This window comes from Anarhichas minor, unplaced genomic scaffold (genome assembly GCF_050575085.1).
Source record: "Anarhichas minor isolate MPS153535 unplaced genomic scaffold, ASM5057508v1 ptg000074l, whole genome shotgun sequence".
In the NCBI taxonomy this organism is placed as follows: Eukaryota; Metazoa; Chordata; class Actinopteri; order Perciformes; family Anarhichadidae; genus Anarhichas; species Anarhichas minor.
In genome coordinates, this window is record NW_027466520.1 from 8,367,435 (window position 1) to 8,427,580 (window position 60,146).

The window sequence follows — 60,146 nt, forward strand, 5'->3', positions numbered from 1 at the left end:
TCTCTATCTATTGTTAGTCTCTCACACTGTTTGTCACTCTTTTTCTCACACACGATTCAAACAACATCATCTCCACCACACGGCCCAGCACTTTCTGATTACTTTCGTCTTTCTTTTCTACGCTGTAGATGTTATTTGTGAGCTGCCAAAAGCGCACACAATAACAAACACAGTTGAACACTGGCCCATACATTTGAGTAGGAGAGAGGGCTGCAGTAGTTAAATCCTTGATTTGTACCTCTTGAAACTCTCACAAGTCCCCCGTGCCCCTTCCACCCCCGCTCTCCACCTCCCACACAATTCCCAGGTCAACAGAGCTCTCAATATGAGGCGCGTCTGGTCTACTGTGACAGCATATGGTTATCCACTCAAGGTGTCCGGAGACACTCATTCTTATACATTTCAAGTAAACAAAAGAGTAACGGGCTTATTCAATCAAAGTTGGTACAACATTGAGGAAGTCTGTTTCATTCAAATAAAATATATCTCTTGAAGTATTATTTTGCCGATAATCTGGCATTTGAAAGTATTTCTCTGGTAAGCTGGATCTTTTCTCTCTCTCTCTCTCTCTCTCTCTCTCTCTCGCTCTCTCTCTCCCTCTCTGCAATCAAAATATCCCCTTTTCTGCAGTTAAACGTCTGGCAAAAAGGAGTTGCACTGTATGCGAGCGAAGAGTAAACACACCGAATTAGACACTGATTACATCATATTTTGCTTCGGGGGGGGGGGGGGGGGGGGCTAGAATGGCATCACATGACGCTTTATGGGCACTGTCAGTTACCTTTTAAAAAATACACTCACCATGGAGATGATGTTTACTTTGGGAAAACAAGTGTACGTTTTGCCCGTTAGAGGCACAATTCCTTTAGTGCTCGGCAGCTCTGTGCAGATGTTTGTAGTGTAAACAGTGAATATTAGAATGATGTAAAACCAGAAGGTCTGCAGTCTATTACTATCTCTACTTTGCCTCTTTATTTATAATGTTCAAGATTAACAATAAAGCTAATTCTATACTGTGTCCTCTCCATGCAGCAGATTTGACGTACATGTTGTCCGATTGGAGGATAGATAGACAGATTCTGCCTCTCGTGGAGTTTGTGTATTACAGTTGCATGGCAACATTGTGGTAGGCATGATGGAGAAGTGTGCTAGGACTGATAGCATCTTTGAGAGGCAGCTCCCCTGGGTTAATGGGGGAGTTATCCTATTAGAGCCCCTCCTCTGCTCCACTCCTCTTTCTGCTGGAGAGCAACCATCATTGCCTGATCTGTATACAAAAGGAAAAGACTAAATGGCCTCCGCCACACACAATACAACGTTAGACACGGACTGTCCGTCGGGAGCAGTGGGAGAATCCCAGACCAGCTGATTGGCCCGGGCGTTAAAAGGAGGGAAGTATCACAACTTCCCTTCCTGAGTTGCAGAGGTGGAAGTACATTTATTCCAGTACGCTACTGTACTTAACTACAAACTTGAGCTAATTTACATTTAATGCATTTAATTCTATACTCCACTACTACTCCTATACTCCATTACAATTCAGACGAAAATGTTTTTTTGCTGCACTACATTTATTTGAGAGCTTCACAAAATAAGATTTAAAATACAAAGCAAAGCCTATTAAAATGATGAATTTGTATCGATCGAAATGCATAACATTATATATAATAAACTATTACTCTAGTTAGTATGTATAATAAGGATTTTAGCATTTTAAGTACTTTTACTTTTGATACTTTAAGTTATTTTTCTGATAAGACTTCACTTGTAATGGGGCATTTTTCATATTACAAGATCTGAATACTTCCTCCACCAATGCAGAGTTGATTCTATGTTTTAAAACTCTAATAAAGGTCATCAACACTCAATCATGCTATGTATGAAGGCAGGAGATGCATATGCATTGAAATAATGTTGAAAATAAAGAAGCGTGCACTGTTTTCCAACTGATGGAAAAGGCTGACGTTAGATTCCCGGTCTATCTACTCCCTTTCTGTGTCAGTCTTCTGTCTGGCTGGCTGTCTCTGTCTCCATCTCTCTCTTACCTCCTCCACCACTCCTCCCTCACGGCTGCTGATTCCCAGGATCGATAGTTTCCCTCTTGGCATGTTGGGCCATTAATCACCCCTGTGCTTCTCCGGCAGGAAGGATGCCTCAGCTAGGAAACATCTCAAGCAAGCGCAGGTCAGGTGGAAAGGTGAAGACAGCTTAACGGACTGTCCCCAATAACATACCCTCTTCTATTGCTTCGAAAGAGATTTTTTTTTCCCTTTGGCCCTGAGTCAATGGATGAGTGGGGGAATAAATTAGGAAACCATATTAAGCTGTCACCCAGGACTTTGAACACAGACTCGCTTTCCACATGTGATCGGTCTTTTCAGAGACCACACTGAGCAACTGGTCCAACTTGATGCTGTATTCATAAATAAAAAGTGTTGAGACAAAAAAATTATGGAAGCACGGGATCTTTTCGGGTGTTTTTCATGAGTTATTTTTCTCACTTTTTAGCCAAAATTACGTCAACAGCATTAGAAATTGTCTTACTCTAATGTGATTTACCACAGGAAACAACCACTGGTAGGCCTACAGCATTATCCAAGAGATGCACATTCAAGAAAGGGCATCCTGTAGGTTAACCCTGCTGTTGTGTAAATCACTCTGCCTCCAGGTTTTCCTCCTTCACCGATCTGACCATCATATAAAGCATTCTTATTGCACATATGTTTGATAGTGAAAGTCGAAGGAAGGAAACTTTGAAGAATGCATCTGGGCTCCTCTAATGGTTGTTTCCCCCTGGCTTCTGAAGGCAGCACAAAGACATTGACCTATAGGCCTTAGTAACGGCTCCTTGGTGGCCATCCTGTCTCACCAAGTCCATCTTCGGCATAGTTGAGGACTGAGGCGCTTGACATTTTTACGCCATAACTTATGCAGCTCCACCATAACAGCAAGGGTGCACTTTGTGAGACGTTACAATAACGGACGTGAGGAGAGAACCATAAAAAGTTGGGAGAATTAAAACAATCTTATAAATCACAGACAACTACGGGGCTCAATGAGGCTGCACCACAGCTTGGTCCAACAGTGGTCACAAATTGTGCTCCAGGTTTTTCGGGACATCAAAGGTGGTATGGGGAAGGTGCCTCACCCTCAGCAGGGAAGGCTGATATATGGTGTGAGAAGGGAGATATGAGGCTCATTGAGGGGCTCATTCGGAAACCTCTTGGACAAACTCTCACTGCACTGTGTTTGCCCTCGTGACCCACGTTCCTCAGAGCATTGGGTCGTTTTGCTTTTTCTTAAGAGAAGATGCTCGGAAGCCATTCTCAGTGAAAGGTCAGGCGGTGGGAATGGCCTTGGGTTAAGCTGTGCACATGAGGGGTTGAAAACTTCGGCCAAGGATCACATTAGTCTTTCAGTCTGCCACTGTTAAACCACATGTTTTAAAAGTTATCATGTTCAATGGGGCATGAACCCCTTCTTGGGTCTCAAATCAACTTCTCTGCTCTTTGGGAGATGAATAGTGGCAGAGCGGAGCCAAAAACACACAAATAGTTCAGAGAGTGTAAAGTTTTGCACCAATAATTTATCATTGTGAGTCAAAGGTATTTGCAGAAGAAGCCAACATTTTTCCTACCATATAATTGTGCTGATTTACACCAATGGCTGCAAAAACATTTAATTTCACCTTTTCCCTTTAGCACTAAACTTTGTCCTTTGGTGCGTCACAGGCAGACCATTGTATCTCTGCATTACGATAAAGAATACACAGATAAGTGGAGACTCATACCAGACAATGGCTTTTCTATTGCAAGTGTGGGTAATCGTCTTGTGGAGGGAGGCACTGTGTTTTGGCAAATTGCACCAGATTCATCAGGCTATTGGCATCCCCTTTCCTGCTCTCTCCTCAGGTTTCCTGCGCTCCATCGCGGCGCAGGGGCCTCACAGTGCTGCCCGCTCTCAATAGGCAGGGCCGACGCTAAGATTTCAGATGCTGGCCAACCTCTCTGAGGGAACAGGTGTCCCCTCTGTCTGCCTGTGGTCGAGGTCCCGTAGTGGAAGCATGGGAAAGGGCAGCCACCGCAGAGGTTCTACCCCAGCGGACAGGTAACAGTGCGCCTTTCAACTCAGCCTGAATTCAGCTAAATTGGTGTCCTTTTAGGAGCCACGGGAAGCAGTTGGAGCTAGGAAATAAAGAGCGGAAATTCGCCCGGCGATTCCCAGTTGGCTTGGGGAGTATGGTGCTCTCACAATGGGGAAAGCAGAGAAACTATTTTGATGTGTAAATGAGATAAGAAAAAAAGGCGCTTTGGCCATGACTGCTTTACTTTGTTGCATGCTTTAATAGCAGAAACCCATCGTGCCTTCAGTAAATTTAAATGATTTGCGAATTTGCACCGGATGAACTGCAGTATATGGACACAAATTCAGCGGCCACATACGCAACCATCTCAACTTTTGAGTGTCACATCCCTTAGGACAACCTTTGTTTTTCAGTCTGACATGAGACGAAAGGGATCTTGAGGCCTGGCGGTGAAGAGAGATCAAAAGAGCAGCAGTGTCAGCCCTGAAGCAACCAGCTCATCAGGGTGACCTGTGATCAATGGTGCAGGTGTGGAGAAGGTAAATATCTCAGAGGCTAACACATTCAACTGCTCACTGGGAACAAATTGGTATGAACTTGTATGGATGTTTTGTCTGAAAGTCTAAACTTTCATGAGTTTAAGTCTGGAAAACACTTATTCATGTCTAAGTAATTAAAGGTAATTCATATTATTAATGTTAACTCTCACTGACAACACGCTCACCCCGTGATCCCCCTCATTCATAAATGTAGCCCAACATAAACAAATCATCAACGTCAGCCACGGCCTCGAGGAAGCTCTGGGGTTATAGAACAAAGACATTTGCAAATGTCATTTGTGACCTCCACGCTCCAGTTCTGCAGAGTGATAATATATCGATGGGAATCCCATTAAAAACAGTTTCCAGCTCCTCCCGGATTCATTTGCGCTGACCCAGAATGCAGTATTTTCTTAACACAAGCAGCAGGCTGCTTTGATGTTATCTGCCTATCCAAACAGTGGAGGGCCGGCTGCCCCTGCCCCGCCTGTGGCCGCGGAGGACGGCGTCGATTAATCACAGTGAAGCCTGCGAGAGCGCGCTCATAAATCGCCAGAGTCCCAGGGCACAGCGCCGTCATTTATCAACACCCTCCCCTCCGGATGCGGAGTAAATAAAGCTCTGGATATAGAACGGTGTCCCGGGATGTTGAGCATATCCACTGGTGTAATGGTAAATAAAGAAGTGCTGAAACTGCAGTTTCAGCAGTCATCAATTTAATTTATTAATTTGAATATTTTCTTTAAATCCTTCCTTTAGAATATCTCACCTTAGTTTGATACTATAATACTTGATTGATTCTTGATAAAAGAATTTAAGAATATAAGAATTTATAGTTTTATTGAGTTTTTTTTATAGTTTTAATGTAGCATATGTATATTTTTGCACTCAAAGGAGTTTATTCACAAACCTTTCTTCTCATATTTTCACAAATAACTTCATAGCTGAAATAATCATTAATTACCTGTTTGCGGTTGGGAGAAGATGAATCAGCAACTATTAAGATAATTAACTCAACATTTACTGTATTTGAGTAATTTTGTTTAATTTGGTTCAATCTTCTAAACAGAAGATATCCCTTTGGGCTTTAAGAAAAACTGGGATTTTCACTATTTTCTGACATTTTATCGATCAATTAATTGATAAACAATAATCAGCAGATTAATCAATAATGGCCTGAATATGTATCTTGCCATCTTTGTTAAACCTGCAATAGCTCATTCTCATCAGATATTTCTTTGCTCCAAACTGTGAGTTAGAGAGGCTGCATAATGTTTCCCTCAAGTGGAGATTAAGAAAAATGCATTAGTTTGGTGCTGACAACTGTCCCCTATGTTTTGTCTCTAACTATATATGCAGTGGATTGTGTACAACACTACTTCTGGATCACATTTGATTGCTTTATGGATTTTGTTGTTATTTTGTGGTGGGAAAAAACGTATAGAGTGTCTTTGGATATGATATAATGGGATCAAATTTGTGATCCTCAAATGATCTATATCTTAACATGCATTGCGCATGGGTGCTATGCCACAAAAGCAGGTTGGTATGAAGGTATGATAGTGTGACGGAATGGTATGACAGTGAAGCTGCACATTCATTATACTATCGGTCTGCTAGCTGGTCTACCTCTGGTAACATTCTCCACCTTACAGTACAGACAAGATTCAACAAACAATTAAACATGTGGACCGGTAAAACATTTTCCCAGGATTTATCTCTGGGACTGGATGGGGGTGTAAACATTGCTCCTTGTGTCCGGCAACACTGGAGTCCTGTGAGAGTCTGGGAGAAGCAGCAGCAGAAAGCACTATCTCCATCATCGGCGCTCACCAGGCCTGTCCTCACACTGGCAACCCCACAAAGCCTGCCCGGAGACAGATGACAGCGCCACAAAGACAACACAGGTGGCTGGCTGCAGACCACCTGGAGCAGAAAATCTGGGCCACACTAAGATCTCTGGGAGACACCACAGAGAGGAGAGTTTGGAAATGGGAGGGAAGAGAGGGAGGAAATTATGAAGGGGGTGAGGGGATGGATGAAGAAAAAGACAAACAAAGGATAGGAATTAAGGTACTGAATGACAGAAAACGGAAAGAAAGAGTTGCAGAAAGTTGTAGGCCATCTTTGAGGAACTTCAAAAAAGTGATTTGCTATTCTTAGATAACAACTAAAAATGTGTTAAAACTTTAAAGAAATAGCAACACATGTTGGTAAATGCATTTGCTTGCTTAATGAGAGTTTCTAAGATTGTATGGTAAATATAAAGCTCCAGCCAGCAGCCAGTTAGCTTAACGTAGCACAAAAAGCTAAGCTAGCTTTGCTCTGTCCAAAGGTAACACAATCTGCCCACTAGCACCTCTGAAGCTCACTCTTTGACACGCAATATGTCCTTTAAGTGCAAAAACAAAGATGTGTGGTTTTGTGCCAGCTTCCCCTCTTCCCAAAGCCTTTGTGCTAAGCTAAGCTAACCAACTCTGAACAAGGGAGAGGTATTTTCTTCTCATCTAACTCTCGGCAAGAAAGGGAATGTAAATTTCCAATGAAGTTAAAATATTGCTTTAATCTAAACAGGTTCGGTACCTTGCCTTGCATTTTGCTTCCAAAAATATTGTATGCAACTCCAAGATTTTAACAGATCTTGGATAATACCAGAAGCAGAACATTTTGAATAGCATTGATATATAGTTAAGAGATGTTATTATGATAAAATAGGAGAGTTTAAGTTTTAACATTTTAGAGAGGAAATTCTAAAAAGTCACGTCAGCATAAATAATTACCTCCAAATGACTTTTTATTTAGTGTGATGGATAAGTCATCAAAGCTGACCCTCCATCTATCACCACCATCAGTGAAGGGCTTGTCTCAAATGTCACAATAAGGTGGCTTCCATCAAATTTGACCTCTCTCCTATTTCCTTAACAATACCATTTAATAACGATAGGGTCTGTCACGCTCCACATTGCGATTACATGCCCTCCTTTCAAGAGGTTTTCCACTGACCAAGATGAATCTGTCTTCGGGACTCACGTTCATGCCCACCTTTGAACTGAGGGAGATGCTTTAGTGCCGTGACCTCAATCCATTCCCCTTATAGAGCTCAGTGAACATTTATCCAGACAGCTCAATCCCCCGGATCAAATTCTTCAGCATGATGGAGAATTTCTGGAGCCAGCGAGTCTTTAAAGCGAAGATGGACTTCCAGTGAGGAAGAGTCGACTTTGATAGCCTTTCAGACCTTAGATCACGTTTTCCTGTGAAGGACATGGCCAGTGGTTTGTCTCTACAGGGATGGAATAAAAATAAGTCAGACAGAGCATTGGTTGGGGACTGATTAGAAACGCAGAAGAAGCCTGTACTCCCAGCAGCAGGCCCGGTTAAATATTTTGACCTCTGTGCTTTTACATGGCTGTAACAGCAGATATGACCTTACCTGCTGCTGGAGGAGCAGTGTTGGAACATCATCAAGGGAGCTTGATAAGCCTCCATTCTGTCGTTGTGTTGAAAGCCACCCACAGGAGGTTTCCTTGAAATAAACACAGTCAAGGGTCTGTTATTCTTTTAAAGTCAGCGTTGGAAAATATTCATCCTCCTTCCACTCCACATCTTCATCTCTTTCATTCCTTGTCATCAGTGTGTTTTCTTTTCTCCTTCAATTGTCAGCGTCACCTCTCCATCTCACAGACTTCATTTTTCAACCTCTTCATCCCGACATCCCCCCCCCCCCCCCCTTTTATGCACCAAACACACCTCATCAGTAGCGCCTGCTTGGTGGGAGCCCTTCACCTCAAGCGCAAGGCCTGACTGTCTGCAAGCCTCCTCAGCAGCTGTCATGAAAACCAAACAGACACTCTTAATTGGTGTTCCAGACTCAAGGAAACTGGACTAAAATATTTGCATAATTTCACAGAGGACGGAGGAAATTGTTAAAACATGTGAGCCGAGGCCTCGGCTGCTGTAACCCTACCCCCGCCGGCCGAGCGGCTCTTGGGTGCCACCCAGCGCCAACGGTGCCAGGAGGGAATGGAGGGGGAGGGAGACGCGAGGAGTGAAAAGGTCATACTGGCTGATCCTATTAGAGTGTCTCACCTTCTCATACTGCTGAGAGCCAGAGAAGACCTGACACAGGCAGAGCCAAGCCTGCAGTATCGCATGAACACAACACTGGGTGGTTCTTGTTCAGGCAAACAACATTGTTTTTTTCTGAAATGCATTCTCTTGCTATTGTACATGAAGTGTACGCGTGGGCGTTTGTGTGTTTCATGCAATAATCCTGACTTTTAGTAAATAAAACTAGATCAAGATAGATAAATCTGAGAGTCATGAGATGATTAACAAGTTAGAGAGAAAGAAAAAAACTTTATTTTGCTCCGTATTCTTATGTTATTTTTAAGGATGCTTGTCTTTGCTTTTTTTGTCTTGTAACCTCTGGCCTCTAAAAGTTATGTAAAATAAACTCAAACAAATCTCTCTTTGCTTACTTGAAATATGCAACCCTTGAAAAAGAGTAATAACTTGACTTCCTGTGAAATTAAAGTCACAAGCCAAAATGGTTGTGAGCCAGTGGCTTATATTATTGCAGATGAATTACAGTAGATGTTTTTTAAGGTTAAAAAAAAGAAATCAAGCTCATTTCAAAAAAATGAAATTCAAAATGAGAGATAGGGCTGATCATCAAATGGGCTGAGGACCAGGACTTTGTATGGCTTTTAAACCGTGGAAGGTAAATTAAATTAGAATTTGTGCATAATATTGAAAGAATAACACAGTAATGTATATATGAGTATCTCTTCTGTCTGTTTTTTGTCCATATGTATTTGTGTGATTTGCTTGAGGATTAGATACTGTATGTTTATAGCAAAAAAAAGAAGAAGAATGAAATCATATAAAGAGATGAAAGTGTCCACAACACAAAGGGAGATATGTATATGTGGGCTATATTCAATTAATAAAATAGAGTATAATATGATACAATTTGACATTATCTCCAAACTTGTTTGTTCTTTCAACATGTTGTATTAATGTGTATTATTAGCTTTATATTAATATTAGTGCACATGCAGCAGGGCCCCGGTCCTCCTCCATCCTGGTTCCCACATAGGAAACCAGAGTGGTGGGCGTTCACAGCCACAGCTGAGGCAGGGGTAATTAAACTAGTCTGGGCCATGTGGAAAAGACATAGAGCTTTAAATGCCCTCACTGGAGATAACATGAGCACCATGCAGATAGATCACATGGGAGCCCTCCGTTTACTGGGGATGCCAGCTGCACTGAGACACCACGGCGAGCTTTGTCACCTTGTAAACGAAAGAGGAGAGACAGGGAAGTGTGGGGAAGTCAATGCGTGGTACTACAGTACGTCTTTTTGTTGCACACCAGAGGCAGAGGGAGCAGAGAGGGGAGCATGGGGTCTGAAATTGCACGGCGCTTAATAAAAACGCGGAGGAGGCTAGTATGAGACGCATGAAGTAGCTCAAACGAGCATCAGGTGTCTCTGGGATTTCAAAGGAAATTTCATGCCGTAAAACTGCATTTTATGGTTCTCAGCTAAGCGAGATTGTGAAATACAAGTCAATGATTGTTGACATTAGATATTATTTAGTTTTCTTTTTTAGCAATAAAGATGCAAATGAGCTATCGCCATACAAGACACGTCATGAAGGGAAGGGCGAATTACAAATTAACAAGATCTACAAGTAATTATTATTTTAAAAAACAACAACTTTGTATTACCGAGGAGTGATTAGATCTAATCAAGTGGAAGTAAAGCGAGTAAACAGATCACGAAGCAGCCGCTCCTTATGAATACAACATAATTATTAAATGATTATGGTGATTACACACCCACCAGGGTTTGTGGCGTGTCTTCATTATCACGCAGATTAATCAACGCCACAGGCTCAGGCAGCAGGCCGGGGGAATATTCACAGTGGAAGAAAGATGCATAATGAGGGGAAGAACAAGAACATACAAGATTGTTACGCAACAAATAGAAGGCAAAAAAAGTCACCAAAAAAAAATATATATATATATTATATATGTTTGCATTTTTATATATTGAATTTATATCGTTCGCCACAAAATCTGCTTGGATCGGCTCTCTGGAAGCAGGTGAAGCAGCTACTAGTGTTTGGCTGATGAGCTTTTATTCAGTGTGATGAAATGAAATACTGCAGGTCACTGAATCTGGCAGATGCACTCACAGCTCACATCAATAATGCTCCAAGGATGCATATACTGTATTTTATTACATCTGGTATGCTTCCCAATGCCTTATTATTGTATAATGATCAGAAAAGTCAATATGATAGTGTTTAGAAAATGAATGCATTTGAACTGCATCTATTTTTCGAGGTTTGATATACAGTAGGTCGGAGAAAAGTATTCTTCATGTATTATAATGTTCTTCAGCTGTATCACAATGTATAAAGGACTGCTGAGCAGTTACCCTGACATTAGTTGTGTCTCCATTGTATGGCACGAATTAATCAGTGTCATAGCCCCAGACAGTGGGAGAAAGATGATGGATGAACAATGTCTGCATGGTAACCATGTGACGCAGATAAAGGAAAAGAGAAAGGCCCTGAAAGAGGCTGAGCGTGTCTGCGATGTAGTGAGGAAGAGAGAGAGAGTGTGTGTGTGTGTCCGACTGATGCAGAGAGGAAGGAAGAGTCAGTGGGAGAAACACAGTGCGTGTGTCTTTTCAAGTGTGTGTGAGCATGTCTTTCTATGATGACAGAACAAACAACCTCCTCTGTCATGCATGGCCTTGAGAAACCTCTGTGGATTTGGGACTCCATCAGCCTGGGGGAGGGCTCTCTGGCTGTCCTTGGAGCTGCCTGTTTGTCTCTTTCCACACCGCCGACTAGCCAAACAGCAGGGTCCTCCGCCTCTCCCACGGGTCAGGTCCCTCTCAACCCCCGGCAAGCTTTGATCTGACGGACAGAAGAAGGGGGTCCGAGAGGGCTTTGGGAACTCTCCGCTCTGCGTGCGTGTGTGCGTGTGTGTGTGTGTGTGTGTGATGGGGTAAAGGCAGGGGGATGGTTCGGGTCAGGTGGGGTCATCAAAGGTCGGTGTCCATCGAGACTGTCCTGTTACAGAAGAACGGCTACCACACAGTCGAACAAGCAAACACACACGCAAACGGACATATAAAGACATATGCAGTATAAAGCTGCTAAAATTGAGAGTTTAAAGCTGCTTTAATCTATATTCTTACAATACCAAAGGATCAAAGGTGCCTCTCCTAGTGAACAGCGCACAAATAATTATTAGTGAGCTTAATTATTAGCATCTTTCAGCAAATTATTTTGGTTTTCTTGCGCTCAACTTGCCTATTTTGATCCACTCATTGCCCTCAAAGTGTCGTTTTCAGGCAGCACAGCAGCCGTTTTCAGTTTTAAATGCTTTAAAACCCCACTTTGTGCTATACCTGCCCTGCACCAAACAACAGACAGACAAAGTCAGTAGCCAATGAGCACGGTGGACCCTTTAGCATCTAAAGAGTTACATATTTCCCTCAGGAGTGGGTGGAGACCAAAAACATGGCTGAAAGAAGAGTGAATATTGGACTTACATTCGTCAGGTGGCCAGAAACCAGAAATGAATGCTAACATTGCTAAATATCTGTTAGGTGTGTAAATACACATCCTCTTTGTTTTATCAAAATGTATTCCATAAGTAAACTTTTGCTGCGTCACACTTACGAAATATGAAGAAGCAACATACAGGAAAAGATAGCCTTGTATCTCTTTATGAGTCTAATTTGATTGCTCACCTGTGTGAGTGGCTGCATGTCTGTGTGATGATCACTGAATGCATGCAGAGCTCCACATGTGCCACTCATCTCCACGCCTTTTCCCCACGGGCAGCCTCCCTGACCACCACACAGCCATCAGCCCACCACTCACTTCTGCCCAGGACAGCCCCCTTTTGAAGGCTGAGTAATTAACGTGCCATCTGATACACCATCCGGCCATAGAGGCTCTCCAGGGGGACACACACATCTCACACACACACACACACAAACCTGCATGCACACTCGCACGCTTACACGCACAGGTGATCCATCAAACGGTGTTAACTGGCCCGAGTGTCGCTGTCAGCTGTGTCTCGTTGTATGATGGTGACCCTGAGGTTAGCCCAAAGAGACCATCATGTGCCGTAATGACAATCCCCTCTTCAGCAATTTGCAATTGGATGCACCATAAAACTAATCCTGAAGATATGATTCCTGATTGAAGGTCTCTAACTGTTGCCCTAAAGGGATAGTTTGATGTGGGGGAAATGTCCTGACTCAGAATCGTACATACAGGTGGATGGATATCTTTTTTGATGTTGTTTTGAAGGTGTGTTGTGCTCGACCTAACATTGCGAGATGTTTTTGGGATCAAGTAGCCACTGTGCTTAAAGTTAGAGACACAACCGTTCTATTGCTGAGCGTATTATTGTTGTTGTTGTTTTTCTTCTTCTTCTTAGTATTGTCATTCTATTATTATTGAGGATGATAATATTAATAATAATAATAGATTACATTTTGTTTATTTAATAAACTTTTTTCTCAAATACACAAAAAGGCTTTCTATAAAGTCTATTATTTCTTTCTTAACAATTAAATTAACAGATGAATAGCAACAAACCGTCACTTGAAAGCTAGGTTTATCTTAACCACCAAACAAAAGACATAAAAACACACACTGTAAATATATCAAAGTGATGTTTTACTCCGGGTGAGTGGAAAGCAAAAAATGAAAAGAGTCAAACTCCCCCAAACTAGTTCTTGTAAGTACATGTTTCAATCCGTTTTAGAGGCAAAAATATATGATAATAAAATTAATTAATTTGACAAAAAATGTCCTCATAATGGATTCCGATTGATTTGAATTGTGTTTGAAATATGTGGATGTGTGTGTGTGTGTGTGTGTGTGTGTTTTCCCCCATTTGCAATATTTGAATGGTGGTGTTACATTATTCACGCTGCAGTTTGTTTTCCAAAAAGATCGATGTGTGAAAATGGGAAATGTTGTAATGACGAGGAAGTCTTTGTCAAGCAACAGACAAATATCACTGCAAGAACACGAAACAATTAAATCTCTTTTCAAAACGTAAAAGACCCACAGTGTGTTGTTGCACCTGTGCAGACCGCACGATCTTCAGAGAAACAAGAAAAGAGACCATAACTCAATAAATGTCTCTCTTTCGCCGAGATATTTTAGGACATCACGTTCTACACGATGACCGTGAAATCACTTTGATTTCTGATGTGGTCACGAAAAGTTCAAGCCTCTTAGAAAAAAAGGTTTGATTTGGGATTTAGTTGCAGATTGTGGCCATCAGAGAACCTCCACAGAACATTTTCTCCAAAAGGTTAAAGGTGATGCAGGGATGTCTAATTAAGACTGATGCCTGGATAGATATCCTTCCTGACATTTTTTTGGGACTTGTAAAAACATTTGGTACAGCTTGATTGAGTGATGCTGTAAAACAATTATTTCAACATACTAATGTTAAGCAAACTAACAACACTTTTTTCGTTTTAATCACTGGTAAGCGTCTAAACACAATTTTTAAAAGTGAAAAATAATGCTCTGCATATCTTATCCACTTTTGCTCTGGGTGATGACCAGGAAAGCCTGTTTTTTTTGTCTGAAAGATCACGTTTGATGTGGCCAACACTGCCACGGGCAATGTGTCAGAAAAGAAAGAGAAAAGGAGAAGAGAGGAGGAAAAAAAAAAAAGAGGGTTGAAAGAAGTTCTAATCCATAGTTGCAGGTGTGTTACGCTTTTGTTGCCCCACCAGAAATTCAAAACAGAGTTGATGACAAAGGGCCGGGCCCCATGCAGCCTATTGTGGCCTGGAGAACAATATGGAGGCTGTGAATGGCTAATCCCTCTGGACCGCTGACAGGTTGGGCCTTTAAGCAACCTGGGGACTCATTTCTCCGCTGGGCTGGGCCGCTCTCTGACAGGGATGGGAAAACCCAGACTACTTACAGCCACTGAGCCTTCGCCCAGAGCAGAGACATGGGAGCCATTGTGAAGGGAAAATATTATCTCCATTGTCAGGTTGTGGCCGTCTTTGTAATGTCAGAAGATGAACTCGGGGAGAATGTGCCACCGGAGGGGAACTATAGAGCGACGGTAGAGCCAACTCAGACTGTGTGAACGCTACTCAGCCAGCGTAAGAGGTTTTCAGAGTAAAACCTTGTCTCAAAACAAATTCTGTTGACCTCATTATTGTCGTATTGAAAAAGGATTTGCCATTTATTAGTTCTCATCATCTAAATAAAATAGCTGAAAGCAAAAATGTACCTGGACTGTTCCCTCTCTGTCAAATCAAGAGCATCAATGAAAAGATCTTTCTCAAATGATATGATTTTACCTTTATTTGTACAGCGTCGCCGTGTTTGCAATGTCTGCAAGAGCATATCTCAGAGCAACACGCCTTCCATATCCAGAAACTCAGACACAACGGGAGAAATATGCAGTGTGTAAAACAAGCCCATTGGAAGAACCTGGTGGTGTTAATCTCTTTGTGTGAGAGAGACAGAAAGGCGAGGGCAAGATAATAGGTCAGGGGGACAACGCCCAGCCCTTGTAAACAGGACTGGAATAGCTCCACATGACCTGAGAACAAACACAAATATCTGCTTCTTCTGGGATCCCATTGGCAGCAGCTCTGGAACCAGGACACCGCCCCAGCAGCTCAGTGACCGTCTCAGCCAACAAGCAGCATGGAGACAGTGGAGGACGAGGCCGAGAGAGGGCCGCAGGGGCTCGAGTGTGGCTGTTGTTTTGTCAACCTTCCCCTCCTAGCGCCGCCTTACCCTTCCTCACCAATTTATGCATCTTCCCTCACGTCTATTTCTTGTCTTCTCCCCCCCCTCCCTCCCTCCTCCCCGTTTTGGCTCGACCTTCGCTTTCAGAGTGTCCAGCTCATCCAGCCACAAAGAGCCTCCATTCTCTCCTGAGAGGAGGCTGCCAGTCCCGCACTGTAACCCAATCACCTATCTAACAGAAGAGTGTGTCATCTCCGCAGAGTAACAGGAAGTCAGATCTCCGTCTCCCTGCCTCTGTCTCTCTCTCTCTCTCTCTCAGTCACACTTACTCACCAGAGGGCATACACGATGCCTGTATGAACAGCAAATTACCAATATCCTGTACAAAACAGCATGACATTTGATGTTGGAGTATCTTTATACTTGACTTGGGGGTTTACATTGACATAATTGTGTTCTCTAACGATAAGGCTGATATTCTATATTTTTCTTATTGTCATGAAATCCAATAAAAAGACCAAAACTAACAAGAATTGTCTGCGTAGCCAAAGCCTGATTTGGCTTATTCCTCTGTGCCATGGACCTCCATTGTTGTTACGTGCATCGTTGCACACGGTGACATATTTCTACATTAGATGAACATGGGCACTGTAATTTATTTAGTGCTGCGTCCGGAAATGCACTAGTGCAACAAATCTGTGGCTCGAAAATAGTCTCCTACAAATGAACGCTATTTTAGGAAATAATAGTAAAATGAAAGTGTAAAAATAAGATTTAAATCTTTAGTACTAGAGGGAACAGGCTTGTGAGTTAACACACACAGGCTTGGGAAGTCTAAAAAGTGTTGACAGACTGGTCTTTTCGTGAGATTTGTTGTTGCCAGGCTTATTTTCAAATCACATAATTTATGTTTTATCAGTGAGAATATTGATTTCATTAATTGGAAAAAAAAGTTTCTTGCCCAATAACAGCAAAAAGTTTAAATGTTTGTGTTTCAGTAGTCATTCGAAGACTGTGTTTGAAAAAATAAAATGATGAGATAATGCTAGCATGACATAATGCGGTGACCTCCAGAAAGACAAACCCTCTCTCCCAGCACGTCCTTCAGACCAAGTCTTCTTAATTAAATGTGTGGTTCCTCAATTCATGGGCAGATTCCTGGAGATGTTCTGCAACACTTAGTGAGTGTGGATACAGCTGGTTATCAGAAAAAACCATCCATGTGCACTATAATCCTACCATGATAATTCTATTCATGGCAATTTGTAGAAAATCAAACAGCCCAGCTGTTACCTTCAATTTTAGGATGACAGTTCGGGTTCAGGGGTCGAAATGTTCATACCTGGAAAGAATGTATTTTCTAAACAAAGCCTGGACGTAGCAGAGGAACTAATCTTCCCAGAAGGAAGTGTATACATTAGGCAAACGTGATTGAAATAGTTTAGGATTTACATATCCCTTTTCTCATTAGTGGTATTGAGTGACTGGATATTGAATAACAAACATGCTGAAAGTGGGTTTGGAGAGCTCAAAGCATCCAGGCTGGAAGGCTACAGTTAGCCTCACTGAACCCCCCTGATGTTGGCTTTGGACCTACAGTTCCTTCCTGTTCATGGAAATTCTTCTACAAACGAAAAATGTTTCAGTCGTACAAAAAAAAAGAAAAAAAAAAGTTGGATTATGCTGAGCCTTAATGGCTGACGATGCAATTTTGTTTCAAAGCAATGTGTTCCACCCGATTGAATTTAATATCTAAAAATGTTTAAAAAAAGATGAGAAAAGAATAATGATAATTAAACAAAACAACATTTATGTGAGCAAAGGAAAAAATGAGGAAAGGAAAAATGTACTGTTGTTGTCTTCTCATTTACATGCATTTAAAAAACTAAAAAGGTAATTAAACAATTGATTTTTGGTGACCATGTATGGAGGAAGAAAACACGAAAAATGAATTTACTGCTGAGGCCTTCCAAATCCAAACATACAATGCCAGAAAATTGACCATTGTGAAGACATGCTGACCTCTGCTGGACAAAAAGAGATGTTGTAGTGTATGTTTAAGGCCACAATGTAATCCTGTCCTCCAGGAGACATATGCAAGGTCATATTTGTATTTCAACCTTTGAATTTCATGAAACCTGCTTTAGTGCATTAGTTCAACACTTCAACAGTTCAAAATGAGGCAAGTTTTCACGCACTTCATTTTACGTGTTTGTAATTTCCTATAGCTACAAACAAAATCTTACTGTTGTCCTTGTCCTGTAAACTTGGACAGTTTTGTACTCAACGTAATTTAAATAGTAAATCTCCAGGAATACATTTGCTTTTTTCACAGGAGACACTTTGACTTGTCACAGTAGGCAAATCACAGGTGTTAGTGATAACACTAATGACAGCTGAATGTAGCCGCTTCAGCTTGCTGGCTCTGCAGAGCCATCGTTAGTGTTATTAGTAACACCTGTGCTTTTCCTACTATGACAAGTAGACATATCAAAATGTCCCTTGATTTCTCCAAATGTAGCATCTCATACTACTTATCACCCTGAATCCTATTTTTTCTTAAAACAATTACAGCTTCTGCCAATGGCGTACGATTATTCCACTTGTTGATTAGGTAGCTCTCCTTGATTTGGAAACATTCTAGTAGCATTAGTACCTTGGAATTCTTCAGAACAATCAAATTGCTGCAAAGCATCAAGTAAAATGAGACTCGCAGAGACATCCGAAAACAATTGGAAACAATGTAATTTCAATGAATTTGCAGACTTTGGATATCAAAAAATTATAATAAAAGTACTAATTGCAATACCTTTTTAGGACAGTGTTTTTTAGGCTTAACACGCTCAATTTCATAAACACTCATTTGCATTTATACAACCAGTAGTGCACAGACAGGTGTAACTCAAACAGCACGTGACTTAACACAACATTTCAACTGTTCTCTTAAATTCTCCATTAAAGGACTGCACTTGATATCCACTCTGAAAAGTTTGGCAGTTCAACATTAGGAGAGGTTAACTCACCACAGTGTGTTTTTTTTGTGCTCAGCTGAACGTGAGGAGCACCGTGGGTTTGCTGTTCACGTTCCTCCCCACTAGATGCCACTCTTGTAACATTACAAACCGCACGAACTTCAACGAAACCTGCTGCAGCAACACGTTTCCATCTCAGCAGCGCCGACTTTGTTGCTCCAGCCAGCGTGGCAGTATTTCCTGGCACACGCTTTCTGTTGCTTGATTTGTGAAATAAAAGAGCTTCACTCACAGAGAAGTGAGATCAGTGGACTATAAGCGCAAGCCAGCCCAAAACGTCAACATTTTTGCTGCCATGCCACGTTTTGATTAATGGCACCTCATTTTCAATGCAGTCTGTGCCACATTGTGGAGAGGATGGAGCGAGAACGGAGGCAGACCGAGTGTGAGAAGGCAGCTCATTAGCTGTCCCGGTCCAGCAAAGTGGCTGCGTTCTCCCAGGAGAGCAGTTCAGAGTTCTGGGAAACTCACCAACACGGCAACAGCTGCGACTCTGCCCGGACCTGATGAAAACTCTTCCTCTCTCTATATACTCTCTGCGTCTCTTTCTTCATCTCAAGCACTTTGTCAGTCTGTGCCATCACCACCCCCGGGAGCCTGGATCTCTATCCATCTGTACTCACCTCGTTTGGGGGTTTAACTGAATGAAAGGACTCGTAGATCAAGAGATCATTGTCCATTATTCTCTGTCTGCTAATTGTGGATGTTTGTGAGTGTGTGTGTGTGTGTGTGTGGGTGTGTTTGGCTGTACATGTGTGCGTTACAGGGGGTGTGAGTGAACTTCTGCTTCTCCCTGAACTTTTGACCAATGCTTTGTGAAGTTTTTGTTTTTGTTTTGACTGAGACGATATCTGGAGTCCTGCTGGCAGATAAGAGATGTGGTCCAAATGTACAGTAGTTAAATCTGATCAGAATAAACAGAACAACTACAGAAAGTAGAGATTTGCACATTCAACACTCATAATGGTATGTATTTTTCAGCTAGAATTTTTTTTATAAAAGATGTGTAAAAATCAGCAAAATGAAATTCAGTATCACCTTCACTGTTTTGTGATTATTTGAGTTTATGTAAGTCTGTTATTAGTTGGTTATAGCACAATGGAACCAAACCGCACAGTTTTTAAAAAATATATCAAAACCTTTCCAACATGCACGTTTGGTTGCATGCATAAATGACAAATAAATATATATACTGTATATCAGACTTTTTTTACTCACAGTTTATGAGTGTGCTGCAGCCACCACTAGATCCATCTGCTGCAGACTTTTTATTTAAACCATCAAGATTCATGGATTTGCTTACCGTGCACTTTAAGTCACGTGACAACCTGGGCTCTGTTTCAATAGAGGAAATAAAAAAACGAAATCTCTGAGGGACTAAGTATGATGTTTGATTGAATGTAACACAAGGACAGAAGAGAGCCATTACAAGTATTTATTTTTTATCTGAAATACAAATATATAAAAGGACAATCATATCACAAATGCAATAAATACTGTAGAATATAGAAGAATGCACAACTTTTGCAATTCAGGTCAAAATAACACACAGCATTTTGAGTTGTGAGGTGATGTTGCACTCTAAGTCAATAACACTAATTGTCATGCACACAAGAAACTACATATCTGAAAAGAACTTGTAGTCTTTATTGCTCTGACACGCTGAAATACAAGTCCTCAGTGTACTAAAGCTTGAGTTGGATTTCAGTTCAAAGCCATTGCTTAGGACATCCAGGGGGGACATTGAGCCACTGACAGCTCTCCAAAGATGGACAGGATGGTTTCAAATTGTCTGCGGGCTCTGTAAGAACCAGAGCTGGTGTTTGAAGGAGGAAGTCCTATGCTGTTGCTCCACATAGTCTCACAGTGGGTGAGATGCCGCTGTCCTCAGATCGGCCTGTCATCATGAATGGCCAGGTCTATCAAAGCAAAAGACAACAGGTTTATAGCAGTAAAGAAACACATCCAACACATTGGTGCTCTCTGTGAAATTCAAACACTAACACAGTCGTTTTACATCTTTTTTAAAGTCATGCACAATGAGATAGTTCACTTTTAAACATCTCAACAGCTCCATACCAGGTTGACAGGGTGCACAAAGCTGTTCTCGAATCGGTCGTCCTGCAGGAGCTGTCTCAGGTGAGAGATGTAGCTCGAGGCGAGTCGAAGCGTGTCCAGTTTGGACAGTTTGGTGTCCGCTGGTACCCAGGGCAGGGTGGTTTTCAGTCGGGAGAACCCTTTGCTCAGCACCCTCATGCGCGACCTCTCCCTGGCGTTGGCCGCGTTTCTCTGCGACTGCCGCGCATCCTTCTGCTGCGCCCTGGAGAGTTTGCGCTCGCGCTTGGTTCTCCCCTCCGCGCCGTCGTCTTCGAACTCCTCATCTGAATACCGGCTGGGATTATAGCAGGGAATCTTCCGCGCGCTCCTCTCCAGCGAGGTGTCAGTCCTTCTGTGGCATGTCTCATAGTCCTCGGCATCACTTGCAGCGGAGCCGGTGGACATTGCCGCTCCAGCTGTGACACGAGTGGCACTTTAGGGACAGCACTGACTGAAAATGTCAGCTTGATGAGATTTTTTTTAAACAACACGAGGTTGGAAGTCAAATTTAAAAAATGACTACATAAATTCCCATTCTGTCACCCTGTCCTGACTTGACAATGCTACAATACCAACTGCTTGAGGTCAAGTCTGAAACTTGCAGATCTCTCTAAAACTGAAACATGGCTCCTTGCTTAGCTACCCCTCTAATTTAAGTGTCCTGGACTTGGCATCTCTACAGTTTTTTCTGAACATTTCTCCTCCCCTTTTCCTCCAAGCCACCATGACCTCAGTTAGACCACAACTCTGTCTCCTCATGTATAAAGACACAAGTAGCTCATCTGCAGCCTGATAACAACATCAAACCCTGTAAATGAATTGCTTATTATTGGTAAATGGGAGATGGAATGACATGGCAAAGTGACTCTGAGGATGTTTGAGGATTAATTTCACCACACAGAGATAATCCATCCAATACCTTTTAATACAGGAAGACACAACGTCCCCTGATAATAATACACACAACCCTTTGCAACATTTGGAAATGCACAAATATAGTTAAATGTTCCCCAACTTGTGTCGGTCCCACAGATGTGTTTTGGTAATAGAAATGTCTTGAGGACCTTATCAAAAGTGTCTAATCCTTTGCTGGTTTCACAGAGGGATTGGGTTTCTGCAGCTGGGGCAACCTTTCACACGCAGCCTGCGTGCACCAGCACCAGCTGTTATCGGTTCCCATGACATCTGGAGCGTTGGCATGACGTGGGTGTGGCAGAGGCGAGGAGGCACCATCTTCATGGTGTCCCAAACATTTTTTACTTAGCCATTTCTGCCTTTTTTTATGTCCCCCAAACATTTCTGAGAGCAAGAGCATCCATCTATAGAGATCGGACCGTGTGGATTAAGATCAGCGCTAACAGTGGGGGAAAGAGAAGACTGAGATTGCTTTGGGCCTCTGAAGCGACAAGATTGCAAAATGTTTTCACAAAGATACTGCATGAAGGGAAAACATTATACATTATGTTCAAAAAAAATGCAAGTCCATTTTTTGGAGTAAAGATGAAGATGATAGGAGATGTGGGAGCAGGATTTCTCTAAATGAATGGAAAGTTCTGTGTCCATACAGGATTTACAGGAGCCCCCCTTTACTCTCTTAAATATTCCCAGAAAATCCCAGGTCAATGTAAACTATTACTCATCATAATATGTGTGAAATTTAGATATTTTTTGACAATAGCAAGACTATGCCAATAATTACCTAACTGCAGCTGAGATGCATGCTGGATTTTGGCCATGCCAGGATCACTAGAGAGAGAAAACTACTGTACTGAATGCTGTACTGTTCCAAGTGTGGAACAAATACTTCCATCATGCTGGCTCCAATCTCCCATTATTAACTACATTCAGTCTTTTCAAAACATGTTACACTTGTTTGTAAGGATGTTCTATCTACATTTTTAAGTGTCAAAATGCAAAGCCAAAGTGATTTTAAAGTGTTCTGCGGTGTTCCACTGCTCAAATTTCCCTCTTTCACAGACCAAGAATGCACAGACCAAGAATGCTTCCTAATCCTAGGACACATTCCCGTGCGTCCCACAATCCCGCAATTCCATAAAGGTTTTCACAAGAAGACCTGACATCAGCTGGGCCTTGGAGGGAAACTTAGCTTGTCCTTGGTTGTGTCAAGAGACTGAGATACTAAGTTCCTCTTGTGCTGCTGAGACGGTCAGAGTTTCAGGCAAGCTGCCATCTCATCCTTCTGTCACTGCGTCCGACAGCGAGGTGAACTGCCCGAATGACAAACTTGAAAGTGCGAGCTAAGGGAATCTGCTGTTGGGTTTACTTCTCATTTATAAGCTGTCATCTTTTTTTTAAATATATAACTCAAAAAGTTGTTGGCTATCTGACACATATCTCAAGCTGCTGCTTCGTTCACTATCGGGGTGGAGCAGGTTGAGATAAATCAATTTTTATCATTGTCACTCTGTAGATGTAGTTGCTCAAGTAGAAGCAGAAAACCTTGTCCCAAACATCAGTATAATTGATGGTTACATGGTTATTGTGTTTGCCCTGGGAATAATGAAATTCAGAGCTAACAGTAATAAATATTACTTAAAACTTTACTTGAAAGGGGAACTAACATTTGTCCATCAGCAAAGACTCTCAGGGTTGTGGCCTCTATCGGGGCCCTGAGCTGGAGGAGCAGAGGGACAGGTGCAAGCTCATGATGTCAGAGGCCTCCCTCTGTTTCTCTCCCAACCTGCTATGATTCCCATGATCGCCACTAAAGCCAGGCCTAAAGCTGGTGTGTGTGTGTGTGTGTGTGTGTGTGTGTGTGTGTGTGTGTGTGTGTGTGTGTGTGTGTGTGTGACAAGAAGGCAGTGCACAAATCAGAGGCAATGATCCATAAACCATTGTGACGTTTTTTTTCGATTATTGTTTACATTAATAAAACATGCCCTGCCAGGAACTTTCCTGCACTAAGGAAACAATTTTACGAATATAAATCCTTCTGCTCCTTATTGCAGCTTTAATTTCTGTCTCAAAAATGATAATTGATAATTTCATTAATTTTACTTTTAAAGTAAGAACTTTTACTTAGCTCCGTTTAATAACGTTCCTTGCACATAAAGCCACATTACAGCATTCTCAAAAACAGCCACACTTTGTGCATAATAGAAATATGGCAGCACTGTAAACACACCACAGAAGGACTTAATACATTTGTTCATCAGTGGGTCACGAGGGAAACTTACTGTTTCAGACTACAATAATAACATCTACAGCAATACTATACCAAAACTATTCAGTGTCAAATCACACAATAGTTTAAGGCAACTCAACATTAAAGTACTTCGTTCTTAACTGTTACAGTAGTTAAGTAGTCACATAATTATACCCTTTATACCTATACTTTTAAAATGTGATAAATAACTTCGTAAAGGGTTATAGTTGTTGCTATGATAAGACGTTTTAATTGTCCCATACTCTTCAGCTTTTTTTGGACTCGATGGCCTTTATCAGAGGGACCCACCGAGACGTGCCATGTCTTCTTGGCTTAGCCTGGCTCAAGCTCGGCCACATGTTGCCCCTGACGTTAACGGGGCCATCGTACTCGTCGGCCTCTGAGGTGATCTCCATCTTCTGGATGATGAGCTTCAGGAGGTTGTGTTGCTTCTCCATCATGCTTGACATCTCCTTCGTCCTGAGGGCCAAATACATCAGAGATGTGGCTTAGAGACAGTCTTCATTTAAACTTGAATGGATGAATAATCAGGCAATACTGTTGAGTGGCTCCTTGTGCTTATTGTAGAAAGTTATACAGTAAATTACATCTTTCTGTGACCTGGTAACTGTCTTTATTTATATGTAACCACTAGGGGTCGCTCATCAATCAAAAGTTGTTTGACATACCCTATGAATCTAACATAATTGTTGCATTCTTATTGGTAGTTTTAATGTATGCATTCAATTTCCATCGTCTCAGTGGTGAATACAGTTTATGATTCCAGGGAATAGAAATCTCTCATGTGATTCTTATTAGCAACCTTGAGTGCTTTACCTGCATTTCTGCTTCCTGAGCTCATTCTCTATCACACTGCAGCTCTTTGATTTGACCTGCAGTTGATTCCAGACATCAATTTTCTCCTCTTCACCTGTGAGTAACTGCTTAATATAGTTCTGTTAACAGGTGTAAAAGTTGAAGAAAGGAATCTGACATTAGTTACAAAGACCAATCAATATGTTGTATCACAGTATCTGATTTGGGCAAGTATTGAGCATACCCTGGAGCAGCGGCGATTAGGGTAGATGATAAGGAAGGGTTTGTCAACTCGCTTCATGAACCAATAAGGCAGCTTGTCTTCCAGAGTGGTGTGCAGCTCAATCTGGGGTCAGAAATTCAGATCTTTTTAGCCAGAAGTGCAATTTTGAAGAAAAAAGTCTCATTGACTAGCTCTGTTCGATCTAAAGGTTATACATTCTTAGGCTAAACAAATAGCATTACTTATACTCTTAAGTACATCTGTCAAAATAGCCACTTTTCAAAATAATGTTGCCTTCCCTATACAGGCTGTGATGGTGTTGAAATAGAAGAAATTATAAAGCTATATCCGGGTTTTGTTACTCACAAACCAGCTGACGTCACAGTGATTACGTCCACTTCATATATACAGATATACATATATCTATAAATGTATCTTATTTTACGTGTCTATGTTAAAAAGTTTACTTCTAAAAAGGCCTCAAGGACAAAGTACCACAACATCATATACTGTGCTTGTGTGTAGTTATTTGTCCATCAAGTCATGGCAGACTAAGCAAGCGCAAACAAACAGGATAAAAGATAACTTTGATGTTTTGAAAATGCAACATACATAAAAGAAATAAAAATAATTCGAGGAACAGATCAGCTATTTCAATATTTACCTGCATGCCGATTCTTTTCAGGGCTGCATTTCTTTGTACTTCAGCAATGTCTCCAACAGCTAGACCGATCTACAACATAACCAAAAACCAATAAGAACCATATCATTTGTTACGCAATTTAAAAGTACTATCAGTTTTCTGTGAGAGGTGGATGTCTGTAAGGAGTCAATGAACATGGTCACAACGGGCTGTCAGAGCATACTTACCATCAGGTTCACCAGCAGTATTGGCATAAGCATAACAAACTGCACAAAAACGAAGTAAGTCAAGAAGCCGAAAGGAAGTTCATTCTTCAGATAAGCGTCCAGGAAGTTACTTTGGTAGTTCAGCTCCCCGACCATCATCACAAACGTTTGCATCACAGAGAGCGGCACGGTGTCAAACTCTTTCTAAAGGTAAAAAAAAAAATAAAATAAAAAAAAAAAAAGAAGAATACCAGCTTTATCTATCACAGTTAAATGCTGCAGAGCCTTTTTTAAAAAGAGGTGTAAAATAATTCATTATAAAACATGCATTAGCTGGATATTGATTTATTTTTCTATAAAATGTCTCCCTTCTGTTCAACGTCAGTGGGAAGGATTGTAAGCGATCATACACAGAGTCGAGTAAAATGCAGCACATAATATCAAGAGCATGTCACACACAAGCAGTACATTACAGAGTGATGTGCTGGGGACAAAACGTGTCGAACAAATGTGTTTAACCCATTACAGTGAGGCCTGAAGATGGTGTTATCAGTTGTCTATTTAGACCTTTGGTCAGTCTCTCAAACTCTTTGGTCCAGGCCAAGACACTTTGTCATCTACTGTCCTAATTATTCTTAATATGTGCTTTTTAATGTTCATGATACACAAAGAATGATTTTGTGGCCATTTTGGGAAATATGTTTATTTGCAAGATTGATACCATTCTCATGTCTGTACCGTGAATATGAAGGCCAGCAGCCAGTTAGCTTAGCTTTGCATAGTGCACTTCAAGACGATAAAGCCTTCTGTATTAATTGTTATAAGAGTTAACCAATCACTTGCACTCAGGTTCAAAGCATGAAGCAGAGCTGGGGTAAAAAGAAGTAACAGAAAAAGAAACTTTTAGTCTTCAGAAATGTTGATTATTGCTTTCTTCTCCTACCTGGTTTAGCATCAGAGCATGGAACGTCAAACTAAATGCTAACACCAGGAACAAGAACAGCATCACAATACGGCCCAGGGTCCTCATGATCTCCCAAAACATCACAACATAGATGCCAATGCCCTCAAACCTAGAGAAACAGGAGATAATAAGAGTTAGTGGCCTCCGCATATCATAAAAAAAGACATTATGTTAAAGTGGCGCTATGGAGTCAGAGTGAACAGTACCTCTGGAGATAAAGAAGAAATCCAACCCAGGAGTTTAAAACTGCGATGGACCCTGCTTGCCAGTGTAAAGAACCATCTACATTGAGGATGGTGGGAATTATGAACCAAAGACAGAGGATTGTAGAAATCCAGTCAATCTGGTTGGAGTAATCCTTGAAGTAATTCCAGCGCTTTTAGTGACAAGAAAAGAAAAATCACCAAAAAACACAACTAATTAGACAGACCAACTACCTTGCAGATTTTTGAAAACATGTCATGATTACACATAGACACAAACACACACGAAGAGGGAGCAGAGAGGCCGCTGTGCTGAAGCGAACCAGTAAAGAATACTCGAGTTGACAGCAACTACGTGTGTCACTGTACGTGCAATCAAATATTTGCGAGTAAAAAGCCAATATTTGATCAATACATGTATATTTGCAACAAGCATCAACACGTAAACTTCACTCAGAAATGTTATTTATTTTAATAACATTTTAATAACATTTGTTTCCAGTGAGACATTAATGATTTTATATAGTGACTTTGTTTTTGTTACTGTTGTTGCTCATTTAAATATCAATTCTAATCCTGTTTTGAATTTTTATTTTTTTGAAATGATATATATATATGTTTTTAAAAGCAATTATTTAGTCATGTAGAAGAGCAGAGTATTGACAAGAGTAGCCACTAGATGTACTAAAATCCTAAAGATAACTATCCCTATCTGAAGGCAACCGTAGTTCTCCAACCCGTTTGCAAAGGGAGGGGTAAGCAGAGGGGTATTTAGTTGGTTGCAATCTGTAAATCACCACTAGATGTCATTAAATCTTACACACTGGGCCTTTAACCTTGTGAGACCTGTGGGACAATACTGTCTTCAAGAGGCTGTAGCGGTTCCCTATGCAGTCACTAAACAAATTGCATAAATTGGGTATGACTGGAAAGCTGAGCCTCTTGTAGATTTAATAAGCCTGATTGTATTAATGAGTGATGATGTTAGTCCCCATAGTAGCCGCTTGACGTCATTGTATAAAATGACCTTTTGTAACATCTGGATTATTCCCAGCCTCAGCATGGGAACGACCCTATTATACTTCCATCATAATGTTCTAAGCCCTTTCTAGACTTTCCAAATTTGAATAGGCGCCTAACCACAGCACAATGTTATTGCAGATTTGTGACTAGAATGAGTTGACACACACTGCTGAGCTGCATCAAATGAATCTTTAGCTTCCCAGCTTTCCGATGGTGTACGCCACTTCTATGTGACATGTATTGTTGACCTGCTACTTCCCCCTAAAGACCACCTGTCCTCCCAACTAAAAAGGACAAAAATGCATCTATGTTGGTCTCTTCAAACGATCACGCAAACAAACATTTTATATTCCAAAACATCTGATGTGATGTGGAAGTGTTTCTGGTAGTTATGATCGAAATGACGATAGTAAAGTGTGGAGGTGACATCCTGACAGCGGTGATTCAGTGACGCCGCTCATCCATCACACCTGATTGCTAATGTGTCCACACAGACCTGGTGCTGAACAGATTTATGAGCGCACATTTCATGTGAGGTAACGAGACTTGCTTATTAACATTACCTGTTGTGATATCTGCACCAATTCCTTCATCACGGAGTAGATGCTGATGACCAATACCATTACCATAGAGGAGGACAAGAGCATACTTTGCTGTGAAATGAAGGATATTGAGATTTACTTTATCTAGAAAGATTGAATCATCGTGGCAAAGGTTGATGCATTTGGAACATAAATTACACATTATGCAAAGACAGAGCTTCAACTTCTTTAATGTTATGATTATCAATTGTCAATAGTACCTCAAAAAAAGATACTTCCACCATGACGATACGGTGCTCGCCCGTGTCAGTGATGTTCATACTGGGCCTCAGAGTCACTATCAGGTGAGTGAGGGGCAGCAGGCCTAACATGTACATGAACATGTTAATCACATGAGCCAGGCTCCCATATGCAGACCTGTGGATTAAAACAAAGACGGTTTTAACACTGGAAGAATAACATTCAAGGTGAATAATGCATTTGTATTTGGTGCATTCAGAAGATTCTTTTTGATGTGGTCTGTAAAGTTGCAACATACGCACCACTTCATTGCTAGGTACTTTTTGCAGACAGGGTGGTTGAGGAGTTCAATGCGGTTGTACTGCACCATCGCCTGCAGAAAGAGTAACAGCTTGCCGTTAATGGCACATTTTTTACAAGCGGGGAAGAACAGCCTGACGGCTACAGCATAAACGATTTAAAGGTATGTGAATCGTATTGAGTCACAGGCAGGATGTAGGATGACGTCAGCTGATAGAAAGTGTGTCTAACATTTGGAGATATATGAGATTGTTCGTGGTTTGGTAATAAATCCAACAATGCAATGCTCCCAAACCGTTACCTACTGATTACAAACACCTGCCTTCAATCGAGCTCATCACACTGCAGTTCATCTAACCTGGTTCCTCATCCATCTCAAGATCGTTCAGTCAGCTACAGTAGTAAACGCCTCAGGCCTTTCCTTGATAATCTAGGCTTCCTTGTGATTTGCCTCCTCGTGTAAATCCCTGGCTAACCTTGTTCTCTTCTGCTCCAGGACCATCTTCTTCAGTCTACCTGCCAACCTGACTGCCAACCTTTTTGCCTGCTTTTAAACAGCTTTTCCACCAGCAAGCCACACCATTACCTCACACTCATTTGCCTCGCTCCAGTCTCCCCAGCCATTGTTCGCCGCCCTCAGCTTACATCTTTTCAATAATCTTCTACTCTTGAGTCTGTGTGTGCGTTTAGGTCCATCGGCGAAACCCATAACAATATCAAAAATGAATTGACATCCCGCTAAGCACTTTGGAGCTTGAGGTAGGTTCATTGCTTACAGCTTTTGCCTCTTTAGAGCCGTCCCCTGATACATCAACTGCTAACAGCCAATATAAAATACAGTCTAGCAATGCAAGATAAGATGTCTTGACTACTAAGAACCACATTTAGAAGCTTGTCCATACATGTATACCCAACTTATGGTAGCGTTAAGAGGAGGAGAGCAGCAACCTGACCTCAGTCTATTCCCACCTGGACCCACCTGGACTTATATCATCCTGCCACCCTTATGCCTCTCTCTTACCTTTGTGCCCTTTAGCCAGTGAAATGAAAATCTGAGAAAACCTGACACCACTGTCCCTTACGGATGAGCTAGCTGACCCTAGTATGAGCCTCTACGTGCAAAATGTGAGCCTGTGAATACAGAGCCTCATTAAAGGGCGATGCGTGACTACAATTGAACTTTACTTCTTATCAGTCCTGGGGGAGTAGATTATTTGCATTCTATTGTACCAAAATTATTTATGAGAAAAAATAAAAGTTGCTTACGTTGAGTGCAGCTAGTGGCTGAATGCTGTCGTCCTTGTTATACTTCATTGTAGCAATGGGAGCTTGGAGCCACCTGAAATTGTATTCAATCTAAAACATATAAAGAATTGATTAATTTGTTTTGCCTAGCATATCTTCATACATCATAGACTGTTGTGGTGTTTTTTATTGTGTATTTTCTAGGTTTGTTACATGATAGTAAGGACTGTTGTGATCATCATCAGATTCCTTCACACAGCGGTCCAATAGGTGCTATTGAATAAAGTAGAAAAACACAGTGACACACAGTTTTACACGTTCTTACAAAAATGCTCAACTAGAACCAATACAAACTGCAGAAAGAGACAAGTTATGAGGATTTTTTTCTTTTCTTTGCCAGTGGCAAACCTTGGTGGTCTCAGGCAGAAACTCAATCATGTCTCGTATGGGACTTCCATGGGAAGAGCCAGGTTTGAACAGGCACAAAGCCTCATCTGATCTGGAAGTGGAAAAACACAAATTAATCAGAAAGCTTTTTTTTTTTTTTCTAAACTGCTTTGCTGTAAAATGACAATGTTTGTGACTCGGCCTCCTTGTTGAAATCAGTTGAGTCAAAACCAGCCACCGCCCACACCTGCAGTTGCCTTCACTAAAATATGTTTCTGAAAACATGTGAGGTGAGAAAAAAGGCAATAGCGTAACAGAATCTTGATTCCTAATCGATCAGCGCGTGATTCACGAGCATTGATTGACACTTTGTTAGAAAAATGGCAGAAGAAGTCACATCAAAGTCACTACAACCTGTTTAGAAAAATGATGGACTTTGGTGTTACCAAGTGGTAGTTGTTGCAAACAGAAATCCACACTATACACCCAGAGTTGAATGACAAAGGAAGCACATAAATACACCTTTTAATTCTTTTAAGCTGAGCCTTTTACATTTTTTTAAGAGCTTTTTTGTATTCATAACATACCTGTCACTGTCAACTACAGCATTGACCACATCTGTTCTCCCATTTTGCAGAGCTTCATGGAGGAACGAAATGTCATTGTTGTTTAAGGTGAGCTCTGCTCCGTGAGACAGCAGGAGCCTGACTGCAGCCACATGTCCCTCTCTTCCTGCGATGTGGATTGCAGTGTTCTGGTACATAAATACATAACAGGAGAGAGTACTCTGCATTTATAATTGAACACTGATGTCTGACTGCAGTGTCAAATATCTAACTATTTACGATAGTTAGATATTTAGATAATCATTGGATTTGGACAATGATAAACCTTTTGAAATTATAGTAATTCATACCCCATCCTCATCTATTTTATCCAGTAACTTGAGATTGGCTGACAGGAGAATGTCCATCGTGTGTGTGTATCCTGCAGATGCAGCATGGTGCAGACAGGTCCAGCCCTTGTAATCACTGTAAACAAGAAGCAGAGTAGTGATTTCTGGCACTGCTTCACCTATTTCTAAGGACTGTGGAGTAGATACAAAGTCTGAAGAGGTCAAAGTACCAGCAACAAAATCTTGCTCTTGGTACTACAAGTGTTGCTGGACTTTTGACCTCCAAAATGATAGTGCAATGTGCTTTTGCATGTACAGTATATGTACTTTTTTTTATGTTTGTGCATGTTTTCCTCTACAAGCACATGAGTGTACCTGTGAAAGAGAGCTCCTTTGCGCAGCAGAAACTGTACCACCTTGGTGTGCCCCTCCTTTGAAGCCAAATGGAGCGGTGTCAGGCCTCGCTCGTCACCTTCATTTAGCAGACGAGAGTCTGTGATTGTCTCCAGTAATCGCTGACATGTATGGATGCGCCCGTACCTTAGAAGAAAAGAAGGATGAGGAGAAGCAGTAGAGATCTGTTGATCTCTGAAATAAAAAATGCTTTTTGTGCAAGGCCCACAGCGCAGCAAAGCCAGAGGTCCGGGGCAGTTACAGCACAGTTCATCTTGGCGAGCGTGACTATAATGCTCAAAGACACTTAAGATGGCTGTCACAGGGCATGAACCCGTAGTTAAATTATAGGTAAAAGTGAGTCGGTAAGTGTTAATGACTAAGGGATGCTGCAAATAGCAAGAGGGCATAAATAGAAGTGACATATTGCGATGATCTCTCTTTGTCTCCGAACCTTTTAAGAAGGTCAGCAGTGTCGGTGCAGTGGGGCCGTTACGGAAAGCGAATGAGGTGTCGATAAGAGGTAAAGTATGATATCATAGCATGGCCTTTATTTGTCCTCAATAGCTCTAATGAAATAGGTGCACATGATAGAAAAATCTATAAAAATAATGTGGAACGTCCACTCATTTCACACTATTAGTTACATAGTACATTTCTTCATACGTGCCTCTCTAATTGAAATCTATTCTTGTGACAGCTCCTTTATGGTCACTGAGTATTAACTATGCAATTAATAATCGGAAGGCTTTTGAGCACATACATTGCTAACAAGATTAAAACGACTGAGCAGGGAGGAGACAGTTTTAAATGTAGGCCCATTGTTCATTTTTCATCCGACTACTGTTGTTCAATTACAGAGATAAAAGCCTTGGCCTGAGGAAGATCGTAAGTCAAAGTCCTCTTAAGATCCATGTTTGATTAATGTTTCATACTGTTGTGGTGTCATTGATTAATACATAAGACTTGGTACAGAGGAACTACTGGAATGTTTAAGACAACGAAGATGTCCAGCTACCTTTCCTTCCTAATAATAAAGCTATTTGTTGTGTCGAAAAGAATTGCAGAGTGCGCAGTTTTTCTGCAAATTGAATGCTGTAGCTTTAACTCAACATCATAGACACAATATAAAAGGAACATAGTGCACCACATCCATCCCACACTGGTCAATGTCAGCTGCAGTGACATTTCTGGCACTTATTTGAGCAAATTTGCAAACTTGGAACAACTTTGAGTGAAAATCAGGTCAAATCAGTATTGTTTAGTTTAATGGTATGGGAAGTCATGCCCACGGGGACCAATCGAACTCACTGAGCAGCAAAGTGCAGGACGGACTTCTTGTCCTTCGACTTGCAAGCGAGGCCGACCTGCCCCGAGAGGCCCAGCATGTTCTTCACTGAGTCATGGATGCCCAGTCTGCAAGCGTAGTGGAGAGGGGTGCAGCCCTCATTATCCTCACAGCTCAGCAGCGCCTTCACACTGCCAAGCTAAAGTTAGACACATTATAAACACATTTATACATTCATACATTATAATATATATATGTATAACAATATGTGTATTAGACAAAGCATTGACACAGAATACTTTAGTATGCTGCGGCAGTCATGCTTCGTAAAGGGTCACACATACACACACGTATACTGAAATCATATGAATAATAATTAAGTGTGATAATATTCGAACACAGATGCAGAAAGATCCCATTCATACACCTTCTGTAAACAACTATCAAGTGTAAATATATCAGCCATCCTCTGAGGCTCATTTTGAAAGCATCATTATAGCTTTAGGTAAAGCTTACAATGTTTTAAAGGATTATGTGGCTTAGTGAGAGTATAATGAACTTCATCAGCCGGCCTTGAATGCAGGCTCAAGGCAAATCGATTAAGGGCATTATATAGTAATCAAATTCCAGTCTTAATGACATCTTTGTCGAAGCAGCATGCCGTGCATTTGATGAGTCACAAACAGGCTTCATTAACTGACCTGCAGTACGTCTTGTGGGAGGTTTCTCAGACCCTTGGGCTGGAGAATGGCCAGGTGAAGGAAGTTACAACCGCATATGTCTTTCACGTTGACATTTGCCCCTAAAAGACATGAACATATGCATGTGAGTGCGCCTGCATCATCAGGCATTTCACGAATTATATGAATACCGCTGGTGGTGAAGTACAGTAGAGTAGCTCACCGTTTGACAGTAGCAGAGCCACAGTTCTCCACGCTCCACAGCTCGTAGCCAGCAGCAAGGGAGAGTTCCCTTTACAATCCATGCTGTTAGGGTCTGCACCCTAAGAAGAGAATGTACTAAAACCTTATAATTCCCTCATTAATTACCACATTCAATTTAACACACATTGCTGCAATTACAAATGAGATTTAACTCTCGTAACAAATGAGGCCATGGGAAAATAAGCAGCATCTATATTAAATGATACACTGCATTTCCCGTGTTTGTTCAACCAGAGTGGGGTTTGCATGCTTGTGCATCGTTTTACTGTGCAAACCAGGAGGAGGGCGCTATTTTACTTAACAAATAAAGCTCTCATAAATTTCTCATAATCTCAGATAAGATGTGTAACATGAGATGTGTAGTTTGGCACATGCGCATGTTTATGGGTAGTTAAATGGAATGGACATTCGATACATTTTAGATATTGATTTTGAAGAGTTTTAAACTCAGCATGGGACAAATACAAGAGCAAAACTGTTAAGAATTGATTAAACTGTGTTTGTCTGCCCTAAAGTAAGTTAGACCTACCATCTTACCCCCATAGTGCTACTACCGAAGCAAAGGAGCGTATCATAAGCTGGCGTTATCAGTTGAGTTACAGATTTCGTCAAGAAATCCCAAGATTCTCATTTCAAAATGAGTTCAAGTTTGTTGGAAACACTAAAAAGTCATGCAGAGACAGGGCATTCAGGCGACACAAGCGGCTAACATTAGCTTTATTAGTTTGCTAGCTAGAGCTGATCAAAGCTTGATAGGCATAGGAACAGCCACTACGGTTTACCGAACTCTAAAATTACTTGAGCATAAAAACGAATATCAATACATCCTGGTTAGGGACATAAATTATACAAGTTTAATCTCAGACCAGACAGGGGATGAGGCGAGAAGCAACATTGTATTTTCAAAAGAAATTAAAATATGATATAACTTTTAAATCAACAACAATAAAAAATAAAATAAAATAAAGAACCTTCATCAAAGAGACTAAGCGTTATCGCTGTCATCGCTTGATTTGTTAGTCTTTCCAACATATTAAAACCAAACAAGCCACCATCTCAAAGCAATTAGCTGGAGTTCGGTGCCAAGTGGCGTCAATCTCTGCTGACCATTTCAAGATTTGAAAAGTAAACACGCTTAGTGTGGATAACTTTTATTTCCTGTTGTAGCCAGTGTTTGCTTACAGAACGAGTTGACAGGAGATAAACTTGGACCCCTTTTTCATGGCAACACAGTTCTTTTAAAACGGTCTATGAAGAGCAGCAGATGGTGACAGACGGTCTAAAAGCAATAGATAGCACCTTTAACATTTACTAAGTCAAGAGGTGTGTTTGAAATTGCAAATTTAGTATAATGGCAGAATGACCCAATCACTAAATGGAATCTAAGGAGCAATGAAGACAGCCCTCGGCACAGGTGGAAACAAAATGTAGTTGTGCTGTCTTTATGGCAGGAGATTAATAACGCAGTCCCTGATATTGATGTTGGGAGTGTCCTGTGCGTAACAGCTGTTGGGTGTGTTCTCGTGTGTGTTTGTGTGTGCCTTATTTACCAAAGAAATTAGGTACTCAGCCAGCTCTGTGTGGTCAAATATTGTAGCCCTGGAAAAGTAAACACAGTTGTTGTAAACCAGCCACACATCACATGGATTTGGGAGTCACGGTTTTAACAATACTGCCAGATGTGAAACAAAGACAATCTCAATCTAATTCTGCCTTGTCAGAGCATGATATAACAACCATATTGTTGGACTGTAATGGCTCACTTAGATGAAGAACTTTAAAAACTAATACCTGGTATTCGGGTGACATTTATACAGTATACTCAGTATGCTCCCCTTGTCCTTGTATCGGATTTGACTCTGCTACGCGGCTGTCTGCGCCAACACAAATAGCTTTTTAGATAAAAATCAATGTTGGATTCATATTATTGTTATTGTCCCAAATTACCACCATTACCACCAACTACCATCAACATTATTAAAATAGGCCTTGTAATTACAGATTTACAGTCTATTTAGTATGGCTATGCAATTTTCGAGCAGAGGCCTAAAAATAGGGCTAGGGTTAAAGAGGTCCTGATGGAAAGGTCAAAGCTCAACACTAAAGACCAGCTAAAGAAAATCACCAACATAATTAATATAAAGTAAAATGTTCAAAAGGCCAACGAGTGTAAGCCCACCTGTGTAGAGGAGTCTGACCCGCCCCATCAGTTAGGTTGATGACATCGTCCACTTGGTTAAAGGAGCACAACATCAGTTTGACTACATCAGTAGCCCCCTGGGTGCAGGCCAAATGAAGCGGCGTGGACCTGTCATTCTGCACATAGTATCAAACACGGTTTCATTATGAACGATGAAATATGAATATAAATATAATGAATATTCATCAGCTCAGCAAACGGAATTATGTTCGCTCTATAGAGAGACACCGTGACATACGAAGTTAGACAGAGCAGAAGATACAGAAACACATACAGGAATTAGCATGCATGCGTGTACTTACTCACACACATACATGTACATTTCCTCAGTTTTACATGAGGAAATTATCTCCCAGACTTACTGGCTGAACACTGGTGGCTGTAACACAAGCCTTTAATGAGATAACCAGGACTGGCAAGAGGAGGTCAGTGATCCACTCAGATCCCACAATGTAAGTGGAGGTAATTTGTATCAATTTAGCCAACCGAAGCTATTACTGTACTCCCTATTCCTGCTGTAGCTCTGGCCACTACCCCGGAGCCAGATATCACGATCACTCCCAGATGGGCATGTTACGACTGACATGATCTGACAGTGCGGCGATCCTTCGCCAGGGAAATGCTTCACAGGTGTAGCCAAATGAGATCAGGATTACAACACAATGAAAGTCTGACAAAGCTTGCAACGGTCAGATGGAAAGCAATATTTGTGATCTGCAGGTTTTGACATGTTTATGACCATGCTATGCAGAGTTGTAAAAAGAAAACAGTGGTGATAAGCAAATGAATGGAACAGAAAGGTTAATGAAAACCACAGATTTATGCAGCGTAGAGATTTACACGTTTTTTTTTTTTTTGTTGATGTCCCTACCTGTTGCTGGTCAACTTTGGCCCCAGCAGCAATGCAGAAACGGATAGTCTCGATATTCCCACCACGTACAGCCAGATGGAGGGGACTGCTCTTGGACTTGTCTAAATAGTTGATGTGAGATTCAGCTTGGTGGCCGAGCTTCTCTCCTGCCAGAAGAGAATTGTATCAACTGCTTTATTGTGAATGATGCACTGAATACATAAAAGCCTCACGATGAAGGTTTCTTAGTTAATGCTTGTTGGTATAAGCTTATTTGTTTTTATCACTGACAAGCTTTCAAGGGAATTTCAATTACACTGCCTCTATTTCATACCTTCCGTCTTTGACTTTAAACTTTAGGTTCTTCGTCATTTTTACTGGAAGGAAGTTGAAAGTAATTGTTTCTATTCATGTTGTGCCGTGAGTGTAAATTCCCAAACAGCACAAGAATGTGAATATCCATTAATTCCCTTGCTGAGCAATCACAGAAATGTCGTAAATATTTTGTGCTCTAACTAAATCTTTCTCCAACAACATAAGATTTGCCAAACAGACCTCCCACTGCGAATAAACACACTGTGGCATCTGGCCTGTGTACAAAGTAGCTCATTCTTCTCAATGTCTCCAGGGGCTGAGGTGAACTCTCTTCTTATCGCTCAGTTTAATGTGGTGTTTGGCCTTGTAAAAAAGTCAGCATCTTTTACATTTTTGATGATTGATCAATCGTTTTGTCATACCAGCCTTCAGGATCACTTCCATGGCTTTCTTTGCACCTGCGAAGGCAGCCGCGTGCATAGGGAAATGGCCGAGCTTGTTCTGTTTGCAGAGCCGCGCTCTGCCATGCTTTAACTTTGACAGATAGGAGAACGGATGGAGAGGAAGACAAACAAGAGACAATTGTTCATCAGAGGCAAAGCTGCAGAGGGCTGGCAGTCAGCATAAAGGACAGCTACATAATCTGTTCTGTGCGAATGGAAAGTTATTCTTTAATGGGTCGTGCAGGAAGACATGAGTCTGAATGCATCACTCTTGTACATACCAATATGGTGAGAGCCTCAAAGTTATTGAGGGAGCAGGCGAGAATCAATGGGGTGTTCCCAAGGTCTCCCTCAAGATTGCAATCTGTAGCACTGTAGGATAGCAGCAGCTGCAGGGGCAGAGGTAAACATTTAAGATTGAGCTCCACCCTGTTTCTGTCCTCAACTCTCTATAAGCCTGCATCGTTTATCCTCCAAAATACCGCAACTGTGTCAGTTTGTCGACAGCAGCCAGATGGGGATGACGGGACAATGTCTTTCCAAGTAGACGGTTAAGTCAGGTTTTGTCAAAATACATAAACCGTTGACTTTAGAGTCCAGCGTTGCTTTAAGTAACACATTCTTGAGCTTTAAAAGATGTGATGTCATGATTGTCTACTATCCTTTTTTTAAGCCTCCCATATTTTTATTATCAAGGTTTTTTATTGTCATTGTAAGACACAGGGTTGCACAACAAAATGTGGTTGTAGTCCCTTTACGTAAAAAAAGATAAACATTTTTTGTTGGAGTGTAGAGGATAAGGTGGAGTTGAGGAGTCTTGTAGCCTGAGGAAAGAAGCTGCTCTGTAGTCTGGAGGTACAGCAGCGGATATGTATGGCTTGCCAGACAGCAGCAGGGTGAACATGCTGTTGCTGTTATTAAGTCTTGATGATGAAACAAATGTACTTCCTGTTGGCATACTGGGTCTATCAGAGCAACTAAAGCTTAGTTTACATGAGTAATTCAGTCGACTCCATTAGGGACTATATGACAATTAATTTGAGCGTGAAGGGGTGGTGAATCATATTTTAGACACATTTCTGCACAACTGTATTCTTTAAAAACATACACTTTAATAAAAGATTCATTTTTTTCTCCATATTCTAATATTTCTTCATATTCTATTATGTGTTTTCTTTGTTTTGATCTTATATAATATCTTTATTACTTTTGCTCTGGGTTTATTGTTACGCACAAAATCCCCAAGTCAAATATCTTCAGCCAGGCCTTCTCACCTCCACCAGGTCGTTGTGTCCGAGGCAGACAGCCAGGTGCAGAGGCGACTGGAGGGCCGTGTTGAGGATGTTGGAGTCGGCCCCCAGGTCCAGAAGAGCCCGGCAGCTCCCTGCCATGTTTTTCTCCACTGCCCAGTGTAGCGGCACATTGCCCTGCTCATCACAGCTGTTCAGGTCTGGGAGAGCACATGCAAATATACCCCCCCCACACACACACACACACACACATGCAAAGACATAAGGCTGCATGTAGATACAGTCAACTTAGACACAGTACTTTGTAATGTAATTATCAAACATACTGCTTTATATACTTTAAAAACAAACATATTTCACCCTTGATGAAGAGCAACTTATGATAGATGATGGAGGCAGGCTTACCCTGTGAGTCTATGGCAGTGGTGATGAATTGGATGAGGTCGACGCAGTCCCCTGCTGCGGCGTGATGAAGGGGACTAGCCCCACATTCATCTTTCTCACTTAGGACCTCTGGGCACTTCCTCACCAGGTTCTCCAGGAGAGCCAGGTCACCCTTCTCAGCCAGCTACACAGTGATGTAGGATGTAATACAATAGGAGTGTGATGACAAGAGAAGAGCCTGTAATCCACTTTTCCATTAGTCTGTCTGATTTCACCACAGATTACATGATAGCGAGAATTCTTGTTATTGATGCTGAAAGGCATTAACAGCGGTCAGTATATTGTTACTGCTACAGTAATTCAAATATGATATGTGTAGTTGTTCAATTTTCTGGTAAGTTTGAGTACAGCAACATACATTGTGTCACAAAAGTTGAGTTGTCATTCGGTCTCTATTCAGCTCTTTACGATGACTTTCTTTGAGGTTACACAGGGTTGGCATTACTGATGGGGTGTTACATAAACACTCCTCATATTATAAATGCTTGTAGAGGAGAGAACCCACAACTAAAAATGGTTTCTTCTGGAGAAAATGAAGAAATTCATACAATTTGGTGACAGCCTCACCTCGAATACATTTAGTCTCGCCAGGGCTGGATCCTCATCCTCTATCACATATGTGTAACAACTGGTCTGTCGGGCCACCTCCCTGCCGAAGTTCATCACTCAACTGACACTCAGTGGAGACATGAAGGGTGACCGCAATGACACGTGTCTAGACATAACAACACACACACACACACAAGGATGCACATATCTGTATGCATGCAACAGAAAACAAATCCACTGCTTCAACAACCGAGTACATAAAACCTGCTTTCCAAGCTAGAGGAACACAGAGTGTTATGTGACCGAGAGGGCAGATAACGCCTTAAGCCATTGGCTCCTCTCGCCGTGAGGGATATGGGCACAGATGACTTTGTGTTTACCCGGAAGGACATTCGGATCCGCCGAGCGTTTGGAGGTTAAAGCCCTTCTGTTGAAAAAAAGCAATTATGTTCTTCGCAGCTGGGGGGCAGCTTGTTTGAGTCAGTCCTTGGGTGATCCTGGGCAAGCGGGATTGAGAGAGACCTTGTAACTGTATCGTACGAGGCCCTCAGTCAACATAAAGGCCAAACAACAAATGTCATTTTTGGTGGGCAAATTACTATGGAGAATTCTCATTGGAAATCCCCTCGACCTTATGCGGCAGCATTCCTTTGGTGTATAGTGTGACTGATGGGAGTTGTTTCTCATCTCAAAACAGCAGCTTTACCCCAGGTGGATAGAAGTCATTTCGTGGAAATTATATTTTGTTTCCATCGCACACTTGATTCACAGTACATCTCTGTTATTGACAACACACATTTAAGTAATACTGCACGGGTCAGTTCACCTGGATGGAGGTTCTACTGTATAACAGGGCCTGCTCTTTTGCTGGCTCCTTTAAGGTGAGCGGAATGACGCTCTCCGGATGAGGGATCAATAATTAACTCTAACCTCCGTGTGCTGCGGTCACCATGGTGATCAATTTAATAAAATTCTCCTCAGGCAGCTCTGCAGATTGGTAATAGATTCGTCTGACCAGCGAAACAGGAAAAAGAAGTATAAAGTAGAAGTGAAGCTCTTTCTTGAACATCTGGTCTTGGCTTCAGGGAACTCGCACCAATTATGAGCTTCATAGGTTCCCATATTGTATAGACTAGTGATACAGATGTTACATCTGCCTAAGATCCATACAATGTAGTTCACCCATATGTGTAATAAGATACCTAAGTCAATATTTCCTTTATGATCCTTCAATATTTTAGTGCTACTTGACTTTGATCAGGCTCTCTTAAGTCTTGACCACAATGTAAAGAAAATGATGACTCACAATGAAAGCCTGTACTGCACCAGTAGTCTATAGCTCACTTCATCTCTTCTGTAGTCCAGATAGGACTTCATAGTACAGTAAAGCTCCCACAATGCAACCTCATTTTCTTCTGATTTGATTGTGACCCACTGTTTATGTCATCCTTGTCATTGTATCCGAGTAGCAGCAATAAATTAGTTTAATTGTTTTCTTTTCTTTGTGTACAGGAAGAGCACTAATGGCCACCAGTAAGCACATTTCCCAAACCGCTGAAAAACAAGTCATACAAGTACATGCATTCAACAACGACATCCCTGCGTGCAAGGGATTTGCTTCCACAGTTTAGTCTCACAATGTTTATATTTAACAGTATACAGTACTATCTTTTATACATATGGGGTAAATGTTTGCTCATTAAATTAAAAAAAGGACTTAGTTTCCTTAGAATACCTAAAATGATAAATCAGAGGTTAATAATAGTTGGATTCTTAATCAAGAATAGATTTTTGCAGCAAAATAACTAAAATAAAGTTTAAAGTGTCTCACTGGACTATTAAATAATGAACGTTGAACATAAAGAAACAAAGTTATGATAAAACATTTTCGGAATTAATTGATAAATAAATAAATTGAGAGCATATTTAATGAGGAAGTTTATGCCGCGCTCAATGCGAACACTTGTTGGATGTGACTCACACTGCACAATAACTGATTCTAATCCGACTACATCAAATACACTTAGTTAAATTGACATTTTGAGTGAAACACCAGCTAAAGCTTTAAACTTAAAAAAAAATATTTTCCACAATGAAAAACATTTTTCAGCATTCAAAATATCCCCAATATTTTCATTCACCCCCCCGTAGTTTCTGATAAATAAGCAGTAAAGTCCAAACATTAAAGAGAATGTTGAAGACATGACTACTCACTGTATCTGTGTGATGAGCTGAGCATTCAGGATGTTCTCACCACTGCAATGGCTTTAAATAGTGTGGTGAGCGAGCTTTTACCCGGTCTGTCTCCTAATGCAGGCAGGACGCTGCCCCTTGTGATCAAATGACTCTCATGATGTTTTCACAGAGAAGAAGGCAGCTCATGTAAGAGGCAGTAATATGAGAGGACAACAAGTATCTGGAGAAAATCATTTGATTTGTCTAATCTTTTTTTCACAATAACGGTGAAAACGTTTATTTTTCTTGGCATTTTCTTTCCACTAAGAGCAACCAGAGCCAAATTAGCCTCTGTCATCATTTAAAGTTTCCAGGGCTGAACTTGTATTAGAAAGGCTCTCTGACATTTTCAACAAACCATAGAAGAAACTAGACCACCCAGCTGCACTGAACATATACAATTTATCAAAACATTTCTCTGTAGAGGAAAAGTATTTTGTTTACCGCCCGGGATGAGGCGGAACGCTGCTTTTTCCCTTAATTAACAAGTGACAAGATAGAATAAAGACGACCATTAAGACCTCCTTGTTGATGGTGAGGATTAAGGAATATTCCTCAGGGAATCTTTATCAAGCAGGATTATCAGATGAGGTATATCATTAACTAAGGATTATAATAGTATTTCTACCAGCATTATCATCAAGGGAATAAGTATCATGTGAGATTGTAGACTGGTCTTTGACTACACAAAATGCATATTCTAGCTGCCATGCCAGCATTACTGCATTTTAAATTGAATACATTTTTTAAAGTAAGTTCAAGTTTCAAATTTTAGTGAAATCTCTCAGCAACAACCGGATGGATTACTGTTAAATTCACAGATGAGTAATCACTATAGTGATTAGAATGAAGGGCAACCTCTGACTCAGGTCTGGTTTATAGCTGCTGCACCATAATTAATTAACTAATATATATGCAAACAAGCAAACAATTGTCAAATTTTATTGAAGATTTTTGATGGTCCATCACACTCCTGACTCAGATCCGAACCTATAGCAAAGGTCTAATAGCTCAAAACCCAATATTTGCCTGGTTATTGTTCTCACAGGTTATCTTTGAGATGTGTTATTGTCCACGCAATATTTGCAGAAAAGCCATGCAGAAAAGCCATGCAGCAGAAGCAGAGCCAGTGTCACAAAGCGAGTATTATCTGAGCTTGATGAATTGCCTGGATCAGGTTGTATTACATAAATAAACACAAGTAGAACCAGGACAATATGGCCGTGTTTATTTAGGAAATGTGCGGTGGGTGATTTAATGCATGGAAGCGAGGGGGAGGAAGACCAAGTGTTTGTTTCATGGACTGACTTGCTCCTGTAGTGGCTAGTAATGTAGTGGCTATGTAATGACAATGGATTTGACTACTATGGCAGTCAGAAGGAGGACATGTGTATTTAGCAGAGAAGTGACGCCCATGTCAGAATGCTCCACTGCACCTGTCGAACCGCAACTGCTGACGAGTCGGTTACCAACAGCTCTGGTGTTGGAAGACTAAATTATACATTCATGACATTATGCAGAGAGCATACTGCATCAAATATTTAATTTCGCACATGCTTCCCCACATTCTCACCCGTGCGTTTGATACTACAATTACTAATACACGTAAAAAACTTTATTTCCAATGTACATTTCATCCCTGATTTACATATTGAGCGTTTTATTGGCAACAGAACATCCTTAGGCAACAAAGAGGAACATTTGTGATGCACGTCAACCGTAAGAGTTATTTAAAGCTTGCTTTCAGTAGAAAGTTTACAAAGTGTGAAACGGACAGGTTAACGTGACGCCGTACATAAAAGTGGCTGAGGGCAGCAATATGCAGAGTGCTTTAACCGTAGAGCTGTCAATCATAAGTTCACAACAGCCTAAGTGGTGTTAGTGTGTGTGCGTATGGATGTGTGTGGTCCTGGCAACATGTGGCACTGCTGTTCCATTACTTATAAATGAGGTTACCTCTTAAGAGTGGTGGTGTCCTTGGGGACTGTGCAGAAGGCCTGGCTGCTTTTTGTCCCCTGCTGAAAAGATGGCCAGCATGTTTGACTTTTCACACGAACCGGTCACTGAATTATATTCGAGCAAAACATCACTTCCCCATCCATGACACCAAACATGAACTGACAAAACATTTCATGATGCTTATGCTCGTTTCAGTCATTTCCCTGCCTCACAAGTGACGAGCCAATCACACAGTATAAATATGGTTGCGTAGTAAATCTCCTTACTCATACTGGGGATTAGACTCTTTCTAAGCATATAATGAAGAGCTCAAAGGCATGCTTTTCAGGCTTCACTGAGATTTGGAGTTTTGCCAGAGACACGTTTCCTCAATTGAAAGGAAATAATGTACGATGCTTATATTTCTCCATGTATTTTCTCAGGGCGATTAATTAAACGTTCTGAATATTGACGTTAATAACAATAGTACAAGGGTGAGATTATTATTCTGCAGACTACTCCCCACAATACTGAATGAATAATGAATGTCTGTGATTTGAATGTGGTGCAGTAGTATCTCCCACATCGAGACATCAAAATCCATGTCGTGATTTTGCTTTGTGTTCATTGTAAGTGAACACCATAATAATTAACTGCAGAATTTGAGGACATAAAGTGTCAGTATTATAATTTCCTTTGTGCAGATTTAATCAAATTTTGTAAGCAGCACTTTTACTGTTATTATTTTTGCTCCCCACAAAGTTATGAAATGTTTATAAGACCCCATTGACACACATGTGTGGGGGCCTGGAGGTGACAAGGTAAATAAAAAAAGAAGATGAAAAAGTATACACACAGTACATGCCAAGAGCAAGACAGAAAATATTAAATCAACTTGTACAATAGAGGTCAAGTAAGTGAATTTCTGTATTACCACATTAATTTCTTTCCTTCTTTATTCTTTCCTTTTCTATTTTGTACGTAGGTCTAAATCTATGTGATCTTTATTTGAAATATATATTTATGAATTTTATTTTTTTCCACTCTCAAAATTTGAGAGCAATGTTGAAGAACAAGAACAATGTTCAAATGATTTGTGCGCGAGAGGCTGAGCGGTCCGAGCTGTATTGGACATGAGAACTAACAGATAGATAGATGATGGTCCCTTCTTTCAGGAGACTAACACGTGTAGTATCTTTTAAATCACTTGGTCTCTGTCTTCTTCCCTCTCTATTCTTTGTTTTCTGTCTCTACGAAGCCCCAGCTGGTCCGAGCTAAGCTGAGGTGAGCTCAACTGCATTGTCTTGAGACTACCGTGAGCATTATGACTGCTGGAACCCTCTGAGGTCTAAATCCTTGATCCTGGTGCCTGTGATTATCCGTGTGGATTCACACAGGTCAAACTTGAAAAACAATCATGTGCTACACAGGCTGCTGTTGCTTGTCAGGTCAGAGACAGCATCATTGCTTTCCCATCCCAGCTACACCATCTGCTCAATTTGTAAGGCAATGCCCTCACACACTAGTTATTATCCTACGTCAGGAGATTATGACATAGGTCGATGTCGTGCGTGGGTGTTTGTGCGTCTCTGTGTCTGTCTACAGCTAATCTCGCATACTGCTTCACCAAACTGTATAATATATTGGATGCTCATTTATGGTTGGACCGCTCATGGTTGAAGTGACTAACACTTTCTCATAACACCTTTTTTTTGCCTACTTTGATAGCCTACTGCCATTTACTGACTGTTAATCGCTAACTCTTCATTCACTACTATTAACCGGCCCCAGTCAGGCTCAGTGGGGGAAAACAGTTTGCTCAGTTTTATTGTTGTGGATGGTTTGGTTGGTTATCAGCTAACGGAACCATCAGTACACACACAGCTGAGTGCATATTGTGGAACTGTGGAAATTTTAAAAAGTTTTTTTTAAATTGGCAGCTAGATATTGGTATTGTTGTGACAAATATTCATATACAGTATCATTTTCACGCAGATCAGCAATAACTCCAGGCTAGGACTGAATAAGAGATGGATGTGTGTTGCAGCTGCTTACTGAAAGCAATGCACTTCACGTGATTCTCTCTGCTCCATCCCCTTACGTACCTGGAGGACCACTTCCCCTGAGTCGACTTGTAATCCTCCATCTGTCATGTGCTCTGTTCCTATCATTAACAGTGAATTTACACTTCAACGGCGGACTTGACGAGTCCTCTCGTCCATAGCGGCTTATAGTGTCAGCAACAGAGAGTAAGCGTCATTTTTGAGATAACCACCATTACAAACTAAATGTTCAGGAGTGCAACTGTCCATAAACATGATCGCAGTTTTTGTGACAAAGTTCTGAATTGTAACATAATCGTGACGAGGGTTACGCAGTTGTGGTGTGGAATGCTCCTCAGTGAATGAAGCATAGGGTGTATTGTTCTGAATGCAGCCCTCAGACTGGCTCCTCCCCCAAACAACTCCCTAATCAGGGCGAGCTTAAAAAAAAGGCACCTGTTGGCATGGCCTCATTCCTTTTGGCCCTTGTCCTGTCTCTGTGGTGGCTTGTAGTGTTTTGGGGGTTACAGATATGTATTTAATGTGATGAGGTAGCATGCCAACCCTTATGAAATACAGCCGCTTTTATTAACTCTGGACTGACGTTTTGAGTGGCTGCACATGTTAGTACCCCATATATGAGGTGCTAAATAGTTAAAACCTTAATTTGTATTATGTTGCACCATGGTGAGCCCTGTTAATCTCAGTTTTTCATTTGTAGGTTCACCTGCTGCGGTTTTGCCTCTGTCGCTTGCCTGTTTTGCCTGTTGTGATTAATTTACGTTGTTCAACCAACTGGGTTTGTTTGTTTATTTGTCTTGATTCTTTATTGGAAGTTCCCTTTTTCTTTAGGTGAAGTAGATTGCCATTGTTGGGAGGCTAGGCACCCGTGGTGAGGTCCCTACACATTATGCATGCATGTACAAACACTGGTCTACGACTGTAGACTGCACCATTTCTGTTGTGAGGATTGCTGTGTTGCACTTGAAACGAGCACCCCTGGCCACTGCTCACTGTAGTCTGCCTCCCCACCAATGGTCTCTACTTAAATCTTACCATTTGGCTTAGTTTATGTTGGATAGAAAATTTTAGGATATTAGAGTAAAATGTAGTTTTAGAGTTTTCAGTCAGACATTTTTTAGCATAATATGTAATAAAGAATTATTTAAGATCCCTTATTGGTTCCAGTAATTTTCATTTGTCCAATACTATTCTTTCATCCCCTGCAGCTCCCGTCCCTGGAAATTTGAATATTTTCTTTGATTCCGTAAATAGAACCTTTGGTTACTTTTTACGAAACACGTCTCTGTCTAATTTCAGGAACGAATCTGTGTGCCTTAACAATTCTGAAAAAACAATATCTTAAGGTTGATACGGTTATATTTCCTGGGGTGTAATTACCCAGGTGGTGTTGGTTCCCTCATTTTGCCCCTAAGACCCTGCTAACAACGCCAGGAGTGTTGGATGTGTTTATCGCATTACTGACAGTTTTACTGTACAGTACATATGTAGCCTGTAGGTAGCCACTTATCTGATAAATTGGCCCGATTCTTCCATACCCAGCTATCAATGGCATTCTGTATCCGCCACTATTTGAGAGTGAGTGGAGACTATGATATGGAAAAGTAGTGTGAAGATAACAGGTGTAACATTTATTTACTAGTCCCTGCAGTGTATCAGCCACAGGCAGAGTTGACCACCAGGGCAATGTGTCACTCTGCGGTTGAAAGCGGTTTACTTATAATTGTGTTGCGTGAGCACTCATTTGTTTTTCTGCACAATTTGTTGGAATTGCAGGGGCAGGTAATCTATAAGGTGATAAGCTGATTCCTGATTTTTTTTTTTTTTTTTCAAAGCAAGTGAGAGTTCGTGTGCTCATCACAAGTGCAAACAGAATACAGGAAGAGACGGAGGAAGAGATTAGGTTGAAAGGTTGATCGGTTGGAAAAAAAAGGACAGATAGGAGACAGAGATGAGAGTCAAGCTCTCACCACTCGATGCCCTGTTTTCTTGCCCTTAATTGAGGATGCATGAGCTTTAGTGGACTGACAGGCATTGTGGATAATGAACTGTCTCCACTCCACTGCAACCATTGTTTTGAAGGTCAAGACAGCCTGCTCCATGGGCCGATACCTTCCAAACTGTGGTAATTAGTGGTGGTTGGCTTCCCCGTCTCACTTCACTGAACTGCTCTCAGCAGGAAACGGTCTTGTACCATCACACATACACACTCTTCATACAACAAGGTGCTGTATGAAAAAATGCTTTCTTAACTTTTGTTGTTAAATCAGAGGTATTAACAGATCTACTTTATTTACTAAAGCTAGCGGCGTAGAGGTGGGAAAGGCAAATGTAGTATCGTCCACACAACAGGGTGTACATCAGTAAGAGTCGGTGTGAAAATGAGCTGCAACATTTAGCTAATGAGCACAACACCACCTTGTGGAGACAACACAGACTTCTGACTGGAACGCACATGCTGAGGGACTTAGAGAAAATCTCTTTTGAGCAGTTTAGACAGACCGTTCAGGAACATCCCACTGTGAGAGGCAGGTTGTTAAATTATAAAGCGGAGAGGAAATGCTTATCTGACAAATGTTTGAATATGCTTGTGGAGAGCAGTATCATCCTGAAAACTGCGGAAACTCATTAATAATCTTTTTTTTACCTTGTGGCCACACTCTATCCCACTTCTTTCCCCAGAATTGCTGTATCAAGGACATTAGTTTTGAAATGTGTTCAACTTTGTTGTTTAAGAGACAACAGCAAATCAAACGTTGCCGACCCCCCCCCCAAGAATCCAATCAGGACTGATGAATTTCAAATTGATGGCAAATCTTTGCGAGTGCAGGCACTCATCTGGTGATGAGGGCCACTGAAAAATGAGAAATGAGAGGAAGAAGAGGTAAAGGGAACGATAGTGAGGTGGAGATGGCGAGGTGCAGGCAGCTCAGCGGAGAGGGAGGAGAGGAGTGAGGAGACACTGGCAGATTTATGGTCTGCTGTTTAGAGCATACTGCAGAAACAGACTCGTAAATGTTTTTGATGGTCTACAAATAAATAACTCCCAGCATGTCTGCTCAGCACACAATAAATAATCCTCAAAAAGTTTAATCATCCTCTATATCCCTTTTCGATTTATTTGGAGGATATTTATGTGAGCTCACATATTCTGTAAAGTACATGCAGTACAGCACAGTACAGCCAAGGCAGAGGCTTACACTATCCTACCATTTTACACCATGTGTCACCTTCAAATCTGTGAGATTTTAGTGAAGATGTAAATGTTGTGCCAGCAAGATTGGGAGAAACCAGCACTGGAAAAGTCTTTTGTCACTGCATTTGGTACTCTATTGGCTGTCTCCTCTGTGCAGTCATTTCAGTGTATTTGCTGAGAGACGTGTTCACCCCCTGAACCTCCTCCTCTTCCACAGAAAACAGCTTCCCACATGCTCGGGTCACGAGAATTCACTGTAAAGGTGCCTCTTCTGTACTCATTATAACACACTGGGCTCAGTGTGTACGTGTGTTTTCATGCACCAAATGCATCACGTCTCCATACACTGCATGCATGTGCAGTATGTGCTGCAAGCGCACGCTCTCATAAGATGCATTTTTGTGGAGGAAGACGTTGCCAGCGATGCATGTGTTGGTGCGGCGCCTGCGATTGACCAGTGTGTGGGACTGAATTTGTGTGTTTGTTTGTGTGTGTGTGTGTGTGTGTGTTCGTTTGCATTTGTGTGTGAGCTCATATGTGTTGGCGGAGGTTTCCCTGGAGAAGCCGAGCACCAGAGCTGACCTTGCAGTAAAAAAAAGACAATAATTTATTCATTGGCATTGCACAAATTTTGCTCTATCTTCTATTAGGTGTTCAGCTGTTATCTCAGCTGTTTTAAAGCATCTCTTCCTGCACTTTGCAGATTATTAATTCCTGCTAACACTGTGTTACGTTTAGGACACCGAGATTGAGATCCTAAATTAGGATTTAATGTGCATTCAGTAACTTCTCCTTCATAGTTTGGAATCAGTTGTATACTTCCGCCAATTTTAAAGTTCCACACTTACCAACCGCGCTGCAATGTGTATTTTTAAACCCTGAAGCTTAACCTGGCTGTAAAAATGTCTCTTACCGGACAGGGTCCAGCTGGCATTGTCAAACAGATGGCTTTATACCCTCTAGGGTTTCCATTCAGACTAAATTAGTTCAATAAAATACCAAGAGGACTCTTAGAGAGCAGACAATTAAACACCTTGAACAGAACCCAGTCAAGCTGTATTTCAAATGACTGAAAGCGTATACTGATGAATGCAGTCATTAAAAAAAGACAGCGTTCAATACTGTTCCAACAATGCACAGAAAACACACGATCAACCTTGAAGCAAAATGGGCCCGAGTTGAGATCGGTTCAGAAACCCCTGTTCTAATGTGTATTTGGGATCAAGCTGTAAAAAGAGTTTGTCACTCATCACTGAAGGGAAAAGTGGCGATGCTTACTTTTGATTTCAATGAATGATATTGTGACGTGTTGAAAGGTCACAATTTGTGTATAATGCATGATTGAAAAATATGTCATCCGCCTTCTTGACATAACAGTCACTGTGCTGTATAAACACAATTCGGTACAGTAATGGGACCCATCTATTGTCACAGCATGGAGGATGATGGCATTTAAATTGCTTTGTCAAATTAAACAGCTACAGTTTGTTAAGCTTAATTTAAAGATACTCTAAAGCCTGATTGACGTCACAAAAATTCTACTTTATTAATGGCTTTTACAATCAGTGAAGAAAAACAATACAAAAACAATACAATTTCCGGATGAATTGTCAAGCGGATCGCTCGCTCCTCTAAAGTGACTTTTGGCTTTACGTGTTCACTGGCTAAGTATGCGTGGCTGTGGAGGAGTTCATATCGAAAACCACGTCCAAGCCGCCGTCCAGCCACGGATGGTGGCATGGCTATCTTAAACTGCTGCCAGTAACCAGGGATAACAATGAAACATTCATTGAATCCTACTCAACATAATTAAACTGTATTAACTTAATTACATCTGCCTTTGTTAGGTAATCAAATGGACAGTTCAGCAGCAGCGCTAACCTCTCCCTCAGGTGTGAGTTACTGAGCCCCCGTGGGATAATGTTACCACCGCTGCCAAGGGCCTGTCTGACGTTTCTTCCGAAGGCTTCATTCGCTTTCTGATTATCTGCCAAGTCCGGAAGGGCTTTTCTGCCAGATGAGCTACTGAAGCAGGACTCTGTCTGAGCCCTCCGAAAAGCAGAAAAGGTTTTCTTACAACAATGACATCAACAATGACCTGTGAAAGTACGCTTGCGCCCGATTCCTTGAGAGGAAGGTTAATGCGGGTACAATGATCCAAGAAGTGCCACCTGTCCTCAGGGGTTCTCGTTTATGGTGACAGCAATAACTCACTTTGATACTTCTCATCACGACTCCGCTTTTGGACAAGGTCTTGGACCGGTATGCCGGGTAGAGGGCATGTTGGGCTGAACAGGGTTGCCAGGCGTGATGGATGAGGGGAAGGAAGTTTTAATCTTAGACGGGATTCGTTCAGCCTGCCTCATCACTTTGGTATTTGGAAGTGTTCGATTTTAGAATGTAGTAAAAGTCAATCAGGGCACTGTTTCCCTAAATCATCTTAAGACTAAGATCATTTTAACAAATACACTTAGAATGAGAATCATGTTGGTGTTCTCTAGTCTAGAAGGGCCACTGCATATGAAAAGGTGTTACTTACCTTGATTGTGTTGAAAATGTTTGATTTACCCAAACTGCATCTGGCCTTTCTCCCAGTCCAAGAAGATAAAGTAAGAAAGACAGCACTTAAATGGCCTGTCTCAGATTTACAAAGGCAGGGAAAACGTTATTGACTTGTCGTAATGCTTAAGTGTATTGAAGTACCAATCAATTAAGTACTGTGTGTACAACTCATGACATGTCCTACACAAGTAGACTAAAAGATAACAACACATATACTAACATTATGTACCTGAAAGGCAAGCGAAGCGTAAGCTGTCAGGTCGACATGTCTGTTTTTAAATGAGAAGACATGTCAACAGCATGAGAGATGACTTCATTGAATCAGTATTTTGAACCGTACTGATGCAGCTGCCATGGGTGTTAGGGAAGTGAATGGAGTGGGCAAAACAATTGACTCCTTGAAAGGCATTACTACTGTGAATACAAATGTTGGTTAAACCTACATGGCTGCTTAATAAGAACAGAACCTTAAGCGATCAAGTTACTGACTGCTGCTACTGTCCATTCCACCAGTGTCCTCCATAAATAACGGAGGGGGGGGATTCTATGTTTCCTTGTGTAAGGAGTAAGAGAAAGAAAGAGGGTGCAGAGAAAAAAAACACAAGAGGACAGGCACAGTTAATCTATTTCACAGAAGCAAGCAAAGCCTGGCTTTTTGGAGAAAGGGTACAAAGTGTACAAAAACATGAAGAGGAAACCGTTTTTGCTTATTATAGAAAGACCGGAATACTGTCTGGCCGCACATTTGTGGTGGTACAGTTTGATTACAAAACATTATTACAGAACTATATAATGACCGGTTTTATAACTAGATTTTGGTTATATTAAAGATCAGGGAATAAATCCACCTATCATGTCAGTTGATAATATGCTTTAGTGGTGCACATCCCCAGACAGACTGTAAATGACTCTGGCTCAAACCAGTTGACATGCAGTACATCTGATGCGTGGTAATCCAGACTTGGTCCCCGGTCCCAAATGTTGAATTGATCAATCACTGTGGGACACATTTAGGGGATCAGCCACTGTCAAGGACAGAAATGAAGACCAGCGCGGTGACCTCTTTTATAGACTGGATTAAATTAGAAGTCGCTTCCAGAGAGCTGTGCCATCGAGAGCCTTGACATCTCCAGCAGTTAGCATTATCTTTAAAGTCCAATATGTGTAACCTTGACAAGCGAGACAAAAAGATATCATATCACCACCGGACACTGATCGTGATTGAACATATCAATTGTGTACATTGGATTGCTGCACGTCTAGTGACTTGACAAATTGGTTAATGCAAATATCCAAGGTCATCCCTCGCACACACACAGAGAGTCCAGTTAGCTGAGGGGATTGGATATCAGTGCAATGCCATCTGCCATACTCAGAACTGTCACGGTGGTGACTATGGGCAGCAGAGTAAGGAGGAATCAGAGTCAGACAGTCCAAGCAGGCAGAGAAAGTTCAATGATTTAGTGGGACAGAGCTAACGGAATGGGGAGGCAGGCAGGGGCCGACACCAGGAAGAGAGTCCAGAAAAGGCTCACAAATCCAATGAGGCTCAGACAAGCAGGCAGACAGGTGATGAACAGGCAACAGGTCAAAAATCCAGGGCTGTATTCAAATACATTATTCAAGCTCATGAGGAAATATGACAGACAAGCTCATCCATGAGGGTAGACTGCTGAATGCTACCCCAACAAATATTAGAGAGTGTATTTGTTTTAGTCCATTCAAAACCAACGTGGGGTCAAAAGGGTCATGTTGTCTCAACAAGTGTGTCTCTGCCCTGTCAGAGTCTGCTCTTTCCCTCGCCACTGCCTGCTGCTCTGTAGCTGTGAGTGTGACTGGCCAGCTGCCAAGCGAGCTGCGCCTGCAGATAACCACCGGTTCCCGTGAATTTTATAACTGACATTTGCGTTGTGATATTTAAACAAACCATCCGTCAACAGGGAAATAAAAGCGTTTTGTCTAGAACACCAGTCTTCTGAGAGAGCTCCAGCCAAGGAACACCATGGCAGCAATCTACTGCTCCGGCCAGCTCACAGCGGGGTCTGTAAGCGTGACTGGCTCTTATCAATTTGCCATGTATTTTTGTAAAACAGCATCCAAAAGTTGTAAAAACCAAAGACTGTGTCGTTTCAACGCTTTGCATATTGGGACACAGTAGGCAAGGAAGGTAGGAGACTGATCCGATACTTGAGATGTTTTCTGAATCAGTACGACATCAGGGTCATTTTAGCCGAATCAGTAAATACTGCTAGTATAGTATGCGGTTTAAGGACCTTTTTCTTATCTTTATGGCAAAGCAAGGGCTATTTGTGTGCGAGGACAAAATCTGACCGTGAAATCAAAGCAGTAAGTCATGCTCTCAAATTGAAAGACCACACTGTTGAAGAAATATAGAGTAAAAACGACATGATGGTTTTGCATACGGATAAATCCCCCCAAAAAAGGAACAGATCAAAAACAAAAGGCTGGAGCAAGTGAATGAGGAAGTCTGGTGAACATTTTTGAGGGCATCTGGTGGACAGGTAGGGAACTGCAACTAAAAGTCAATGAGGAATTGGGGATGTGGCTGAAAAGGAGGGACAAAGGAACAAACGTGACAAATCCTCAACGAGACAAAAGAGCCACGTCTGCGGGTGAACAACTGCCTAAACAAGGAACAAGATAGGACTACATCACCTGCTCCAGTATGACCTCGACACAGACAATGTATATCCGCACACGCTAACAGTTATCCCTATTTGAATACGTTTGTCACCCATTGGTCTGTTCACAGCAGGACACAGAAAACAGGCTTGAATGCATTAATCAAGCAAATGAATGAATGATGAATGCAGGTTTGAAAAAAACATTAAAAGATATCATTGTAATGGTAGGGCTATTGAGTCCATTAACTTTTCTCTTTGACATTAACCTTAGTCCCAAAATGGACACACAAGAAATTAAATTTTGTTTTCAGCCAGCAAATCATTTAACACTCCCCAAAAGACACATTTGCCGTTAAGTACGGTATAAATATAACAAGGGGGCATAGTGCCAAGTGCCTACATGCGGTTAGTATCTTAAGAAACATCTGCATCATTGCTTGTATACGTTGGAATAACCTCATTATTATTAACATTGTGGCAAAGGCTCATCAGAGTTTTGCACTTTGGATTTTGTTAATTCAGTCTATGCAGTTCTGCCAGTTTTACAGAGGAGACAAGATACAAACACAGTCAGCATTTCGCTGCAATTTAAATAGACCTCCCTCTTTCTACTTTTCCATTTGTGAGAGAAGGAAAGATTTTCCCCGTCACAACATCCCTCCCAGGAGCAGAGTAAGTTTTGGCTCCCTGTCCAAATGATTAATCTTTCACATTATTTCGCGGAGGGACTCATAACACTCTACCACTACCTGTGGACCCAATTACACAACTGACAACAGTATCAATGCAACACTCTGACTTATGGCAGCATGAAGGCGGCAACCTTTGTGCTACATCAGCACAAGTGATTTACAGAAATGATCTGCATAAATTAACAGGCAAGAAGCGGAGGTATTTTTGGTAATGTTAGCTTCTCCCGTTAAAGATGCAAAACAGAGAGAATAATGACGCGTCAACAGGGACTATGATATAAAAAACTCACTTTTTTTTCTGTGCTGCAATCAAGTAAAAAGTAAGAGCATATACGTATAATGTGTTGACAAATGTATTGTCTAAAATCCTTTTACTGTAATACCACATGTAGGGTACATTGGAAAAGACAGACCATGAAAATGGCACTGGTCAGATTCAGACTGCACATACTAAATGGTCCAGCCCAGGCCCAGCTAATATGCTAGCTACACCACGAGTGACTTCATTGCTATTCATGCTATGTTCTCTCCTCCCTGTCTTTCATTTCAGTGTACAACACACAGTGATCACTGGGACACGCTAGAGGTGCCACACCTGGCCTGATTACATAAATGCTTACTCTCATAGGGCAGCTCTTGACAGTAGTATGCTGGTCAAATTGCCAACCTGAGTGTTTTCACAGCAATTAGACCGAGTACATTATTTTCACATTATCATACTGCCACAAGCACTTTGGGTTAAGGTGCAGCACTGAGCGTCTCGTCTACACTGCAAGGCGGCATCATTCACACTGATGAATGCTGATGAGCATGGCGCAAGCTCCTGAAATTTGAAGGTTACACTGAAGTTGTGCTGCGAGGGATGGGGAAAGTCTGTATTTGGTAAACTGATGCCGGGGTGCAGAGTAAAGCATCTCTGTGCATGTGTGTGTTTCCCTCTGTCTGCCTCGAGCAGCCTGCGTGCTAGACGGCATGACTGCCAGAGCAGTTGACCAGAAGAGATCCCAATAAAAATATAAGAAACAAAACAACATTCAATTGGTGATCCATGGCCCTGGATGTATTATGCAAACATAACCAGCAGGACGGAGGGCTAATCAATCATGTGTATTTCTCTCCAGCAGAACGCTGCGGCCAGAGCGCCATGGACTACACATGCTCATTAAGAAAACAGGGAATGTTTGTTTTTTTTAAGATTGTTTTTAAGGCATTGTTGCCTCTTTTGATTGATGGCAGCAGGCAGTGACAATATAGAGAGGACCGTGACATATTGCAAAGGTCCTTGAGTGGATTTGAAGCAGGATTGAGTAGAAGCATGGTTGTACTGCACAGGCCGATAAGTCCCTTGGACATGCAACATACTATGGTCATATTCTGCACAAACAAATACCAAAGTTGTTGATTGTGTTGTGTGTATTTTTGACACATGTTGTTGATGGCAGCACCAGAGGTGAACAGGTGTGTTTTACGGGATGAATGAAGAGATGACATAGATTGATGACCCGGGTCTATGGCAGACCATTATATTAAGGCCACTGCTGCCCACTGTGGGCGGGAGGTTGTGTGAACGTTGGCCAGCAGCTAAAAATAGCCAAAGAGAATAAACAGGCTGTTGCTACGGCGCATTTCCTCCCACTTATTGACAAAAACACACAAGGCCGCTCAGACAATGCCACACACTCACATTTGTACATACTGTACTGAGCCATGGCATACTCACAACATCTTCAAGCTCGCAGTTGGTGGCCTCACATCGAGCCAAGTCATGAGCTTTCCCCGACTTTGACTTTCACAGAATAATAAATGGCACCTTTGAAAACTATGTTATAAAACACCATGCACTGGTTGCAGGCAGCAGAGAAATAGAGTGGAAGAGAATGCGTGCTTGCATTTTTTAACCTTGCGCACCCATGTCCTTTTTTTTTTCTTCTTTATAAATATTCAAATATATTGCCACTTTCTATCAATAGAAAGGTGTCCCGCATTGATTGAATGCCTATTATTGTAATTTAAATGAACGTGACATTTGCACTCCCTTTCCTGCAGACAAGCTTACAGTAAATCACAGCCACGTTTCTCTCTCTCTCTCTCTCTCTCTCTCTCTCTCCGCCTCTTTCACCACACACAAAGCCATTTTACATGAAAGGCAGCGCGGCTTGCTAGCTTAAATCAGCTCGGGCCTTTTTTTAAAGAAAAACCCATTTCACTAATGAAGGCGTTATGAACAGATGATGGTGTGTCTCTCGTATGTGCTGACAGCGTCAGAAGCAGGAGCCGTGGGGTGCGAGTGTGTCCACGGTGTTGTTTGGATGATGGAGTGGACACATTTTATGACAAATTGGAAAGGGAAAATACAGCAGGCAGTGACGGCTCAGGCATGAGGCAGCCGGCGTAGTCAGGCAACCCTTTTTGGACCGGGATGGATGGCAACATACTTACAAAGAGAGAAGCCGGAAGTTGCTGTTGGGTCACCTTTGAGTTCTTCTTTTCTCTCCTTTGTCCTGTCACGCAGAATAACCTGTGTTCATCTCCTGCGTAGCATTTAGTCTCCATTATCACGTCACATTATCACTGTCGGGGTGAATAATACATACAGACAGCAAAGGTTAATTGACCAAACGGTTGATTCAATCACTGTCAGCCATGTTAGCTCGCAAGTCCATCTGACTCCATCGCCCGAAGTGTGTTTAAGCATGATGCTACAATTTGGGTTGCTATGGCAACAACCCACACAAGCACACACTATGCCCACATAGTTCACAGGAATAAAAAAAACAAAAAAAAAAAAACCTGCACAACCTCATCTCCGTGAACACCCTCTGGGGAAAATAAAACATTTCTTAGTCTTTTGTAACCTGCAGTGCATCAAAACATTTCTATATGGAAAGTTAGTAATTACAGATATTAAGCTGCTAGCTAGAGTTATTCCTCCCACATGGTGGGATCCGGGCTGGCTCCAACTCCCTGGTTTGCCCGTGCATGCAGATGGTGTTAGTATAGAGCTGGAGGCATCTACCGCACAAAGTATGACATTACTCCACACAACAAATTTGCCGTGGTGCACAATCCTGCTCTGCTGATTATGTTGTGACCGCATCACTGCTACCTCATCATGACTCATATGGTGGCTGATTGGCTGCACAGTTTGATAATAATCAACGACAGGGGACAAAGTCAATTGCTCTTAATCATTTCTCAGCACCTTCTGTAATTTACTGTCATCAGGAGTTTTGTTGCCATCAAGAGAATAATTCATGTCTGTCAATAAGGGGTCAGGGAGATGCCTCACTACTCCTGAGTACTGTATAATACGTGTCATCTTGGTGGGAAAAAAAACTTGTGCTGTTGCAAAAAAACTTCAGGTGTTGCTTCTTGGATGCATATTTTCACAGAACTCCTTCAAGTAAACCCATATTCAAATCAAATTTGCATGGCAAAGTGGCTTAATGTGCTACACAGTCCTGAAGTCACATTTAAATAATTTATCAGGTCCATATGTGATGGCCATAAATGTGCATATCTGCAGATCCACATGAGACATCTGGACAGTGCCAACGCCTGTGACCTTCAAACAACAGCGCCCGCACAGTTAAGGCACAGTATATACGTGCACACAGAGGCTCCGGTTAGCCAATGCTGCATTATTGATCACTTGTCACTGGAAGGAAGCAACATGGCAAGGAAATCAATGACACGTATGCGGTGTATAATCAAATTTCTGGAAAAAAAAGCGTTTGGCTAAGGGGGGAATTTTCAACTGACACGCAAGTTCTACGAGGAAATACTGCTGTGTTGAACTCTATTCATATGAACGATTAGAGTGAAGGGAGAGAGAAGAGAGAACTCCCTAGCAGTGCAGGTATCTAAGCTATATTAAGGGATACATCATTTAATATCTGTTTATTCATTTGAGACGGGGGAGATCATTATATATTGATACTGTAGATAAGATGGGGTTTGAAGGAGGCAACAAGGTGCATCTGCGTGAGTTCATCGCTGGCTTACTGCTCTCTCAAGTGGTCAAGAAAAAGGGTCAGGCCATCCTCTCGCATCAGGTGGGTCAAATGAAACATCTCAAATGGTGGGTGACAACTAACCCACCATTGAGAGAGTGTGAGGGAGCAGCCAAAGTGTGTGTGTGTGTGTGTGTGTGTGTGTGTGTGTGTGTGTGTGTGTGTGTGTGTGTGTGTGTGTGTGTGTAAGGGGGGGGATTGGTTATGTTCTGAAAAGAAGCAAAGTTTAATACCATATTCACGTCAGTTTTTGGAGGAGATTCTTCACAGCCCTGCAACAGCCCTTGAGCTATTGTGCATTTACAATCAGAGGCAACATGACACTTCATGGTCATTTGACTAAAAGTGGCAAAGTGTGCACCTAATACCATTTGCCACCAACACTTCAAAACCAGCATTTATAGGGATTCGGTTATGGCCAGTGTGTGTGTGCGTGTGTTTTGTTTATGTGTGTGTGTGTGTGTGTGTGTGTGAGTGTGTGTTAGTAGCAACAGCCTAATGTTATGACATCCCTTAATCAACTCTCGCTGCGTCCAATACTTCCCCCTGCTGCTCCTACCAGAGTTCCAAGTCACACACCTCGAAATGTAACGCGCCGGTGTCATTTAGCTGGGTTGTGGAACATGACGTGCCACCCCAGTTGCATATAGGTTTTTTTTTCCACCTCTAGGATGTGGTGCAGCCCGCGTGCACCCCTCTGCTCCTGCCTGTGTAGTATACAGCGGGACCCTCCGCAGTTCGCT

The 60,146-nt window shown here is 41.6% G+C and overlaps 2 protein-coding genes across 2 annotated transcripts; both read right to left on the reverse strand.

Annotated features, from left to right (window-relative positions):
* Positions 1 to 20,271: 20,271 nt before the first annotated feature.
* Positions 20,272 to 20,935, reverse strand: msc (musculin (activated B-cell factor-1)). Its single transcript, XM_076080176.1, has 2 exons — positions 20,513 to 20,935; positions 20,272 to 20,352 (listed from the first exon to the last, which is right to left on the reverse strand). Exons 1-2 carry the CDS (start codon positions 20,933 to 20,935, stop codon positions 20,272 to 20,274), a joined length of 504 nt encoding a protein of 167 aa, XP_075936291.1.
* Positions 20,936 to 23,962: 3,027 nt separating this feature from the next.
* On the reverse strand, positions 23,963 to 40,173 carry trpa1b (transient receptor potential cation channel, subfamily A, member 1b). The gene is made up of 27 exons (XM_076080519.1): positions 40,078 to 40,173; positions 39,427 to 39,634; positions 39,091 to 39,266; positions 38,098 to 38,205; positions 37,796 to 37,907; positions 37,080 to 37,225; positions 36,188 to 36,324; positions 35,559 to 35,607; positions 33,968 to 34,067; positions 33,766 to 33,866; positions 33,088 to 33,263; positions 31,759 to 31,923; positions 31,405 to 31,519; positions 31,076 to 31,242; positions 30,510 to 30,600; positions 30,315 to 30,374; positions 30,123 to 30,212; positions 28,859 to 28,929; positions 28,577 to 28,733; positions 28,338 to 28,427; positions 26,755 to 26,924; positions 26,528 to 26,657; positions 25,606 to 25,788; positions 25,400 to 25,468; positions 24,757 to 24,858; positions 24,534 to 24,652; positions 23,963 to 24,176 (listed from the first exon to the last, which is right to left on the reverse strand). The coding sequence occupies exons 1-27, from the start codon at positions 40,171 to 40,173 to the stop codon at positions 23,963 to 23,965; spliced, it is 3,402 nt and encodes a 1,133-aa protein (XP_075936634.1).
* Positions 40,174 to 60,146: the final 19,973 nt, after the last annotated feature.

What these genes read in the sequence shown, in the direction of transcription:
- msc (XM_076080176.1), bottom strand. Translation starts at nt 20,935, where the DNA reads ATGTCCACCGGCTCCGCTGCAAGTGATGCCGAGGACTATGAGACATGC. An exon ending in TTGTGCACCCTGTCAACCTG is followed by an intron (nt 20,353 to 20,512) that starts GTATGGAGCTGT and finishes TTGCTTTGATAG; the next exon opens with ACCTGGCCATTCATGATGAC.
- trpa1b (XM_076080519.1), bottom strand. Translation starts at nt 40,173, where the DNA reads ATGAACTTCGGCAGGGAGGTGGCCCGACAGACCAGTTGTTACACATAT. An exon ending in GGTCAGACTCCTCTACACAG is followed by an intron (nt 35,608 to 36,187) that starts GTGGGCTTACAC and finishes TTACTTTTCCAG; the next exon opens with GGCTACAATATTTGACCACA. An exon ending in AGCCACTAGCTGCACTCAAC is followed by an intron (nt 28,930 to 30,122) that starts GTAAGCAACTTT and finishes CTCTTTCTGCAG; the next exon opens with GCGATGGTGCAGTACAACCG.